Below are 72,089 nucleotides of genomic sequence, written 5' to 3'. Positions count from 1 at the left end.
GTATTTTGTAGAATTTAAAAACAACTCCTAACCTTCTACAACCAATCCAGTTGACCCTGATCTTGAAAACACCTCCTTGCCTTTGGCAACTGATTTTATATAGACTAACAATGTCCCTCTTGCTCATGCAGAAGTAATTAGCGTTTATTTTCATGATGAGGTTAGAGCAGCACAACATCCCTTCTATCATTCCTCTACTGACATTGCTTTTTGAAAGATCAGAAGCAGCTGAATGCAGAAAAAGCCTCAAGATAAGTGATAGTGGCTACACTGACTCTCATTCCAGGGTCCACAGGCAAATTGAATCAAATGTCTGAGATGTGCACAGCTCTCTGTGTCGGGTTGAGGAGGAATGTGGGGAGTTCTCCTGCACATGCAGTTGTCCAGAGTCTCCTTCTCTCCCCTTGGGGTGCTTTACAATGTTTTGACATAGCATCCACAGTAAAAACAAGAGCTGATGCACACTGCAACATGAAAATGAACTTCTGATAAAGTGACGCTGCCGTACAGTCCCCAGCTGGCTGCCTTCCTGCCTGCACCCCTGATGGTGTCCCCAAAGCTGGACAGGAGGTCAGGGGAAGAAGGTCAAGTCACCATCCAGAGCTCCTGACGAGTCACCATCCAGAGCTCCTGACCATGACAGTCTGTATCTTTTGTGCCCGCTTGGTGCCCACGGCAAAGGGTGGGCTTTGCCCTCCTGTTCAGTCTCCCACCTTCTATCCATGGTTCTGTCAGCAGAGACACCCCCTCACAGAGAAGGCACTAAAACAGACAGACAGCAGGACTTGCCAGTAAAGTGGAGCATTTTTAGCTGAAGAGTTACAGAGCAAAACACAGAAGATCAGTAGACTGCTAACTCTGTGCATTAAACAGAGACTTATAAATGTATTTTAGCATTATCCCTCTTCCCTCCCCAAAATGGGAAATCCCATTAGCAGCATAATTAGCCCTCCTTTAAGTAGCTAATTACACCTAACTCAGCCATAATATCTAATTACTAGTTTATTCACTCTGAGTGGTTTATAACATGAGAAATTACTGAGATGAAATTAGATCAAAGGGTAACATAAAAGTATTTGCCTTTCAAACTGCCTTTGAAGGCAGAGGTAGAGCTGGAAGAGAGCTGAGGTGGTGGAAGAGAATCTGCAGCTTGAAGGTAAAGCTACATTTCCACGGTGGTCAACATCTGCTCCCTTCAGAGCCTTTCTTTGTCCATGTCCATGTGGGGATGTGTGCTCTGTGAGAGTGATTGTTACAGCTCCTTCATGTGCCAAGAGATGGATGTAATTACTCTCACTGCATTTGGAAGATCATGGCAGGAAGCCTGAAGCAAAAAGCTGCAGGAGAATCGTAGGAAGCTACACTAAGACAAACCTGCAAATTCTAAGGGCTTTTGTGGTGTTACCATAATAAAAAATATTACTTAAAATGTCTGAACAATGGGTGAGAAACAAGATTTACCTCATTATCTCACAGCAAAATAATGTGGGGTTTTTGATTATTATTTAAAATTTTCCCTATAAGTTAAAAATGCAGCAACTAACACTCCCAGTATGGGAACTGATGTTGAGATAAGGATGGAAATGATGTTATGCCAGAAGATGGGTGGGGTGGAGGGGCTTTACCAGGTGCTAGTCTAAAAGTCTGAGGAGTGCTGAAATGATAGAAAAAAAGCATTCCTGAGAATGCTCTGCCTCCTTTCTCACATTCTTTTCATTTGCAGTCATAAACAGCAACAAGTTTTCCTTTTCACGCTTACCAAAGTTGCATAAAAGGCATGTCAGTAGCAAGGAAGTATTTCAGAGTGGGATGCAACATTCATTCATGTCACTAAATTCTATGGTCAAATCAAGAGTGATAACATCATGAAGGCAATAGCTTATGCAAGCAGTATCTCTTTTGCTCATGATTTAAAACAGGGAGGCATTGCACAACAGTTAAAGAACATTTTGCCCATCTCACTTCTGTCACAGCACACAGTATCCCTGCCCTTCATCACTCTGTCCTTTCAGACATGCATCAGTACAGAGTTTCAATGACTGCTAGGCAACAGGTGAGTTGAACTTCATGCATGACAGAATCAAATTAGCAGAGACAAGTCATAAATTATGCAGATAGTTTGTCATCCATTTCCTATAGACTGTGCAGCTAATTATGGATTCTGCAATTACTGTGGCATATGCTAACCAAGCATCCCATCCCTCACTAGTGTTATGCTCCATTAGAGAAAGTTAAGGATGGTTTGTGGCTCTGAACCACATAAACTCATAGCTGAAAACTGGTGTGATTCAGGATCCCCTTCCACAGTCTCTTGCTTGCATTTGTTAAAAACAGACATCCTGCTTCCTGAGAAAGACTAAACTCATTTGAAAGGTAGCCTCATCTTATGGCTAGTTATTAACATTATCAATATGATTCAAATACAGTCATTGAAGAAAAATGTTTCTCTTTTGTGTGTTCATGGTTTCTGGAAACTCTACACATCATCGTGCACAAACAATAAGAAAGTACAAAACCCAGAAAGATGAGGGACAAGAGAGACATTTTACTGGGAAGCTTCTGAATGCAGGACTGAAAGGGGCAAAGATAACATCAAAAACTGGAATTTTTTTTCTCCATTGCCTTCCAGGACAAAACCATTGAACTGATCCAAGTCAATTATATCTCAGCCTGTGAGACAGGCTGATGAGTTTCTCATTTGACCTTCTCAACAAAGAAAAAGCTCAATGTATTAAGTACCCCTACAAAACATCTCTTATTCTTTTTACAGTGCTTCCCATGTCTCTCATTTTTTGTGTGAAAGCAGATTAGCTGCTCTCTCACAAATCATTATCTCTCCTGTGCTCTGACCTATTCTCTGATGTGACTTGCAATAAACATCTCGTTATACTCCAGCACAGACTTTTGGGGACAGGAGAAAGAAACCACACACCATTGCTGCCTAATGTCCAAAACAAGGTCAAAACATTCAAGACTTTTCATATTTTCATATTTCTGTCATATTTTCTGGCTTTTCCTAGATGTGACCACCAAATCCTCCTTGGATCAGTTATGACTATGACATTAATTTCTTACACTTAGGCATAAAGCCAAATCCACAAATATTTTTGTGGCAATGTACACACCACTGTATTAGAGACACTAACGCTTCAGCACACTCTTTCTATTAAATTTTAACAGAAAGATCTCATTGCATATGCAAACAACTTTTGTGCATGTAAGAAAGATGGGACAAGGAATACCAAAAGATATACATATTTTTGCCTAATTGTTTACTCTTAGTTTTGTCTGCACAATTTTCCCACAGTTGCATGGATAGATGCCATTTCCTTCATGTCACAGAACAAACAGATTGGTTGCTGCCAAGCTTTATTTATTAGTTGAAACACAGATATTTGATAATTGTCACTAGAGAAAGAAAACGGGACTTTTGAAGAAGGCTAAGGGAATTGATGTCCATCATCCAGTGAATTTCAAATGGAGTTGGGCTTCTAATCCTTTAGTACTTTAAGAAAAAAAGAAAAGCTAAAGTGAACATTTCAATAAATGGATTAAGCACATAAAGAAAACTTGCCATCACTTGCATTTATGCAGTCAATGACTGGCACAGAGTGCTGTGGTTGAACAAATGAATGCAAACAAAAGAGGAACTAACTTAAACAGAGCAGTCACAAGATTCTGCATTATTTAAGTTCTGCTAATTTTTAGTAAGGGAATTACTGAAATACAAAATAGTTTGCATCCTTTGGGAGTTCACGGGAACATTTTTCTACTTCACATATCATGAAGGACACGAACAGTCTCCTCTGTGTGCATAATTTATCTCAAACAAATGAGTCATTAGACAACACAGAAGCAGCAACAGCCCTGATATTAGTCTCTGTCACCCCATGTATTAGTTGGCATTCCTCTAGGTGCTGGTGTCCCTAGGAAAATGGCAATGCAACGAGTTCCAGGCCCCTACAGCACACACAGACCTCTCTTCACTGGGTTTGAAGAGAGCTCTGTCTATGACAAATTGTTACAGTGCTGACTGAAGAGGCAAATCCTCACTGCTCTACACTCAGTGAAAATGCACATCCAAGCAGAGATGCAGCTCAGGGTATTGCACAGTAAAGCCTCCCAGGAGGAAGAAGCCATTGCTTCTCTTTTTAGATAGGATATATGAGACCTTTAGGACAAGCAGCCAACTTTTGCTGTGCTCACGCCAAATGTCCCACAATGTAATTTGAACTGATAATTTGAACTGATATTTAAACCTCTAATCTTGGTTATAATGCAAGCAGCAACCCATTACGATCACTCCCACTAAAAGAAACCCTCTTGGGTGTGATGCTGACAACCAGCTCTGCTTCCTGCAGTGCCAGAGCTTCCTCTCTCCTTTCTTGCAGAAATCAGCACTAAAAAGTTATTTAGACACTTTAGCCAAGGACCACATCCAAGTTAGGGAGAGTTATACTCTGTGTGATCTTAAACAAATCACATCATGCTCTCACACCTCTGTGCCTTAGTTTCCAAATAAAATGTTGAGATAAAACCCATTCCAGTTGATAGGGACATGGTACAAATTAACCTTTCCAAAATACAGCAAAAGCTTCTAATACACTGCTAGGTTTCTTTAGAAATACAACTTAATCAAAACCCTGGTCATGAGCACATCCCAGGATTCTGCAAGATAATTTCATTCCACAAAATATTTCTTCAGTGCATGTTAGAAAGAAGCACAGCAGACATATGGACAGAGAGGAAAAAAATAGCTATTGCAACATACAACCCCATGTGAAGAGCAATCAGCATTTTGGGGACCATATTATGGTCTTCTCATTGACAGAAGAAGTTGCAAAATGTTCCAGGAACTTGTGAGGCAGCAGCAGCCTGTCCATGATTCATTTGGCTGGCATAAGATAAGCAAAGTGGCTGATGGCCTGACCTTTCTTCACAGAAAGCTGACAGACATTGCCTCTTCACTTGAAACAATTCCCTGGAAAGGCAGAAGTGATGGTGCATCTTTAACTAGATACTGCTTCTTATCAAGGAGCTGCACCTTTTACTCTAATAATGATTTCAAAAACAAAGGACACACTACTGCAGTACTGAGAACAGAGAGCTCTTAGGGTGTCTACATTCCCTCTTTCCCCCATTAATAAAAGCTTTAGTTAATAACTAAGCCTGTCTGTTGTTTCAAGGGCAAGGCAGCAGGCATATTTTCAGGTGTATAAACAGTGACAAATTTTGGAAAGTTCCTAAGAATAAACGTTTTCAGCCTTTTCCACATTCTCCTTTTTAGATTTTCCTAGTATCCTTTCTGGCTTTCTTTTTGAGATAAAAACTCTTTGAGATATCTCAAAAAAAACCTTTTTGAGATATCTCAAAAAGAGATAAAATTAACTTTTGCTAGAAAACAAGAGACCACAGTGACTTCAACAGCAAAAGAGCAAACCAACCAGAGCATGCCCCTGTATTTCCTGTAGAGGGGAGGAAGTTCATTGTTACACGTCCATATATGCCAACAGGGGTATTAGTAAAGAACAAAAGCCAAGCATTGGGAAATGCCAGAGGCAATCCTATTTGTCCAGCCTTAGTTAAACCATCCTGTACAAACACATTATGTCAGTGCCATGAGGTGTGGGACTACACACCAGTTATCCCCAGGGCCACAGCCTCTCTCACACACAGATTGGCAGCACCAGACAGTTTTACTGACAGAGAATCTTTGTTTTATTGCTCAGAATTTTGTCCTTCCTCCTGCATCATGGGTAAACCCCAGTTTAAAAACAAAATTCTCTTTCCTTGTCAGATTTTCAGTAGCACTTCTTACAGGGTTTTTATGAGGTTCAATCTGTAGTGCTGACAGGAGGTAAGAGGTAGTGATATTCCCATTTCACAGACAGGAAATGCCAGCACAGAGGAAATGATGAATAGAAGAAAGTCACTTGAGATACAGGGGGGTTTCACACACATGTGATTATTCACACAAGATTAAACTATACACAAAGGCTAGGACATCACATTAAAGTTCCTGCAATTCACAGAGGTGTGCTTCAAAGGACTTCCTATTAAATGTTTCAAAACTGCAAGTTTCTGACAGAAAACTGTGTCTGGTTTCCCCCAGGAAATATGTACAGTTGTGCCATCTGCCTGTTCACCTGCTGTTAATATTCCTTCCACCTCAGTTCTAAGCCTATTGGCTTGTTTTAAACAAAATTGAAAAGGTGAAGGAAAAGTCTACTAAGTGAGTGCTTCTAAGTCTACCAAAAACTGGCAGCGAACAGAGAGTAAGACCCAAACAACAGCCTCCATTGAGGGAAAGAAAACTACACTTCTGCCCCATCCCTGTCCTGCCAGCAGTGCCAGACCCCCTGCTCCACACACAGCCTTCAGCTGGCTGCTTGCTCAGGGATTTAGGGCACAAATGCTGGAGTTAATATCTGTGTTATATCGAGATATCCATATCAAGAAGTTGTGTTCTCATTTGGTGACATAAAACAGAGAAGCAAAACAGAGCAAAAGCATCTCCAAGATACGCAGTAATGAACCCTTACCATGCAATGAAAGAGGTACCATTTTCAGCAGCTTAGCAGCATTTATGGCATAATAAATGTACTTTTATAAAAAATATAACTGCAAGTAGAGGAAGAATTGGCTGCTTTTAGCATAAAGCATTCCTAGACAGGGTGATCCAAGTGTTTGTGGCAGAGAACATTACGAAAGACATATCCAAAAAATAAATGGTAATGGTGTAGCAGTAAATTCACGTTTTCTCACCTATAGACAGCTTCACAGCCCTCCAACAACAGCACAAAAGTGGAACATACAGAGGAGCCAAGAAGATGCCAGCCACAAAATCAGTCACTTGCTGATTACTGCTGCTAGAAACCTGCCCCCACTGCAATCCATTTGGCATTCCCCACCCTGGAACTGCAAATTAAATGAGAAATCCAGGCTGGTTTGTCTTACTCTTCTGCCTCATTCCCTCCCACACCACACATGCCAAATTATTGTGTGGGAGTGCACTGTACCCCAGCGGGACAGGAGCTCCCTCAGCCTGATCTTCTCATTTGGTGAAGTTGATGAGTGTTATGCTTTTGATTACATTTGTGCAAAAGTGAGCACATTATATGAAAATATATGGAAAATGAAGTACTGAGATCAAGGAAGATGCTCCATATATCCTTGACTCATAGATCAGATGGGCTTAATAAAAACTGAAATTAGGTGGTTATCAATAATTTGAGGGTGTGATCTTCTTAGTTTAATTTTCCAAGCTGTTCAGCTTGTTGACACTTCCCTTCTCCCCTTCTGCTTCTCCTTCTCGTGAGGAGGTTGAGGTTCTGGTCAAGCTCTTGAAGAATTTGTTGCTCTGAAACAAAGGAAACCATGTCATAATCGTCTTCTGAAAAAGTATTTCCTGCAGAAACAGCCACTTTTGAGTATTATATCAAGCTAGGCATTTTAAGACATTAATTTAATTGCTAGTACCCATTTTAATTAGCAAGAGTTGTGTTCCTACCAGAATGAGCAATTGCATAGAATAACATAGTGGAAAATTCCAAGAGGATTTTTTCCACTTTGTTGAAAGCACTGAAGATATACGGCGTGTCTTCAAGAGCTGCACACTTAACCCAGGGCCGTGACAACAAATTACAGCACAGTATCAACCCAAATGCCCCATCACAACCCCCTGCTCATTTCCTGTGCAGCAACATCGAGTCCTCTGGCACAGAAACTCCATCTGCAATGCCCTTAGTGACACAGATTTAATCTCAAGTGCCACGTATAGGACTAAACTTACAGTAATACATCTGTGACTTTTCTGTAGCTTTCCCATGTTAATATTAGGCTTAGCACAATGATAAAGGATCAAGCAAAATAACTAACTAAATAAATAAAAATATAAAAGAGAAATATAAGAAATTGTGGAGAGAATGAAAGCAATTAATCACTGGATATGTACAGTATATAAACAGTAGCAGAAGGTACCTCAAAATGAACAGCACAGAGCTGAATTTTCATGGAAGGATGTTCCTGCTGTTTCATACATCAAGGCTCTTTAATGTTAAATTTTATGTCTCATGCATGCATGACACAGTCTGATCTTCACCACTTTCCAGCTCTTTTCAGCAATCCTAAATGTGGATTTGGATAGCCTGCATAGACCCTGGGAATATCCAGTCCTAGGCTCTGAGGGAGCTGATCCCTCAGGCTGCTCTCAGACCTTTTTCCAAGGACTTTTAAAAGTTTTCTGGAGGTCTGAGGACAGGGACATGGGCTACATGGCCAGACGAGCAAAGTGCAGAGAGTTAATTTTATTGTCCTTTGCCCATAGGCCGATGAAACACGCCAAAACTGGAAAGTCTCTGTTCAAGTCAGTGGACTAGCATTCAGAGGGCTGCTATCCAACTGCAATCCAACTTTTCCTGCTTTCAGTATTAGCCAAATGGGCCTGGGGAGGAGGATTTGACCCTTTCAATGGAGGAAGAATGCTATAATTACTTTGAAAGTAAAAAGAACTTGTCCTTTAGGTTACATAACCCATGTTCCTGCTGTCTTATATAACTATGGGGTACTAAATAATATGTAATTGAATGAAAGCTGCAACACTGAGCTCGAAAATTTGCTGAAATAATTAATATTACCAGTCATTATATTGATTTATACAGTCGGTATTCCAGACAGAGCCAACCACTGTAGGTTATTATCCTTGGGAATAAATGTATTCAACTGCCGTGCACAAACAAAGGGAAAAGTCAAAGAATATCAATTGTAACATTTGCAGCTGAAAAAACTGAGATGCTGAATGCACTGTGTGTACTGCACCAGGCAAAGTCATGCTGAAAAATGAATGGAGAGAGAAAGAGAAGCAGACATGAAGGATTGCTTAGCACACAGCCTAAAGTATAATGTGATACCGACTACTTGAATGTATTGTTATTTGCACAACCCTTTTATTTTGCCTCTCTGGTATTACTCACAATCCAAAAGTAGAGTTTCTGCTATGTATGACTGTGTCATACATAGCAGAAACTATATAAAAACACAAGTACATGTACACACGTAAAATAACATTACAAGAATGGATATCGGGTGTCAGAGGACTTCAAAGTATGAAGTGATACAACTTCTATCTGCATGTAACTTTATCATGGTAACAAATTGCCAGCTAAGAATAAAGAAACAATTTGCATTATTATCCATTGTAATGGAAACTGTTACTTTTTGCCTGCAAATACAGGGCTGGCTTTGGCTTAAGTGCAGGACGAATGCTAAACCAGAGTTAATGAAAAATTCAAAAATGTTACATAATGCAGCAGCTCGTTCTGGGATTCATGTTTGAAGAATGGCTTCTGCTGGTTAGATGCTGTTTGGATTCTGGACTAGTGACACCTTGGCATGACCTGCCTGCAATGAGATAATGATGAAAGGGTTGGTTTGCTGTCTGGGGATTTTTTTCACCATTAAAATTTTATTGAGTTTTCATTACACAGACGTATCTACAGAAGACTGAAAAAAGCATATACGCAAATTCAGCAAGCGTGTTGCACTCCCTGAGTTGATTGCAGAGCCAGCAACTGCCTGGAGTAAACCAAGGGCTGCTCCCACCGCGTCCTGGGCAAAACACAGAACACCAGGGAGAACACCATGCTTGGCATTGGGAAATCTGGGTCCATCCCAAGCTCTGCCAGCTGCCTAGGACATGACAGAAAAAGGGATGTGATTTCCCTCCATGGCCTTGAGTGGGGAAGAGGAAAGGAAGGAAGGCTTTAACGCTCACAGGACAGGGACTGAGCGTTGTGGTGTTACAGCTCGACCATTTACTTGTCTGATGTCCTCTCCAAGGCAGCTGGAACAAAGATACTTGGCTTTTACTAAGGGCTCTTCAGCTGCATAGTTACAGCATTAAGAGAGAGTTGTATTCACAAATATAGAAGGAGCAGGAATCAGAGGGTTTAGAGAAAATTAGTATAGTAGTTTTGGAGACAAAATCGGTTCATATATCTCAGAGAAAAAAACCAAAACCATAACTGATGTGGGCTGAAGGGTTGTACACTTCTTGATCCAAGTTAGTCCATGCTGAGCTGCTGTACTCAGTTTTAGTGCCTCTCCTTCCATTTCATCTGCTATTGAACACAATATTAATCTAAAGGTCTAAATAATAGAACAGTTAATTTTTTGTTTTGTTTTGTTTTTTTCTTTTAATGGACTGTATCTATCAATGGGATATAGCAAGAACACTACACAGAACTCTGCTTTCCATGCAGGTGAAGGTGCAGTTCAGCATCCTGGCTGTAATTGAATATGGGCTCATGACTCTCACTCTCCTTTTCCCATGACCACAAAACAGTATATTTCCTATCTCTCTTCCATACCCACTATTTAAGGGTCAGTGTTGAAGTGACTGGTTTTCTCATTTGAAGTGATTACACAGAACAGGAGAAGTAATTTCTTTCCAACCTCCTCGATGACCACGAAAATGTATATAATTCTTAGAGCTCCTGCATTTCTCTGATTCAAAAGAATTAGAAAAGCGATACACACAGCACGAAACTAATTTACACATACCTCACACCTCTGGGAATGCATTTATAACCATCGCTGGCTTTAATAAATTCTGCCTCCCTGTAGTTGTTACTTGACAAGAGAACTTGATAAAAGCCAAAGTGTCAACAGGAAGACTAACAACTTACTGCCTGTGTCACTCCTACTGCTCCTAAAAATGAGGATCAATGAGAATTATTCTATTAAATTTAAAATTTATTTGCTACTCAGAGATTTAGTAAAAACCTCTGTTCCTCTGAGGGCCATCCCAGTCTGCTTCTGCAATGATCACTGAGAAGCCAGCCTGCACAGCCCAGAACAGCAGCATGCACAAGCACTGCTTTGACTCCCAAAACCATCACCACGGTGTTAGTAGGTGGGAATAGGGAGCTCACAGCAGGAGTCGTACACCCAAAAGCAGCAGATTTTGTGTTATTGCTCTGAACCTGTTCCCAGCATGCCTGCACCATCCACACAGCCTTCAGACATGCAAGCACTGTAGAGTAACCCCACATGCAAGCACCGAGAGTAAGACTGAGTCAGCAGGGCTGCAGGGTGGAAGCGTCCCTGGGTCTTCCCATTAGCAGCTGCTCAAACACCACTGGGAGGGTGCAATGCTGTCCAGACAAACGTCACCGCAGGTGCAGACAGCACATGCACTGCTGCAAGCTGCTGCCTGGAGTTATTCCAACAGCATTTGCACTGGATATTGACTAAACTATTGTTAGATCAAGCACATCACATGTGTTGCTGCAGTTTGATCAGTGCTCTCTGAGGTCAGAGCTGTGACAATGGAAATCACAACAGGGCTTAAGCATTTCTAGTTTAACCTGTTCCATTTGAGGAAAGCCCTTGAACAACTACACACATTCTTGCAAGTCTCTTAGTTTTGTAAAGAATCATGATTCGCTGACGGTGTGTTTTTATTCAGCTATGCTGCCATCTAAGAATATGCAAGGCACAAGTGTAAAATTACTAAAAAAACCAAAAAAATAAATCCAATTGAAATTTTCCATTGTTGCATTGCTGTCCCAGTCACACGAGAGCCTGCAAGCAAACCTTCAGCCTAAGGAGCCCTTTGCTTTCTAAGGAGCACATAATTTCTTGATTTGAATACAAGTTAGATGACTTAAAATATGATTTCACATCTGAGCAAGCAGCTGCTCTGTGGTGTTGCTCTAGCGACAAGGGAGAGAAGGGAAGATTACAGATGGATATGGATATGAGACAAAAAAGCATATTGTTTAGGTTCAGCAATACTGAAATACACTTAGTGCTGTCATTTGAATGCAATGCTCTTTTCCATTTAACCACAATGACAAAATGGTAATTGCCTGGCTACAAATGTGGCCATTTAAAAAGGTATAGAAACTGACAAACAGGCAGAATTCTCTCCAAAAATCAGACACTAACCTGTCTAAACTGTGCAGCCTACTGCTGAGGGAAACAAATAATTCAAACCACCCCATCAAGCAGTTAGACAATACCACTGAGTGAGTAGGAGACTCCTCTACTACGTGTAAAGCACTTTCTGGAACTGTTGACTCATTGGTTATTGGCATGTTTCTGCATGTTGTGCTAATAAAGCTGTTTCCCAATGAATGGAATATTTGAGGTGCCCATTAAAGATCTTAAATTATTTTTAAAAATAGAGAGAGAGAGATGAGAATTGAGGGAGAGGGTCACAGCAGCACCACATCATGTAAACACCCTGTCACCCATGTGTGCTCACCCATGTTGTGGTGTAAATCTGCATGAGTTTCCAGAGTAATCCATCTTCTCTAATTAAAGTTGTTTAATATGTAACCTACAGGCATATAACAATATTTAGTTGCAGACAAACATACTGCTATAATCAGCATATTTTCAGACAATTCATGCATAAGAAATGTCAGTGTTATATGAATGTATAATGTATACACAGAAAGAGATTATATCTATTGTAAAAGATTTTCTCTAAGATAGCATCAAATTCTGTACCTCAACTGGTACTTCAAATAATGAAATCTTTTCCTGAACCACTGCATAAAGCAATTATGCAAATTTCTGCTAGTCCTCTATTTCTATAATGCTTATGATTGAGACTTTGACATGATCATAATTCATCTGGCTGGAAGATTGTACAAGAGGCACAAATAAAGCATCATTTTAAAGAAAAAGCCCATAGCTAGTAAGTAATTCAATGTCCAATAATAGCTTTTTCCTCTGAAAAGATTCCAGCAGCCAGCAAAGACTCTCAAGCTCCTGTTTCAAAGGAGTTGCATGTGGCTGATGCAGACTCACGCTAACATCCTCAATTAATTCTGTTTCCCACAGCTCAAGCATTTCAGGCTCTGCTGAAGCCCTGCAAAGGCAGAGGTTCTGTGGAGCCAGTCTCGTCCAGCAGGGACACCTCCAGAAGCTGCTGGGCTGACGGGCAGACGTGCAGCAAGGCACAGGGACCAGCAGCAGCGATGGCACACGCGGGCGACGTCACCAGGTTTTTACCTCCAGCCCAGTGATTTAGTCACAGCTCAGGCTATCCTTTTATTGACCATGCAAGCATCTACAGAGCTCCTTAGCAGTACGGACTAATGGAAGTAGGTATCTGTGCTTGCATTTGTGGCTACCGAGGTTATTACTTTGCTCATCAGAAGAGCCCTGTAAACACAGTCCTACGAGTCACTGATGTGTGTTGCATTTTAAGTAAGCTCACAGTAATGCCACACCCCTGTGTGGCAAGAATGAAGGAGCCTAGAGTGAGTAGATTAGTTTTAGATTTGTTTTTTTATCCCAAAACTAGATAATTAAAAAAGGAAATAAGCCGGTTCTCAATAGATTTGTATGGTTCACACCTGTTATGAGAAGCAGCATTACCTCAGTGGAGAACTCCCCCACTCTTTTCATTTTTTTAATGAAAAATCTCTCACAAGCTCTGGTGTGTCTGCTCCTCTGCTGGTGCATTAGAAACAAAGTGCCAAAATGAACTGGCAGCTTTTCATTTCTTTCTCCAATTAACAATCACAGCAGCTGCTTGGCGGAAGAATAATAAGCTTCCTTCTTATTTTTTTATCTCATTTAAGCAAAATGTTATTCTGGTTTGATGCAAATTTCCGTGTTTTTTTTTTCTTATGACACTACACTTGCTGCAGTCAAGAGCTGGTTTTGTGTTCTTGTTTTAGCTGAGGCAGTACAGAAAACAGATAATTTGATACCTCAGTGCTGACACACAATTAAATACTAGGTGTCAAGAAATCTCCCCTTTTCATGTGACATTAGCTTTTCACTGCAAAAAAAGGATCAAGACAAAACGATCACAAAATTTTTTTTTTTTGTGTTTTTGTATAATTTAACCTTGACCAGGAGCCAAGTTTTATCACTCAGCTTCAGCTCATAGTTACATTAATTACATTAATTTCTGTGCTCTTTCTTCAGCAAATTCAGTGTTTGACATATCCTTGAACTTAGTAGTAATCAATGTAGCTCAAAATCTTCCTAGGAAAAAACCTTTATGTGGACTTCACAGAGGGGCAGCTAGCTTTAAGTAGCTTAAAAAATTTGTGCTTGGGTTCAAAAGACTAGACTAGGGCTTAAAATCTGTAGCTCCTCTCTGGTTTTTCTACACACTTCATGCATTACTCAACATAATCATCTGACCAAGGAAGACAACAAAAGTCTCCCTTGTCCTTGTTACATCCTGCCCATTTTCTTCTTTTCCTACAAAGAATGTAGGAGTTATCCAAAATAATACATTTGCCTTGTATTTTCATGGTACAATCACATTTTTCTGTAGAAGTCATCAGTACATTTTTACAAGGGCCTAATTTCCACAAGTTGTGCAGTATAAATGAAACAAACCTTAAAAGAAATTATATGCTTCAACTATTGGGAAATTTGGGATTTGTAGATGGCCACATGTTCTTAAGTGACTCAAATGATACATTATTCCTACAGGAAGAACAAAACAGCACACAAGCACAGATGCATGTGTCCATGCAGTAAGGCTGCTTCTATGTATCACTTAAATAGATGAGAAAAGTTGCCAGTAAGTATGGCCAACTGTTCCTCTAATAAACAATATTTCTCTCAACAGAAAGCCAGCACCATGGGCCAATTCATAGGAAATGTGCCATTTTTTTCCCTGTGCTATCACCACTGAAGACAATAAAGAGTAATTCAGAGCACAAAAATACATTTTTATAAAAATGAAACCATGGGTGTTGGCACAGCACCTTATCTGCTCCGTGTGAGTATGGAAGCATTTGGATTGCCCCAGCGGACACTTTAACAGCCTTTATTTCATTTACGCTGTTGGCTTCTTGAGTACAACTTTGAGAATGCAGCTCAATAAATCAGTGAATGGTGCTCAGTGATATATTTGATGTGTTTGGATCCACGGACATGAAAGTCAAACCAAAGGTTGTGAGGAGGCAGCAGAGGTTACGCCCTATTCCAAAGGTGAGTTATCTATATACTCTGAGTCAGCCTGAACACAACACCAGCAGAAGTTAACAGTTGAACAAATGCTCTATATCACACACAAACCTGTACAAATTCCTTCTGTGTCTTCTGAATGCCTGCCATTCAATTACTGCCACTCATAAAGGGAAAAGGAGTCCCAGGAACAGTATGATTCCTCTTCACCATTAATGGCTGATGGGGAAGCATCCTGTTTTGGAGACTGCATTAGCTGACACAAATGTGAAGCTGCAATGTTCCCATCACCTTCAAGATGTTTTCACAGCAGGTTATTAGCCTAGTAGCTGTGCTCACACTATTTCTGCATGGCATGCAATAGATACATTGCTCAGCCTCCCCAAAATGCTCATTGATTAGCTACTTCCACACTCACAATATTGTCTTGGAGCCCATCACAACTTCCACTCACACTTTACTCAGCTCTAATACGAAACATGCTTTCCATTCAGAACCACGCAGCTGACACCTCTCTGGCCCTCTTGGAGGCAGACACGCTCCTGGAGCCAGCTACACAGAAGGTCAAATCAAATGGCTTAATGGGTTAGTATCACTCTTTGACTTGGTGCAATTATTTACATTTGACTAAAGCTTAACACATACTTTGCCAAACTTAATCTCCTAAAAAGATACTCAAGCTTAGCTCAAAGGCATTTCAGGACATAGAAATATAGATCTATTGCAGCAGTTGTTATGTACGTTCAATCTTTCTGAACTGGCATATGTCTTGCTTCAGTTTCCATCTGCTGATCCTTACAAAAATACTATTTAGGACACAATGCATCTTTTTCCATGAAACACTACTTCATTGCAATTGAAACCTCTTTCAATATTTTTAATAAGTACATACACTAAAAATCAAGAAGTGCAGCCCATTTCATATTACACTTGCAATCCTGGCTGCTCTCATTTCCAAACTAAACTCCTGATCCAAACTGGGATTAGGCAAATATGTTTTTTGTTTTGCTTTATTTCCCTCAAACAACAACTTTCCAACTTATGCCTAGCAGCATTCACAGCAACCCTGCAGCAAGTATTTTTGTGATTGTAATCCCCTCTGGTAGACACTGCTGGAAATTTCAGGGAAACCTTCAATTTTGTATGTGTAAAGCTATCCAGAGACAGAGTAGTTGCAAAATAACTACTGATTATTTCACTCTTTTTCAGTGACAAACACCTAGGGTGGGTAAGAGAAGAATAAAAGTATTTTGAAAAGAGATATTTTGTCCTACAGCTTCCCATGGGGAGATTACTGTAGAAAACTGGACAGACAGGGCCACTTTCAGCAACATGGTAAGTGCTGAACACCAGCATTTGTGAGAGCTCCTCCCCAGAGGCAGGACCGTGCATCTGCCTTTGTAAAATTCCAGACTGTTCCTCCCTGCCCATCGCTCTGGACTGTTGAGATCCATCCGCAGGGTTGCCCAACACCCAAGGGTATTGGCCACTCCTCCCACTTCTGTCCAAAAGCTCTGTATTGTGGGTTTGTGCATAATGGCCACCACTCCCATTGCCAGCTGACAGTAAAAAGGAGGCTTTCAGAGAGACAAGCAAGAATAATTTTCACATATTACTTTTAAAAGGAGCTGCTCCTCAACAACAGAAGCTTTTTACATTACATTGTCAGGTGAGAGGTTCTGCCTTTTTAGTAAAGGCTTTTTTATTGCTCAAACATGAAGAAGCATTTAATTACAGGACATTATTAAAATAACATGTTAAGGATGAAATCCAGTTCTATTCATCCAAAATCAAAAAAGGCCATGTCAGGCTAATAAGCTACTTCTTCCTAGTTGGGAACATTTATCTGGTGTTTTAAAAATTATAAGCTGAAATTTGACTCTATAAATGTATACACTGAATCATAATCATGACAACGTTCACTATACAAATGTTAATTTGTTTGAAAACACAGTTGACTCTGTCCTTAAATTTACATTTCATGGAAAAAAAAAAATCAAAGAATGAAGTAGTTAATTATAGGGACACATGTTTGTAGGGGACCTACCCAAATAGCTAACAGCTCTGCAGGGAGACACAGGATCCTTTAAATGAACAATAAAATGATGGAAATTAAGTTAATTTCCTGGTAATTTCTGTGCATTTCTAGGGTTGTTTTTTGTTTGCTTGGGGGAAGGGTGTCTGTTTCGGGAAGTTTTTGTCTGGTTGGTTGTTTTATTTAACTTTTGATGCAATCCCAAGGGCTGCATGCTCCAGGCATGGGGATGTCAGATCAAACCAATGCTTTTTTTGACCCCTTAAGCATTAATGATCAGTCAATAGTCAAGGCAAGCTAAATTAACCATCTAGGTTAGCAGCTTTCTCTACCTCTGAAAATGGTTTTGGATATTTCTAGGTGTCTAAGGTCTGGTGAAGAGGGCATAAGGAGCCTACCTAGCCCAGAAATCAAACAGGCTGCTCAAAGCTCCACCAAAGCAGAAAAACAATGGCAAGCTCTTAATACTTAACCTTGTGACACAGAAAAAGTGCTTCTTTAATGGCTTTCCTCCTCCTGGAGTAAGAGTTACCAACAAATTTTAGAAAGGTGAATGGTTCTGCTTTAGGATTTCATTTTTTTAACGGCTAAAAAGAAATCTAAACAGTACCCATTGCATGGTACAGAGAAACATCTGCTAGAAGTAATTTCTTTATACTCAAGGCTACAATGTTACCCTTCATTGCACAGAAACCCTTCATTGTGTCTGTCATTAAACCTGAAAAACTTTCACGCATGAAACAAGGAAAGGCTGGGGGAGGAACCCTAATGTTTAGTTTTGGCTATGCCTTTTGCCTTTCTTCTGAGATGAAAAACAAAATGTATCTGGACTCTTCTAGCTGACAAAACACTTTTCAGACCTTGGCTATTGGCAAAGGCAGCTGAGGGGAACAATTGAGATGTAGCATGGAAGGTTATCAAAAAATGACAATAGGTTGAATAGTCTTAAATGGTGGAGTTTAGTAAACAATTTCAGCCCCTTTGACCAAGGCCAAAATGAAGAAATACTGACTGCTTCTGTAAACAGTCCCACATAAAATAGTACTAAATTTCAGCAATGTTTCTGTAACAAGATGGTTTAAGAGGGACAAAAATCTGTAAGGGTTGGCAGCTACTGTACACCGCTTCCAATTTTTCAGGAAAAACAGCCAAGTTTTCCTCCCCTCAATGCAGGGGATTAAAGTGATCATGCTAGAATACAAATAGAAATAATCTTGGGATTTCTATGCTAAGTAGAAGCAAAACCAAGTATTTGTTTCTGATGGGAAATGTCAAATATGGAAGTTTAAACTTCTTTTTTTTTAATTACTGAGCAGATTCACAGTGAATTTTAAAAAGAAGGCATTGCCTTGTGTTAAATACATAGAAATTTTGAGAGGCACTTTAGAAATTCAAGCTTACAGATTAGTTTTCAAATTCCATATGCTTTTCCCTCTTCCCAAATATCTGACTTCTGCCCTTCTTTACTTTGAAAAGAGGAGTGAAAAGGTATATACTAATTCAGCTTGAGTGCTGACAAGCCATTTGCCAAAATGCTATAAATGAAACCTCAGCTTGCTGCCCAGACCAGCAGAACATATCTCCCCTGTGCTTGGCATAACATTTGATGCACTTTTTTGGTATGCTGAAAATTCCTTTATATTGATTAAACATGATAGAAGTGGGACTTTTTTTTCAGAATCAGCACAACGCTCTTTTTTTTTTTTTCAAACTTTAAAACTAGAGAATAAATGTTATTATCCACTTTCAGCTAAACTGCAGACTGATACTAAAGGACTACATTTCCATTAAGATTGAGGAAAATGGACTGTTATCAGCCCAGGAAAGAACAGCTTGTCCGTGTTTCCCTACCTATAGCAAAATGAAAATAAATACAGTGAGTGGATAGAGATTCATTTTGTAAATTTTCCTCATTACACCTTCCCTCTCTGCAACACAGTGAGAACAGCTGGGACTAATCAAGGGTCTGAATGAAATAACATGGTCCTAACAATATCCTATCATATAAAGACTTTACAAGTCTATAGTAAGCTCAGTGTGTTTTTTTCTTATTTGTAGATATTAAAACTAGTTGTATTGTTAAATGTGGTAAAAAGCATACCATGTGCTATGATCAGCACCACGTTTTCTTCTCAGTGTTGGTGTAGAGTAAAAAAGAAGGGAAAAATGTTTAAATTTTTATTAATGCTGTGAAAAAAAGGAAGGGATGGGTGCTTTTTGATTCCAATCCAAATTCATAATGCACTATGACAAACTTGCTTAAATATATTGAAAATCTGTATGCAGTCTGCTTATCTTTTTCTTCTTTCCCTCAGGTACACAATAATCAGAAAAGAGCTGTGGTGCAGTTGTCCTGTTATTTCAGAAACCTCTCTGAATCCCTCTTTTGATGGCAGGCTAATGTCATGTGAACAGGGAGCCGAGAACATCACGCGCTGCAATGCACAGAAAGACACTGCCCCAGCCCTCCCGTTTCATTTTGTCCTTTTTCTCAAAAACAGACACACAATTACCCTTTACCATTTCTTTATGTTTTTTTCAAGCTACCAAATTAACACAAATTTATTTTTAAGGCATTATCCCCTTCCATTCATAATAATACAGTGGGAACACTATCAACACCTGGTGCTTTATTGTTCCTGGGTGTTCTGGTTTCTTCTTTGTTCTTCTAGAAACAGCTCAGCTGCCTGGAAAATGCCTTACTGGGTAAAACACTCCCTCCATCTTTCTGTAATTACATTCTTCTAACTAAGTCTTCCATTTTTGTCCCTTATCTGAATTATACACTGTTCATGTCCTTGTCTCAAATGCTGATATCCCAGGGAAATGGTCTGAAGTTATCTTATAATGCTGCCACTTCTACTGCACAGAGCCCTTTTTGTGCTGCACTGTCTTCCTGCTGAATCATTTGCATTACCAGAGGACTTAGGGGAGTCACAAAATCATCACCACACATTGCTTTCTTATACTCCTCATCAGAAACTTTTTGTTTTGTTCATTCTATGTTTTTCTCCTTCTCTATTTTTTTTTTCTTTGACTCCAAGTGTTTTCCACATGGTATCAAATTGCTCCACAATGATCAAGTGTGTTCCCACCTGCACACTTGGTATCCTCTGATAAGTTCACATGGTAGGATGTATTTCCAAATGCTGATACAAATTATCCACCTCTCTTCCAGTGCTCCCGCATTTCTTCCCTCGCTATTTTACATATTTTAGCCCTTTCTGTACAATGATGCCATGTTTTTCACACATTCCACCAGGTCTACCAGCATTTATGGGCACTCAGAACAAAGGATATGGAATAATGCCCACTGTGAATCACATCATGCTCTTCCTTACAGAATTTTATTATAAAATATACAAAACAACGCGTTTCTTCATACTTCTTGAAAAGTGATGAAACCAATAACCGCAAAGTATACAACTTTGAAAATTTCAGCCCAGGTCACAGAATTTTAGTAAAAAAATACGCTAGTTTATAAACTTTCTTCAAACATTTTTAGTCAGTGCCTCAAATCCTCCCTTGCCCCTTTCAAAGAGTAGACGCGGCACTCGGTGCCCCGGTCTGCTTGGTAAGGTGGTGTTCGGTCACAGATTGGGCTCAATGGCCTCAGAGTTCTTTTCCCAACCGCCTGTTCTGTGATTCCCACCCTGCCTCCCAGGCTCTCCCTCGAGCTTCACGGCCGCAGCATGAAGTTGATCCCCGCTTTGTGCCGCACCTCCTTACACTGCCTTGAGGCCCCTCAGCCTCCCCTGGGGCTCCGAAGCAGCGTGGCGGACACCGGGACCGCGGGCACGCGTTTCGGTTTTGTTTTAAAGCCCCCCGGGCCCGCTCCCTGCCCGCCTCGGGCGGCCCTCAGAGCGCCCGGCGGCACCGCCCCGTCCTCCGCCGTGCCGCGCTTTCGTCACGGCTGCGCCCATGGCTCCACCGCCCCGCCGGGCCTCGACCGTTGTCACCGAACGCGTAGTGTCCTCGCCGGTACCGCGGAGTCACGTTATCCTCGGATTTAACATTCGGGCAGCGGGAGCTTGACTCGAATCTGCGACCGCCAAAAGCCAGCCCGCCCCTGCCCCTGCGCCTCCAGCGGAACCGGAAGCGGCGCCATTTTGTTTCGGGTGATGGCGGCTGTGGTGCTGTGCGGCCGGGGGCTTTAGCGCGGGCCTGGCCGTGCGGGGACTCGCTGCTCGGACAGTCGGTGCTCCTGCGAGCTGCCTCCGCCTCGCTGCGCTCCCCGGTGATGTACGGAGGGCTCGGAGGCTCTCGACGGACTGCAGAAGAAGCAGGCCCGCCGCCCCTAATGTTGTTGTCAGGCGGGGGAACGGTGCCCGGCCCCCCCGGAGGAGGTGGAGGTGGAGGCGGGAGTAGCCGTGTGGAGCTGCTGGTGTTCGGCTATGCCTGCAAGCTGTTTCGGGATGATGAGAAGGCTCAGTACCAGGAGCAGGGGCGACACCTTATTCCTTGGATGGGAGACCCCAAGATCATGATCGATAGGTCGGTGTAACACAACCCCCAGACTGTGCTGCGAGATCTCCTGTGATAGCCTCTTTCTGTTCCCCCCCTTGTGCTGTGGGCAGTGAGGGCGGGGGTTGAGCAGACGGCTCGCTCTGGCAGGCGCGTCGGGATCTTCGTGACGAGGCTGGAGGCAGCTCCTCCCGGCACGGCGCTCCGAGGGTGCTCTGGGGGCGCTGCAGGGCCCCCCGTCTCCGGGAACTTGGGGTTCCCGCTCCGGCAGCGCTGGGAGGTCCCTCTTGGCAGCGTGTGATGGGTCTTGCTCCACTTGCTCCACTTGTCAAGGCAGGGTCGACAGTGTGGAGAGTGGGAATGATCTGTTCCTTTTCAGTGCAAACCACAAACATCCTCTATTTTCACTTGGAATCCAAGGGAGCCTGTTTGTGGGTGTATTTATTAGGCACATTGTATGTTCTGTAGGTGAGAACGGGGCAGTGTTGGGAGTGGAGAGGTGTTTATCCACCTTAAAGGAAATGGGGATTTCCTGTTTCTCCTACATAATCTGGCTGCAGGCTGTTGATGGGACACCCCAAAATCAGTTCTTGGTCTCTTTACTTTTCCCGGTGCCATGATTTACTGTGTTAGACAGAATGGATTTGATTTTGGGTGCTTGCTCTTGAAATTTTATGTCAGGGTTGGCTTCTTTTGGTTGTTCTGCCGTAGGTCCGGGTTTGTGGCCGCAGAGAGTAATAGAATCTGCTTTGATGCTCCTTCTGATCTCTTGAGTTGTTTCAGCACTGCAGGGTGGGATTTGGAAACAAACTCATTCAGAAAGGGTTACCTGAATGTTTTGTTGGACAAAGTGAAGATGGGAGATCGGGTTGGTTATGTTTGAGTGGAGCACTGAAAGAATAATTAGGAGTTGTGGCTGACCCTGAAAACCTCAGTGGGAAAGATGGAAGGATTTTGGTTTGAAAAGGGTCACATAACATACTATAGATATTTGTTCCCTCAGTTTCATCACTGCTTTGGTGCTAGACAGGATTTTCTTATTTTGACTTAAAAGCTGTATTTATCTTGGAAAAATGTCAGTAGGGAAGGTCTTTTGATTGCCTTCCATAGGACTGGAGAAAGAAGAAATGCCCTTGCACTGTTTTGGTGCTTACACCATTAATGATCATTGTCATTGAAAGAAATTTGTTAAATTGGAGTAGACATGAAGGCAGGACAAAACAGCCATAAATATTTGTAGTTTTGTTTATATCTCACACAACAATAGAAGTGTTGTGTTGCACACTTCTAATTAAAATAATTACTGTGATTGATCTCATTCATAGGTAGAGGCTGGTTTTGAGGTGCTCTACAGCAGAGCCCCATTCGCAGGTGTTACAGAAATTGTAGGGAGCAAACACTAAGTATGTGCATGTCTGTGCACACATACTGAAATACCAAATAACATAGATTTGTGAATTAAGGCACCTTGAAATTGCTAATCTTATAAACTCCTTTGGAAGCTTAGATTCCTTTTATCTCCAGCAGCAGGAAGTCTTCATTTTCACCATTTTGAGAAAAGCACATTGCTATGAGAAGACTTGGGTTCAAGTTTGCCTGTGGACAGATCTTGATTAACCAGACCTATGTTTCATTTGCTTTTTGCTATAAGAATATTTACTTTCTTTGTTTTTGGTCTAGCAAGTTGGCACAAGTCAAGAGTTGTGTGTGGGAAGACACCTCAGCGGAGTCGAGCTTACTGTCACTTTACTTTCCAATCAGCTTCTCTTACTGATACATAAACATTATCCCAATGCAGTGCTTTTCCTGCAAATAAAGTGATTTCTTAGTAGAAAGGAACTGTACATCTTTGATCTTTGCCGATTTTGCGGTGAACCTCCTTAAATTGCATGTTTATGTTACTGTTCCTATGTATGTGTGTCTCTCTATCACATAACCCAGAACTTATTTCCTCAGCCAAATGGCTAGGGGCCGAGCCTAGCCATGATTTTACCTCCAATGGACGCAAGTTTCTATGGTGAAGATTTCTCCTGAGAGTTCGGGACTAGCAGAAAGAAGCGAGGAAATTTCGACCGTTTGGTTCTTACGGATAGGTATTTATGTACTCGGGTTTGTGTGAATGTAAGCTATTTGACTTTCCAGAAAAACGTATTTTGCAAGTGGCATTGATTGGTTGGTTGAAGCACGTACGGTAAGAGCTGTTAAGGAAGTGGATCCCACTTAAACTATTAAAGGATACCTTTGCCTTTAATTGTAATAATTTATTAGTTTCTTTGAGAGGAATTTAGACTATTAAACAAATTTTCGATAGTTGGTGACAAATGATTAGCAAAATTAATTGTAACTTCTAAAAGGGAGTATGCATTAACATATAAGTTTGTTTGTTTTTGTTTTTTTTTTTCATTTTTATTGGGTAAGTATTTAAGTATCACATAAACTCAAACCCTAAGTTCTTTGCATTGACCAGTTGTTTCATCCTGCAGGTATGATGGGCGTGGTCACCTGCATGACCTTTCTGAATATGATGCTGAGTATTCCACCTGGAACAGAGATTATCAGTTGTCCGAAGAGGAGGCTAGAATAGAAGCCCTCTGTGATGAAGAGAGGTATTTAGCCTTGCATACGGACTTGCTTGAGGAGGAGGCAAGGCAAGGTATTGCTCAAGGCATAACATGGTTATTTAAAAAAACAGGTTTAAATAAATTATTATGAAACTAAATTTACTCCTAATTTTATACTCTCTTTTTCTGATGTTATCTTGACAGTACCCAGTGGATTCGAAAAGCAGCAGTGTTTGCGTATGTGAGAGGACCTCAGGATAGTTTAACTGTAGATCCACACAGAAATTGCCCAGATTCTGAAGGCAGACTGGGATTTCAGACCCCCCAAAATAAACACATTCTGCTTCATTTTTAGTGTTGTTTAAAGGAAATTCTGTGCTTTTATATGCATAATTACTTTAGAATGTCTTAATCCATGGCCTGTGTCTCTTTGAGAAGAAATAAATGGTCAGCATGTGTACATGCTGTGGGTTTTTGTTCACTTTTTAATGAAAGCTAAAATGATCAGGACAAAACTTATTTTTTAAAAACTAAAGTAAGAAATATTACTTCTTTTGTAATAAATTAGCTTCTGAATATGTTCTAATGTTGGTAATTGCATTTTTGCTCAAGAGGAGGAATATAAAAGACTCAGTGAAGCTTTGGCAGAGGATGGTACCTACAATGCAGTGGGATTCCGTTATGGCAGTGATTATTATGACCCTTCAGAACCCACTGAAGAGGAGGAGCATCAACCTTCAAGACAAAGAGGTAAGGGGTTAAAATAACGGGTTAATTGAGAGGGAGGACATAGCATTTCTGTCTTGCAGTTGAGGGTTTAAAACATATTTGCTATTAAAAAGCAGTAAAAATTTTAAGAGCATATCATCAAAATCTTTATGGGACTCTGTTACTGAGTTTTTGCAGACTTTGTTCTCGATGAGCTTAAAAATGTTTTCCCGCTATAGCACAGTCAATACTGCAGTAGTCAAGGAATTTAATTCTGCTGTTGTGCAGATTCTTAATCAGAAAAAAATAGTAATTCCTTACATTGGCTGTCTGCTAACACTGTTTCTCAGTCAAGATGAAAAATATCATTGTATGCATAAAATAGTAATTAATAAGAATGTATATTTTGAAGTTCAGATTTTTTCGTCTTAGCTGCTATAAATGAGTCTGTCTTCCACTTAGTGTGCCCTGCTCCATGACCTCAAAAATACAGAATTCAGTTGTCATGTTCTCATCTATAATTCCAGTAACTTCATATTTTTATCATACATTCTTAAGGATGGTTTCAAATGTTGTTGAACTATGTCTTAGTATAATGAAAATTGTTTAATTAACAATTGGGTTACCTAACTACATCTTGGTGGGTCACTGTGGTATGAAATGTGGTTTTTTTCCCCCAAGTTGTTGTGTTGCAGTGCAAGATCATTTTAGGTGTTAAAGTTCATTTGGTGTTTTTTGCTGTGTCAGAGAGATTGTGTACTTTTGTACTGAAGCAGAATTGATTGTCTTTTGTGGAGCTTAATTCATTTGCTTAAGACCCTATAATCAAATACTGCTAGCTGGAGCTGCTGTCAAAAGAAACAGTCTATTCTTGTCTGCTGCTCTTTCCTTCTTTCTTTGCTGCTGAAATTTCTCTGTACGTTTGTGGAGTTAAACTATTTGAGTTCATTACAAAAAACAAAGCAAAAACAAACCCACCAGAAAGTAACTAAACAAGTGAATTCCCTTTGTTGCATGGTTTGTCCTCAGTAATCACTGCAACATCCCATTCCTAATGAGGTTGTTCTGCTGTTTCCATAGCTCCTGTGGTCAGGTGTTCCTGCACTTGTTCTAATCTGTCAGGGGAAAAGGGGAATACAATTTCTCTTAAAGCTAATGGAATAGATAATACTATAAGTAACTTTAAAAAGTAAGCTTTTTACTTGAATTATTATAAAAATCTGTAAAGCAGAGTATTTTCAGAGAAACATTTCTGCTATAGCAAATAATGGAATGTAATACAAATGATTCTTTTTAACCATATTTAAATGTCTTCAGTATAAATGCTGTTTATACAGCTGCATTTGATTAATTCCTTGATTGCACATCATTTTAGAAATACTTTATTTCAATTTTTTTTAAAGATTTGTGTACTTTGTTTTTTCTTTCCTAAATACTTTGTTCTGGCATTTCTTGCAGAAACAGTTCAGACAGAAAATACAGAGGAAAATGAGGAACCTTTTGTTGCCCCTCCAGGACTGAATGTACCTTCTGATGTGGAACTGGTATGTGTACATGTCATGCATTCTACACTTCTGTCAGCTTTTGAGCAGTTGATGGTGCTCTGTTAGGTGGTTGGGTTTGGTTTAATTAACTTTCAGTATGATACATTTTAAATTATTCTGATATAGTAAGTTAATTTCAAATGTTGTGCCTTGAACTCTTGAGTTCTATGAACACCCTTGAATCTTCTTTTTCACACTGAAATGATTGCTGTGCTTATGCTAAGTGCATTTGGTATCACTTGTGATATTATTTTAGCTAATGCAGAGAAGAGGCAGTTGTTCTTGGAATGGATACTTGCTGAGATGTAAAGTTCAACATTCCAAACATATAAGGACTGTTAAACCAAACGTTTGCTTCTGTTCAAGATTTCTTTTCTAGAGTCTTTTTAATTGGGTCCCAGTCTGAATGGGATAGGAACTGATCAAATGTTAATGCTCTATATAAAACTAACATATTCAAGGAGAAAAACAGTAATTTATTTCTAGCAAAGTCTGAAGTACCTTCAAAGCATTAGTACATAGAGGCTCTTTCCTTTATGTGATGTGGCTAGAATTTGCTAAGTGAGTGTTTTGTAGACTTAATTGGACTTGTGTATTGTTCTTGAAGGGAGCTGAACAGACACCTGCTTGAGTACATGTCTAACTGTAAGGGTTTTCATTGTATTTCAAGTTTCATAAAAGGTGCTGGAAAATCAGGTAATATTCTTTCTTGTATAACTGTCGTCATGAAAGTGTTAATTTAGTTGTGGGCTCATCTTGGTATTCTCACCTTGGTAACCTTGGCCAGTGAAAATTCAGAACACTCAGTTAGAATAAGTAATAGTGAGTGCAGAGTATTTTTGTAACTGTTTCTATTCTTCATTAGCTTTTATTTAAAGAATCTTGAGTTTTCAGAGAAAACCTTATTTTGCGTTTTGATTCCATTTCCAAAATGTACCTGCTGGTGAAAGAGTGTTGTTTTAGATACCTGCCTGGCTTGAGTTTTTTCTGAAATTTAGGCTATATTTCCTGCGTATGTTGCATAGTGCAGTGTGGGGCTTACTGAAGGAATTTTTCAGTCAGCTGTTGGACTCCATTGTATTCACATAAACAGAAAGCAAATATAGTTGTATTTGGTTTTGATTAAAACAAAAATAAACCCAGCAAATATGAAAATGTCTAGACAGCAGCTCTGAAAGCAGTGTATACATAACCTTGGATTGGGAATTGTGAGAATTTTTTTGTAATCCTTGATTTGTTGTTGCTGTTCTATTCAAGTAATTCAGCTTTACCATGGAAGATACTTATTCTGTTTAAATTTAAGAAATTTGAGAATCAGCTTGCTAGACTGGGAGACTTTGCTCCCGGTCTGCAGGTTGTAGTTCAATAAAGACAGATACTTTATATCTCCTGTAATACAGATCAATGCAAAGTGGAAATACTTAATGAAGACAAGTCAGGCAGCAAAAAAAACCCCATCCAGAACTATGGAATGTTCAGTGTATGGCAGCTGCAATTGCAGCAGTAATGTCAGTCTGGAACTTAGAATAGAAGAACTGTGAGAAGCAGGCCAAAGGTCTTCCACTGTTCAAAACTGATTATGGGCAAAGATGATTGTTCTTCACCAGGGCACTTTAAGAAGTCTGTGGATGCTCTTGAAGTGGGCTGTTAGAGGAAATTTTCACTTAATAACTTCTGAGGAGAGATAGAAACAGAAAAACTTGATACATGATGTGAAACTGATAATGCACAAAATATTATCAGTTTAAGAGCCTCATTGCCTCTCATTAAAATAATCTTTGCTGGGGTTTTAGAGGGAGAAATAAAACTTGAAACAACTAGTTATTTTTCATATTGAACATGTCCTGATAAAGGATCCAATTGGCAGAAAACAGCTTTTAAAATTGGGCTGTTTGATAGTGTTCAGACTTTTTTCCCTATTTGGAGCACCATTGTTCAAGTGTTTCCAATCTGCTGAGAAACATTTTTTGAGATTTGCAACATAGCTGTGTATCTGTGCAGTAAAAATGCAGAGCTAAACCAAATCATTAATGTGGCGCTTCAGTCTTGGTAGGCACACAGATTGGGTTTTTTTTCAGTTTACTGAATACAAGACAAAACAGCTGAGTATGAAATTAAAAGCAGTGAATAATGTTCATTCATTCTTTGACTGTACTCTTGTTCCCTTCACACCTTGGGGTTGCTATTGCGCTGCTCCCTAGGGATTTCTGGAGTGAAAAAGGATGGATGCTGCTAAGCTTTATTTATTTTATCTTTTGCTTTATTGCTGAAGTGTTCAGTGACCTTTCAAGGGAATGGACGTGGGAATTGAAGTTTGTATGTTGGTCTTGAGAGGCAACATGTTCTTCCTAAGCAAATATGAAGTAAGAAGTTTCTAGTTAGGGAGCAATATTTGCGCATTCAGAGATAACAGAATTAAGGACGGCTTTTGGGAAGGAAATGATACATGTTGAGTCTTCAGAGCACCTTGAGATATTGTAACCCCAAGGTCATCCAGGATCTGTTGCCCTCTTCAGTTGGTGTTCAGTGCAGAAACAGCTGTGCTGGTAAAGGAAGAGGATCTTGCAAAAGGAATGGAGTGAGCAGCTGAGGAAGTTTGGGACTGTTTTGGTTATTTTTTAGGGCTGATGTACTTTCACTAGTTTTAAGTGATTATGAAACTTAAGTTGCTAAAGAAAGCCAAGAAGGACAGGGAACTACTGTTCGTTCTGATTCCCTTTGGAATTCTAACACACTGTACAAGCTGTATATGAAAATACAAATATGTGTTATTTTACTCCCACAGCCACCAACGGCAAAAATGCATGCGATCATTGAGCGAACTGCAAACTTTGTGTGCAAGCAGGGAGCCCAGTTTGAGATTATGCTGAAAGCCAAGCAAGCACGCAACTCCCAGTTTGACTTTCTGCGGTTTGATCACTACCTCAATCCCTACTACAAGTTCATCCAGAAGGCAATGAAAGAAGGACGTTATGCGGCTCCTTCAGAAAGTAAAGCTGATGAGAAAAAACGTGAGTTGTTCCTTGGCAAATGCTGGCTTCAGGATGGGAATCATCCTGAAACACATGCTGGTTGTTTTGTTAAAATAGTTTTTCTGAAATTCATCTGCAGCTGAGATTGATATGATGATTCAAAATTTTGCATAAATTGGAGATTTAAAGGAAAAAATATTGTTTGTGGAAACTTTCAGCTACAGGAGCTGCTATGATATGGAAGTTTTAGAAACAGTCATATAGCTCAAGTCCAACAGAAGGTTGGTCTGTCCATTTAGGATTTAGTTTTATTGATGTTGGGCAATATCTTGGATCTGTGCTTTAGTGACTAAGCTGATTTACATGAATGATGCTTTCCTGAGAATTCATGTATTGAATTGTCCTGTATCATCATTCTCCCCAAAAGCAAAATCATAGCAAACCCAAATAAAATTCAGACATTGCTTTTATTTAGACTCGAGAGTCAAATCTGAGGAAGATGATGATGACGATGATGACGATGATGGAAATTATCTTCATCCAAGTCTTTTTGCATCTAAAAAATGCAGTAGGCTTGAAGAGCTCATGAAGGTACTTGACATTAATAAAATTACCTTTTTATCTTGTAAAACACCTGATTCATGGACACAGAAATTCTAATATGCAGGTGCTCAGGTCTTTTGTTGACAAAGGTCTGGGGTTCTTTTCAGACTATAATTTAAGTCTGTTTTGGTAAACTTTTGAGTTACCTTTTCTCTAGTACACAAATTGTTATTTTTCCATTTCCAAGGAATTATATTTCTGTTTCTGATGCCCTCTGGTATTGAGGGCACCACTCAGGGATTTATCCTACAGAACCTGTGTTGAAGCAAAGAGATTAAGGTATTTTATGCCTTCTGTAGATAAGCTGAGAGAGAAATCTTTTTCTTCTTAGATTTTATTAGATGAAATGTTGACATGAAATAACAGTTCCAGCAAATAATAGTTCATCAGAATTTACTACTCATTAAATGTAAATTTTGCTAGATGTGTTAGTTGTTTTTATTTTCTGACACTGGGCAGTGATGGAATAATGGGAGTGACAGACAGTTGTATGTATTTTGAGGCTTTCAGAGGAATGGCTGTGGTGCTGTCTGATATTTAGAGAAGGCAGGTTTTGTGCCTTATCCCAGACATGGCAGTCATTGGCTAACGGGAATAACCCCTTTTTTTTTTTTTTTGTTCTGTCATTAATTTCTGTTTACATTAAAGTGGTTTTTGTCTTGTTTTTCACTTATTTTCAAATGCATTGTTTCTGATATGAGAGCTACAAAAACAGTAACTTCAGTATTTACACATAATTATTGATGTCTATTAACATAGATAAATTTGCTTTCCCAAATATGTTGATGCTACTGTTCCTTTAAAATATGTACTTCCAATTTTAATCTTTTTTCCTACTTCAAAATATTTTCAGCCTTTGAAGGTAGTAGACCCTGATCACCCCCTTGCAGCACTGGTGCGCAAAGCACAATCAGATAATAATTCATCTACACCACAGTCAACAGACGGGGCAGCTGTGCAGACACCACAAGCAGAATATTCCTCTGATTGTAAGTGCTTTGTGGGGAGGCAGCTGGTGGTGTGTTTTGATGAATTGTGTGTGGATGCTGGTGGGAAGAGAATATGTTGGCTTCATGCTTCATCCTGTGTATTTGTTCTTTTGCAATCTCCTGCATCTTTGAAGGTCCGTTCTGAGTATCTGTTGAATTGCAGCTCAGGAAAACCAGAAATTGGGGGAGAGGGGGGGGTGGTGGGCAGGCAGGAGGCCAAGTCTCCAGTCTGTGAGTACATTTAGCACAATACCCTTATTACTATATTATTTTGTTCCTGCAGATTTTGTAAATTCTGATACTTAAAAAGATAGTCAAGCTTAAATGAGTTTATGTGCCTCTTAATTCTTTTCAGCTTTCACAATTCTGAAAGTCCTTGATTGCTTAAATATAGAAATACAACTTCCCCTTCATTTATGGGGCTGACAATGTAACACTACTGAGATATAAGAAAATTTGTAGTGAAGCCTTCGCTACAGTAGAGTTTCATGTTATTATACATTTGTAAGTAACAAGTAGTGTGATGCTGATTGAATTCTTGGTTTTTCAGGAATGTTGCTGCAGATCAGTTATCACCATAATAATCTGAGTTGATTCTTATGCATTATAGATTCAGAACCCCCAAAGGATTACAGGTGTTGTCAGTGTAATGTGTGGGGAGAAATATGCACGGAAGTAATTTGTATTTAAAACTGTACCATAAGGAAATCTTAAAATGGAAGTAAGATTTCTGTGAAGAAATTGAAAATCACTGGTTATTTCAAGAAAGACGAAAATCAGAATAAGTATCTTGATAGAACAGAGCTAGTCAGTTTTTTGATTACTTTCATGTCAGGTTTGAACCTGAATGTATGTGAGAGAAACTGGGAGATTATAATTTAGTACCAAAACAAGGTCAGTTTCCCTGCTTTTAAAACTTAGCAGAACTTTGTTCTGTTCTTGTTACAGACAATTTCTTCTTTGAAGAAAGTAAATACTGCCACATGAGAATGTTTATGAAACTTTTAAGAGAATAATTAATTGAAATCTAATGCATTTATTAAACCTTGCTTCCAGAAATGCAAACTCTTACTGCAATTAATTTTAAATACTTTACATTAATATTTTCTTTTTATACATAGTTCTTCTGCAGGAAACACATTTATATGGTGGATACTTCTTGTAAATCTATTAAGCTGATTAGAGCATTATAAAATACTGTCCTTAAATAGAAGATAGAAAGACATAATATGCCTTTGCGCTCTCAAGAAATATTTAGAATCAGAGAAGCCTTTACTGCAAAAAATGTGTGCAAATGCATGGTTTATTATGTTGCTGTTGATTTGCAAAACCTGTCTACTTTTTGAGGTTTAAGTAAAGTAGGTGTGTCTCTATTTATAGTAATATAAGGGTTTAATATGTATATAGTGATTCTAGTGGTTTAGTTTGTTAATGCTAATTTTGAATGTATGTATATTTCTTTCTTAATGAAAGCATAGTTTAATGGAGTTAAATTGCCAGACATTAATTAGATTAGGAAGTATGATTTCACACTAGCTCCTTTTCAAATATGCCTGCTCTAGTTCACTTCTTTATTCACTTCTATGACCTTCAGTACATTTGCATTCTGTCCCTTAATCTACATATTTCTTACTCACCCTAAATCTGTTAATATGAGCCTTTCCTTTTTTGCTTTGGGTTTGGTTTTGTGGGTTTTTTTGACACAAGAAATGAGATGCCATTTCCTAGTGTGTTATGTGAATCCGGATTCTGGATGTGTTTGTATTGATGTAATAATGCATTGCATTGGGTGGTTTTCTTCTAATTAGAAGTTTGTTCTTAAATGTGTCTTTGTAGCAACTGTGGCAGCCATGTATTACAGCTACTACATGCTCCCTGATGGAACCTATTGCCTGGCGCCTCCACCTCCGGGAATCGATGTTGCTGCCTACTACAACGCCCTGCCCCCCGGGGTGACAGTGTCCGGCGCTACCGGGGTAGCGACTGTGCCTCCCCCTCCTGGCACCACACCCCCGCCTCCCCCAGACTCAACTGACACCACCAGTGCGTTGGCTTCTACCACAACATCTACAAGGTACCTCAGACGCGTTCGCTTGTTGGTTGGGCGAGTCTTGTTCCTGGACTTCAATACGGAGTGTTTAGTAAGGGTTCTGTTAGTGAATCAAGCTATTTTAACTGTGTGACAAACACAGAGAACAAACCTCTCTGTATTTTTTGTTTGTTTGTTTTTGGGGGTTTTGTGTTTTAGTTTTTTGTTTGTGTTGTGTTTGTTCGGTTTTGGGTGGGCTTTTGGGTTTGTTTGCTTTCCTTTCTTTTTTTGTTAAAGCAAGAGTCTGAAAGATATTTATGTTCTATTTTAAAAAACCATTTACTCTTGACATTTTCAGCACAATTGCTCCAGTGGTTGCCATTATACCTCCACCACCAGATATCCAACCTGTCATTGACAAGCTAGCTGAGTATGTTGCTAGGAATGGGGTAAAATTTGAAACTAGTGTTCGTGCCAAGAACGATCTCAGGTAAGAGAAAATGTTATTTAAACTGCTATTTCAAAAGTTAAAGTTTTAATTTTTTAAGATATTAAATTACAGGACATGCAGGTTTTGAAAAGAAAAGTGTTATCGTTTGTTTGCTTGTTTTTTAAATTGAGATTTAGGGACGTACATAGTGGCAATGGGAAAGCATTATTGCTCAAATTATCAAAACAACCAATGTGTCAAAAATCTCTCTAATAAGCATGCTCTAAATTTGTATCCTCTGAAGTTTAGGCTTAAGTAAGAGTGCTTCCAAACATCAAATAACATTCCATTTGCTAGAGAAGACTAGATGATAAGGGATTGTTAGTATTATCTGTGTTCATGTGCATCTTCACATGCTCAATTTTCTTTCAAAAGGTTTGAATTCCTGCAACCATGGCACCAGTATAATGCATATTATGAATTTAAAAAACAGTTCTTCCTTCAAAAAGAGAGCGGTGACAACTGCCAGGTACATGTATTTTTATATATACTTCTATTAAAAATGCCGTAAATGTGAGAAAAGGACTTGCCAGTTGTCTTACCATGAGTCATTTTAAAAGTGGAACGCTGAATTAGGGAGAAATTGATCAGCAAAGGATGTGAATGCTTTTTTTTGGTTTTTGGTTTTGTACAGCATTAAAGTAAGGATCTGTGAGATGGTGTGATATTTAATTCTTGCTTTTTATTATCTGCCACTCCACTGTGGCTGTAATATAAAATGACAACCTGAAAATCTTCTGGCTTTCTATACGAGCGAAATATGCTGTGTGTAGGTTTTGAGCTTTGTAGGATTGTGATTAGTGTTCTGCTGTCAGAAAGGTTAGCTCTGGCTTTTAACCCCCATACCTTCCCATATGCCTCGTCCTTCTTTGTCCAACAGTAGCACAGAGGCTGGAGGAGCTTTCTGATGTGCCTTTTTCTGAGGGAGGTTTTGTTAGAGTCCAGTCATGACTGCAACAGTACTGAAGCTTCAGAATCTCACAGCAGTTTCCTACTTGCTTTGCTTCTTCTAGTCCGTGTTATTAGAAGGTGGTAGCCATACTTGGCATCCATGTTTTTAACTATTCTCATGTTAGCTATTTAGATTGTTCTCTTACTGAAAAGAAAATTGCAAATAATATCAGAACTACATTATCTGATGTTAACTTTTCATGGGAAAGAGCTATTTTTTTTTTAGGCCCTATGTCATTTGTCATCTCAAGGCTTAGATTGGGGAGCCTTAAACTGAAGAAGGTAGGCCTGTGGGTAAACTCCTCGGAATTGCTTTGTGGAAAATGAAGAAATTCAATAATGGTTGCTGTTTGGAACACTTGTGTCTGATGTTTTGTTTTAATAGTGAAAAAATGTTTTGGAATCACTACTTATAAAGATAAGCTGTGGTAAATATGATCTTATTCAGCTGATAAATTACAACCAAAATTGTCCTGTGCTACAATGCTGACTGTTGTTCTAGAAAGTGTAATTTGCAAACCAGTGGGTTGAATTCATAATACTCACGTAATTAATAAGGACTTGTTAACATGTACTTGGGGGGAAATTGTACACTAACCAAAGCGTAATAGTAAGGGATTCATTTTAAATGTTCAAATGAGTACAGCTAAAAAGGAACTGAAGCCAGTTTAAGTCCCTTGACGTCGAGCGTAGCAATGCATATTTTTGTACTGCATGGCTTTGTAGATAATGCAATTCTCTAAAGTTTCTTAAAATAATGATTTTAATATTATCTTGATGCTGTAGTAATATATCTGTAGGCAACTAATGCAACTGATGCTTTTCCTTTTGGCCATTAAAATTAATAAGAAACCGTACTATTGACTTCAATAAATACGGGGTGAAGTGCTTGATTTCATTGTGCTTTTCCCCTTCGAGGACTTTCAGAAATCAATTCTGCTGGTCCGGGAATGGCTGCAGGGAAGATCTGCTAAATGCCTCAGTTTCAATGTCATGTATGCTTAACAGCCAGAGCAACCAAACTCTTGGTTCGCTATGTTAAATTACTTAATGTTACCACATGACTCACCGTGTAAATACTTTAAATGTTCTGTAATATCCTTCTTGAAATTTTTTGCTGTGAGTTCAGAAATCACGCTGAATGATTCAGTCGTGTAATGGTAGAACCAGTAATTCTTACTTCCTTGAAAATCTCAGCACATCTGTTGCAACAAAAACCTTGCTAGGCCCAGTGTTCTTCAGCAGAATGTTGGAACAAATCGAACATTATTCCTGTGAAATCTGATTATGCAAAAAATTCACATGCAGTTGTACGTGAGGAAAAAGTGTCATAAGCTTTCACCCTCTCCCTTGGAGTTGACTTTATGGATTTGGTTTGGGACCCTGGAAATCAAGACCTAAATAAATATACAAAAGAAGTACATGCTTTTAGGGTCTATTTTTTAAATATAATTTAAAAGCGGTTTTTGGCAAAAGTGTATGAGCTGAAGAACATTTTTTTTTCTGTAAAATAACACGTTCTTACTGTAGGTCTGTAGGTTTTACAGCCTGTGGGTTTACATGAGGCAGAATTATGGTCATGAGTGCTGAGTGATGTTAAATCAGCTGTTGTGTGATTTGCTGATAATGTGGTTTTTCTAATGGCTGACAAAACTGCAGCTCCACAGACATTGTATTAATGATTTCATAAGTATCCTGTTAGTAATTCTGCTCATTTATTTTGAAAAGGGAGTATCTTCTTCTGAAGATGTTCCATCAGACACTGCCAATGAAACACAGAGTGAGACTCAATTTGCTGATGAGCATGCACCTGAAGATGCATCTGAGCCAAGTGCTAAGGGAGTTCCAGGAACTAAAAAGGATATTCCTCCTAAAGTTGTCAGTGATGGTAAACTGGTGAAAGGTATGGTAACATGATTTATTTGGCATGAAAATATTTGATAACTTATGTATAAAGAAAGAAAAGAAGGCAGGGGAAAGTAGGGAAAAGAGTTTAATCGTGTGAAAAATACATTTTCACTGAAGGCATCAAAAAATGTCTGCAATAAGTAATTTGATTATTTTCATATTTCTTTCTTATCAGACTATCAAGTATTTATGGTCTGACACAATAAATTGTTTTACTTCAGTTTTGTGCAAAGTTGAAGGCTTTTATCAGAGATGCCAGTAAAATCTTTTTTTGTCATTTTCAACTTGACAGTTAAAAGTTTTGTGCAAGAATGAAATCATTCATTCTGAAGAAAAGCAGTGGCCTTATTTGAAAGGATACATGTGGAGGAAGTAGTCTAGGCTTGTTGCTCGTTCTTTTCATGTTGGACATTAGTTATGCTGGAAGAACAGACCCCTTTCATTTCTAAATGAGATGTTTTTCCTCTTGCAGTTATAGCAGCAGAGGGACAGAATGGGAAGATCTCTCTGGAAGCCATTCAAAGCTAGCTAGCACACTGTTAGTGTCCTGAGTTGGAGAAATTATTGTTTCTGTCTGGGAGCTGATTTATTGTCCTGTCAGGAGAAGATATGTTAAAAATTCTTACTTTCACTAAAACCTAAAGTTGTGCATCTTTTAACTAGAACTGAAAGCCATTGAAAAAAAAATCAAAACAGACATAGCACTCTTTAACTGGGCTTCAGTGGATGGAAACTTCCCTCCTGCCACCTGAGTGGCTTACCTAATTACTGATAATTTCATCTACTCTCTGTGGTTCTTTGGAATTCTCTCTTCCCGCTTCTCACTGCGATCCCATTTCCTCCACAACCAGCAAACACTGGGCTCTTTGCTGTGACTGTCTGACTGTCCAGACTCTGCAGTTTCTTCTCTGAACAGCCTGAGTAGCTTCCCTGGTGAAGGAACAATCTTCCCTGCCTTCAAAGATGACTTATTAAGAGCTGCAATGTACACCAAGAAATATGTATTGTTTCAGTTGTCCTGCTATTAGTAAGTGGCAAACTGGAACCTGTACTTTAATGGTAGTAATCTGTTCAAATTTACATAATGGAATATAACCAGTGAGTCATTTCGTGGCAATCTGATTCCTGTAAACTTATTTTCATTTCCTTTAATATGGTACAAATCCCAATTTATTATAACCTAAATGCAGTATTTGCCTCCAAGACAGACATAACATCCATACTAGACTTTTCTTCTGCCTCTGAGGAAATAAAATCCCATTTTAGGATTTGTTCTATCCCGTGAAAAAATTGGAAATCATGGTTACTCTTCCCTTGAAATTCTGGAGTTCTTTGTTTCTGAGCATATTTCCTTACCCCAGGATTACCAGAATCAAAGCTTATCTTTTATAAACCATGGTATGTAATTTAATTACTGTATTTAAATTTCCCTAATTGCAATCTCGTAGGGCATGTATGCAAAAAGCATCTTGAGAAACATAAGTATTGCAGCAGACTGTATGGTACTAAGTAGTGAGAAATTCTGTTCTTCCATTCTTTTTTCTTAAAAGTGTCATTTTGGATAAACGGGTTAGAGATTAATGCTGAGGTTTTGGGTTTGTTTTTTTTTTTTTTTTTGAGATTTTTACACAGCAAATGAAGTTTCCAATGTTTGTTTAAGAACACAGAAGAGTAAAAAAAGGATTATGTTGTCCTTTTCACCAAAATAATTAGCATAATAGGATGATGACTTTTTTTGAGGTGTAGTCTGCAGGAGTAATAGGTGAAGTCAGGAAATTGAACCTGCCTTCTACTGTAGTCTAATGATGTGTGAAATCTTACCCTTTCATTCACAGCATCCTTTGCTCCAATAAGCTTTGCAATCAAGGCCAAAGAAAACGACCTTCTTCCTTTGGAGAAAAACCGTGTTAAATTAGATGATGACAGTGATGAGGAGGAAGAGGAGGGAAAGGAAGGCCAGGAGAACGCTAACAGTGCATCAAACCATACTCCAGCAATTACCGCTCCTTGTACTGCTCCTGAAGAGAAAAAGCCTCAACTTACACAGGAGGAGTTGGAAGCTAAACAAGGTACTCCATGCAGCACTGAAAACAAAATGTATTGAGTTCTTCACACAAACTGTGAAACTGCCATGTGTGACATTGTAGGTGTTTTGAATATTTTCTGTGTCATGTTAATAAGAATGAATCAGAATTTTGTTCTCACAATTTCCTTCTTACTTTTAACAATGAAATCTTCATTCGTTGCTCAGGCAAAATCAAACTTGGAGCACATGGTTGAATGGTTTGTCCTAATGCCTGATCTTTCTGAATTTTATTTTGGTTTTTCATTGCAACCTTCTAGTAAAGCACTGACTGTGTAGTTTCCAGATTGCATTATCAAAGCCCAGCAAAGACATACCTGTTTGTCATTTTCTTCAGCGAACAGTGAATTGCTACAAGCTATTTTTCATTTCTATAGCACTCCCATATAGACTCATATCGCCTTGTTGATGTTTTGTTGCTCTTATAATGCAATGCCATTAAATCTTTGTATGAGTTTTTCCTGTTACTGTGTGAATGTGCATTAGGGCAGAAGGGCATGCTGTGTGAATTTGAATGAAATGACGTTTTAAAAGAATCCAGTTTCACCCATTCCTCCCCAAGACTGTTTCACAGCAGAGTATGCTTATTAAAGTGGATGTTCTGTCAGTATTTACCAGCTTAAAAACTCAGTATTTCTCACAACTATGAATATGCCACAGGTATTTAGTTTTTCATTTTCAAAAAAGGTGGTTTTTGGAATCCAAGTAGCAGTTGCTTTGTAAACTGTAGTAGCACAGAGTATGCTGTGGCTTTACATATCTAAAGCAAATATGAAGTATTTTGTATAATAATAAAAATGAAGTGTAAAACACACTTAGAAAGATTTGTGTGTTGAAAAACCTGTGAACAAAACAATCCAGTTGCCTGTACATACACAAAACACAAAAATTTTAAAAACATTACACAATGTAGCTGTTAGATGCATAGTTAAATCAGTTGGCTTATTCTCTTCATGTAATCACATACAACATGTAATCACACACAACAAAATCTGCTGGTTGTTACAATGATGAAACAGTTTCTGAAAATTTCTGGAGCAGCTCTTTCTATAAACATATTAACATATATTTAAATAGGGCTGGAAACTGTGAAGATCACATCAGTGGAAAGAGCAAACTGGAGAGTTAGCATCACTTTAAGACTTAAAAGAAAGAGCTTCTCAATTTACGGAGCTACTTTCTTTAGGTAGCTTTTATAGATAGAAAAGGACAAGTATCCTGAATAATCAGGATTGGATTTTCTTGTAATTTTAAGTTAAAAGTTTTTGCTTCACCTGCACTTCTTTACGTCTGCTTTACATTAAGCAGATGATGTAGCTATTTATTAAGGTGCTTGGAGTTTCTTAATTTCAAGCTGATGTTCTTATGTCATTGAATGGCTGTATTGGAAAGGCTTGAGAACGGCTGGAGGGGCTGCTTGCTCTTTTGTGATGGGGACAAGTGATTGTTTTAAGGAAGCCTGAGTTCCCAAAGCATGACTCACTCTAAACTTAATGCTTAATTCTCTGTTTAGCAAAGCAGAAACTAGAGGATAGATTAGCAGCTGCAGCAAGGGAGAAGCTTGCACAGGCCTCCAAAGAATCAAAGGAGAAGCAGCTACAAGCAGAACGCAAAAGGAAAGCTGCCTTGTTCTTGCAGACCCTCAAAAACCCTCTGACAGAGGCAGAAACTGAGAAGATTGAGGAGAATTCCTTCAGTAGTGAGGTAAGCAAGAAATAAATTTCTCTTTCCCGTAAAGCTAGTAGAAAACTTACCTCTAGCATGTGACTCTGACAGTGTGTTATGAACTTGATTGATGAAATAGAAGCTTTTCTAAATGGGGAGAAATTTGAATTTTAAACACTGTTAAGCTTTTTCCATTATCTTATGTATGTCTCTCATCTGTCATTAAAGAATTGGTAGAGAAGTAGGCTGCACAATTCCTAGGTCAGTTAGACAGGAAAGGAAAAGGAGCTTCCATATTTTAACTATGTACTAGTGATCCAAGTGTTGGAGTGGTCACCTTGCAAGAGTATTGGGATGGCTTACTTAAGCTGTGATACTTTCTTATTTGATGCGTATATTGGTGGTTTTGTTGTACATTACAAATACTGTTGTACAAATATTGTTGAAGTAGAATCTTGGGTTCCTGGGTTTGGAATTACATTGCTTTCAGAAAAGCCAGTAAAATCACTCTTTGTTGCACTAGTCAAGCAAAATGTAATCTCTGGATAGTGATGGAAAATTTAAGATATTGATTGTGACAGACTGGCTACAAGAAAGAATGACATGGCTTTCCGTTGTTTACTTTCCCTCAGAAAGAATTCCAGTACCTAGCAAGTAATTCATTGCCCAGTTCTTGATTTTTTCCAAATAAATAATGGATTACCCCTCAAAACACTTTCAAGAGAACAGTTGAAAGAGACATACCTGCAGTTTAGGTGATCCATACTAGCAGAGGGTAGCAGATATGTGAATTAAGTGTGGTCACATCCCAAAAGAGATCCTGTTTGGTTTTTCATTGCTACTGCTAACAAATTTCCCCCGACACAAGTGTTCAGTACTTCTCTTTTCAGTTATATATTGAAGAGTGAATGAAAAGAGACAATGACAATGCCAAACATCCCATATTTACAGTTCTGCTCTTTTTCTCAAGGGAATTTGTCAAGGACACGGATATTTCTAAGCTAAGGTTCCTTTGATACTTTTCTTTAAGAGAACGCCTGCAATAACCAGTGACAGCTGACTCTCTTTCAGAAGAGCAGATTAATGTTCTTGCTCACATCTGAACTTACTGCTAGTGAGCTTCTCAACAAAAAACTACACCCTATCCTACCTCTCAGTAAACTGATTTTCTAGAAACGTTTTTTCTTCCACAGAAGTACAGTCTCAGAGAAGGCATCTATTTTTTTCTTACACAAAAAATTCCAGTGTATTTGAGAATGTTAAAATAACCAGTTTCACTCTTTCTTACCAGTAGAAATGTTTTAGAGGTGCTGTCATTATTAAAGGGTTTATTTAGAATTTCATATGTGTATTTAAATGTTTTCTGATGTGGCCTTGCTTTTTAAAAGTAAAATTGGCTATTGTATTGGGAGTGCTTGTACTGTTTTAATGAACAGTCAAAAATGCCATAATGTCTTTGGATGTAATATTCCTGCTAAATGTGATTTGCTTAGCGATACACTTATGTAGATACATGTATATAGACTTCTATAGATAAAAGCTTATTTTGAAACATAAATGTTTTTCAGGCTTGTTTTTCCATTTGCGATATTCAAAAAAGCATCCATTTCCATTCATTCCAAATAATCTGCCTTTTACTCTCCTTGCCTGTTTTACCTATTTGTAACAGCCCATTTGAGTCAAGAAATTGTATTGAAGAAAGATGAGTGAAATAATATTGTAGATTTGTTTAACCTCTGTTCTATTTACCCTGAGAACCCAGTATGCTGCGTTATGATGTCTAAATCAGCTCATAAATAAATATGTAGCACTGGTTTGGTTTCTTGCTTTTTCAGTAGTGTTTCAGACTTTCAGCCATGTTTCAGACTAAAGATGCATTTAAAGACGCTGATTGCAGATGCAACAGGAGGTAACTACAGTGGCTGTAATATAAAGAAAGTATGTTAAAAAGTTGAGTGAGAAAGATATGTAAAATTTTGTAGTTTGGTCAATGGAACTAATTGGCATAAATCAGAAAACAAAGAAAAAAATTAAATACTTGTGTCCACCTAAAACATGTATTTCGTTTCTTGTTTTGGGGGTAGGAACATGCAATGAGGAGTCCAGGAAACAAAGACCTGATATACATTGGTTAGAGTTCATTTAGTGACATGACTTTTGTAGCTTAAAATTTGTCTCAGAATGGAGTAATGACTGAGTTGTATAATAAAGCATGAAGAGGAGTTGAGAATATCTATGGGAGATGCATAATCTTCATTACATTCCCCCAGCCTAATAAGTATATAAAAAAATAAAATGCTATTTATGTGTACATACAGCATACATTTGTGCTGAAAACCTGTTTATCATATGTGCAGAAATACATTAAATGCACAAAGCTTTTGTGACCTCTGTCATCTTTTCCTGATACCTTGTATTTATTGAAAGGATCAGTAGTACGGCGTGTACATTACATCTTTGAATGAAATCGATTCTGCTAACTGCAGGTAAAGGACAGTCAGTGCCACAGAACAGAGCACTTCTAAGCTGTTTTGGCTTCAGCTGAATCTTAAAAATAGTTCTGTGTTTTCCATAGCAGAATTATTTCTTTTATATGGCTTCCTGTTTTTCTTTAAAGTGAAATCAAGCAAGAGAAGCAAAAGGCTGAAAAAGCTTGAGCAGTGGAGCTGCACAGCTTTTCACAAATGGCTCCTCACCATCCTTGCATGCATTAGAACAGTACAGTTATGCATAATATTTCCTCAAACCAGTACTTGGAAAGCATGGAGCTTATCTCAGTTTGCAAAACTGATGAGCTTCCAGCGATGCTGTGGCCAGCGAAGTCTGTGCCCTTGTTCAGGACATGGACAAACAGTAACAGGATGATGTTTCCCTTCTTGTGCTTACATGTGTAATTCATATAGACTCTTGGTCTTGGTGCACATAGACTCTCTGGCACATCTGTCAGCGTCACTGAGAAGTTGCCTTAATTCTACAGTGAATGTAGATTCCTTGTCGTGGAGCAGCAAACCAGTGCAGTTCTTCCATGCCGAGCTGAAATACGCCAGGTTATATGGAGTGCTTCACTGAACTGCCTTTTTTACTTTAGAACAAATAAAGTGAGGTGTTTCATGATCTGAAATGCAAATCTCATTCCAAAATTATTTGGCTTAATTAAAATTTTAAGAAATAAGATTATATATCCTCATTAGTGGGATGTGACATGTTTTCTTCTGCATGTTCAAATGTCATATTTTACTCTATGTCAGAAATGTTTTAGTGGTGATGGTTCTTTGATAGCCACGTAAAAACCAGTTGGTTATACCCAAACTGTTACCTGTATAAACCTTAGTATCTGATTTAAAGAGAAGAGAAATCTACAATCATTATGTTGCAAAATCAGACAAGCACATGGTTTGAAAGTGATGCTGTTTTAATGGCTTGTCCCAAATGTCATCTGCTGTTATGCCTCTGAATATATAGATTCTGTGGCACAAAGCAAAACTTTCCTTCTTTTGGCCCTTTCGTCTTCCCAGGTTTTGAAGCCCTGTTTTATCATTTGTTTTTTTTAGATGACTTGTCCTTACTTTTGTCCTGTATGTAGCAATTATTTTTTCTTGTGGAAAGTAGTCTTATTTACAAGTGAAATAGAAGTGTGCTGTGTTTTAAAAATTAGGTGCGCTTCTAGTTTTGTCAAGCATAACAGGGCTATCAACAGCTGTAGATAGTGTATGTCTTTCACACTCCTGTAGTTTATCCTACTTTTTTAGCAATGGACTGGCGATATTCCTGCATGCCTTTTTGGAATAATATCAGTGTATAACATTTGTGTATTTTCTTTGTTAATTTTTGAGCAAAATGTAATTGACTAATCCATCCCATAAGTATTTAAACAAAAAAATTCTTTAGAATATTTCCGAGCCATTCACTTCTTTCTTAACTTTTTTTGTAGACTGTAGGTATCTACACCTTCTGATTTGCGTGGGAAGGGATGTTGGGTTTGCTTGTAAATTTGTCCTTTTGAAAAAGCAAGATAAAGGAAAAACATTAATGTTGCATACTAATGTGTCATTTAGGGGGTGGATAACTTCCTAGCATTTGGAACTTTTTTTATTTCAATAACCCTGCTACCAAAAACTACATGAGGGTTGTAATTCCTTATAGCATAAATACTTCAGTCATTATTAAATGGGGGGAGAAAAGGTAAATATCAGGAACTGCTATTTTAATTAAGATAGGTGAGGAGTTAAGAATATTTATGCGTTGATTTTTAGTTTTCAAAATAAAAAGGCATATTGATCCACACATCAGACAGATTCACAGCCACTCATTTCTTTGCAGTTGGCCCTGTTAAAATTTTCTCTGTTTTTGAAGACCACACCATGGTCAGTGTACTGTTAATAGCTGTTTTTTAGTGCAGCAGAGTAACCCTGATAAAACTATTGAGTCTTTGAGTTCCTATAGAACAAATTTTGTAGGAGCATGTTCTATAAGAAATACTTTTATCTCTTCAAATTAATATTTTGGGACAGTTTATGAATACTAGGACTGACAAACTTCTAAATAGAAGTAACAGCTTGCTTTGTTACACAAATCAATGAATACACAAATAATACACTTCCATTGCTGGTAGACAGCTGGTTATTAATTCTCAGTCAGGGAATATTTCACTATAAGCTTTGAGGAACCTGGAGGAAAAAAGATAGAGTGGCAGAAAAGAATCTGGAGTATTTTTGGATTTTACTGAACTGAAAGAATTGTTGATTAACTCTTTACAGTTCTGACGTTCTTCACTCTTTGCAGTTTTGATCTAACATAGGATTCCAATTTCTGTAAAAGGCATATAAGCTGTTTGTAATATTATTGATAATGTCCTTTGCTAGTTGATTTTGTTTGAGCCAGACACAGTGCTAGGGTTTTGTTTTGTTGCAATAAACACGTTCTGGTTAATTTCTAATTTTGACTTTATGTATTGATTAAGTAGTGTAACCCCAGAATAACTAATGTGTGTTCTGGGCTTATGAATACTGCATATATGCAAATGCACTGAAGTACTCTTTCTGTTCTCATATGGCTATAAATTCTCCCTATTTACAGAGCTCTTTCCTAATCCATTCCTGCTAAACAAGAATTGTCAAATCATGTTTTGGCATTACTTTTGTCAGATTTGCTTCAGTCATGCAAATAAAATTCTGAAGAACAACTCTGCCAGAGAATTTGTGAGAAAGTGTAGCATTTAGTAAAGGCCAAAATAATAGACAAAGAAGTGAGATTCAGTGAATGCTATCTGAATGTTTGCAGTTTAACTTCTTAGAAGAGCACTTACACAATGTGAATCTCTCAGTCCTTGAGATGTATAATAAATTTCATCAGGTAACAGGTTTGTTTCCATGCTTTCCAAAACTGTTCTGCTGGCCTACATATTGGCAGAGCCTGATCAGTTAAAGCAGAATGCTTTGTAATCTCCCAGTTCCATGCTTACTGTGATTTTTTTTTTAATTTTATTGTTTTTATTCTTTTCTGCTTTCATGCCTCCAATTTCAGTTCCCATTACCTTATTTTCCAAGACAGTTTATTTGTTTCCAAGGATTTATACACCTAGAAATTTTATTTGTGGCCTAGCAGTTTGCTGACTGCTTTCACTGAGCTCTGTGTTCTGCTGCGGTGGTGAATCAAGTCATTTTGCTGGTGCTGTTTTTCTTAAAGGCAGCTGGAGTTGCCACTGAGGGAAGTGGCCTCAGGTGATTTGTTTCAGGTGATTGTAATAAGGACATGACGTCTATCACCAGAGCATCTGGGCACAGTGGTGGATTGGTGAGTGACTTCTCCTGGTGTGTTACCTGTTGTATTTCACCGAAGAGCCTGCATGTTTCATCTGGGGGTAGCTAAAGTTAACTTCTGTGTGGCTCTCCAGATGTGATTCATCAGTAGCCTGAAGCAGTGGTGTTCCAATCCACCAGGCAAGCAAGCCTGCATCTGTGCTACCCAGAGAACTGAACAGCGCTGTCATGCCTTAGTGTCAGCTTCCTGCAAGTCAAGGAGAGCCCAGTGGCAGCAGTGGATGCTTTTACTGGAAATATAGTTGGGCTTAGCATTGTGTAGAGGTGGCTAAGAAAATTTCTATGTGTGAGCTAAAAGTAAATGTATCATTCATTTATTAACTTCCTTCTTGGCAGTGATAGGAGAGCTTGTGTTTTATGTGGCCAAATGAACCTGAGCAGTGAAAACCATTGGGTTTTTCTCCTCTCTCATTTTCCTCTTAACACTACTTTGCCTACAGCTTTTTCGTTTGAAGCTACTAGAGATGTTTACTTCAAGGCAGACTGGGCTATTCCATATTCAGTAGTGTTCAAAGCAAAGGCTCAGGTACCGTATCAAGAGGTGAATAATGTTGTCAAAGGAATGAAAGTCAGCTCTGGTAGCCTCTTAGGAAACTGGAGATGAGGTGTCTGTGAGGTGTCTGCAGTTACATATGGAGTTTGTGAGATTTGAAATAGGCCTCTGGTAAACCACTCAAATAATCATGCTGTAAAATGTTTATAATCTTTGAAATAAGCTACTTTAGTACTGCTTTGTTGCTGGTTTTGTATATATTGTGATAGCAGTTATCAGTTAGAGACATGACATTTTTTCATACTTTAACTTGAAGCAGAGCTGCCTTTTTGATTATTCGAATACTGTCTTTATGTATTCATGGTTGGAGAAGGGTAAAAAGAAAGAAAAAGATCACCTGTTTCTAATTTGGTTATTTCAGGTTTTAATGTATTACTTTTTATTCCAGTCATGGTAAGCATCCTTCTGTCAACAGTGAAACTCAGATGAGGTGGAGCAGAAATTACGACAGGGAAACTGATTTCTCCAGTTGCCTTGAAATGACAGCTAGGGGAATGACAGGCTTTGAAATGAGGAGCATATCTATGGTGCCTGACTTGAATTGTTCTAAAGAAGGCATTGAGCTGAATGCTCTGGGGTTCAAGCTGATAATTTGAAAATGTTGTGGTATGATTTTGCTTAATCTCCTTCAGCTGGAATTACTCACTGAACATTAACTGTGCATAGACCTGTTCTGTCTTTGAGATTCATAAATTTTGTGATCTTCCCAGTCCTTTACATTTCAAACATTTATTTTGAAAAGTTCAGACATAATTTCTATCAGCACTGGTTCATTTTGCTGTTGAAGTTGTCATCCCAACAGAACAGTTCATGGAGGAAAGTGACACTAGACTTAGGTTTGAATGTCAGTAGTTCCTGATTGTATTTCCAGGTTTATTCTGTTTAAAGTAAAACATGTAAATAGACTAAAAGATGCCTGATAGTATCCATTCTTTTAGAACACATTTCTTCTAAAAACTAAAGATGAAAACTTCAGAACTATGTCCTGGTTAAGCTGACAGTCTTAATATGTATATACCAACTTGCTTATGTATCTTTGGGGAGCTGTACAGGCCTCCAGTAGATTTTGCTGGATGCATGTGTTTGAAGATGTCAGCCTTACTTCTGCACACTTTACATAATCCCAATGCAGCGCTAACTAACTTTCGCTAACTTTGGAAACTGATCACTTTGTTCTTTGTTTTGATTTCAGAGCATCAGTAGTATACCATGTCCTGTGACTGCAGTCAGAACTTTACCCACCTTAGAAGTTAAACAAGCAGAAAGGCCTTCAAGCAGAAGCAGAGATCTTCCTAGGGATGAAGAAAAGGAAAAGAAAAGGAAAAAACACAAGAAAAGGTCTCAGTCAAGATCTCGATCACCATTCAAGTATCATTCATCATCTAAGTCCAGGTCTAGATCACATTCAAAAGCAAAACATTCACTTCCCACTGCCTATAGGACTGTCAGGCATTCAAGGTGGGTTTGGAAACCAAACACATTCTTTAGCGTTCTGTGTGGGTTAACACGTAAAACATCTTTGTGCTTCTTCAGTTACATAGGTGTTTTTATGCCCATTGCAAAGGTCACAGTCACCTTGAAGGCAGTTTGTGGCACATACAGATCAAATGTGGCAAGTCTTTTGAAAATCCTTTTCGTGAAATAATGAATCATTCTAATTACTTAGTGCAAAACTTACCAGTAAATGCTTTTTCCTGACCTTCTTTGAAATACCTAGTAATAGTGCGTAGGAATGTGATGATAGCAGGAAGAGAGCTTGCTAATAAATCTGTGGCTGTTACTGGAGCAAAGTAACTTAGACAATATTCAGATAAGGAATAGAGGTAGAGTACTAGGTGATTGAGCAGCAAAGCTCAGAAGAAAACAAAGCAGTTGAGTAACAAGTGAAAAAAATATGATGGAGAGATATGGCAGGAATCCAAGAAGAGTGAAAACAGAGGTGAAAGAGAGAGATACTACAGAAGAATGTAGCCCAGTACTGTTAACTCTGTACTTAATCATTAATGAGATTAAATACACTATGCTAATTATCCAGGTATAAGATGTATACTGTGTTTTACTGATGCTGTTAATTCCGTCAAAGATATTTGGGTTAGGCACCTTCAAAGTTTACTGTCTGTAAAATTTGTCATACCTGAATGCTGTACCACTGTGGTCAGTAGGAAGGGCTTTGAGGGTACATTCTGTGGATCAGCATACAGAACAGTGTAGCTACTTATGAAGCTTGTAGTTCAAGCAAATTGCACATAAATACTGCCACAGCTGTGTAAGTATGTGATGCATGTGAATCCACACAGTACTTCCTCTTTGTGTCTCTTGTCTGCGGCTCATGCCTGAAAAAAGCTGCTAGCCCCTGATGACAGTGTGCCAAAACTTATTTTAGTTTTTTTGTTTAATCAGGTGTCTTAACTACACTAGCAGGAGTGTTAACATGTTACAACTTACCAGTTTATACTTGATTTTTGAGTTTAAGAACAATACTTTGCTGCAGAAGTCTCTGCTATTCAGAGATGCCAGGAATTAAGTGAGCGCAACTTGGACTGAAACAATCAGTCTGATGTGCTGCTTATTTGATCTTGTCAATAAGTTGTTGTGACATGCTGTGTCTTAACCAAATGTCATCAAGAATAGGTAATCTACAGGAGCTAATCTGTGTTTGCTGTCTTGAGTTTGCCTCCTGGCACAAATCAAATGACAAGCACACAACAGCATGAAAATTATGAATCACCACAACACCTGATAAAATCTAGTTAGATATTTCCTCGATGAGCAGTTGACTTCTGAAATCTCAGAAGTTCAATAAACTTGATGTTGGCTGGCTGAATTTTAAAATTATGCAGAAAAACAGCACCAGATTTTGCACTGAAAACATTTTGAATATTTTAACTTCATAAAAGTTAGAGGTGAACAGGAAAGGCCTTGTAGAAGAAATGGTGATGATCGAAGATGTGCTTTATTTTCTTTTGCATCTTCAGCAGTAGTAAAGTTGAAAAATTCTGTTCCAATAACATGAAGTTGATTCAGAGCATGTTTTGCATATTCATTTCTCTGGTTAAAAGCATACCTATGTTACAGAAACAAGTTTTAAAAAATTGTAGCTATATAGAGAGCCCAGATAGTACTGGCTTAATTGTGCTAACAGCAATTCTCTGTATAAATGCTTGTTATTTTCTGGAACAAAATTAGTCCTATAAAGCTCGGCATCATACAGTTTTAATGCTAGACCAACACGACAGATGAAACGAGCCATGTACACAGTAAACAGTGTCCCAGAGTTCTGTAAGATGCTGCAGAGCAAACGTGTCATTCCCAGAGAGGTAAATAGTTATTACAAGTAAGTACTTGATATCAAAGATGGGGCACATTTATTAAATCTGTCTTGGAAAACAAAGGTTTTGGTATCTTGTTAGTAAATACAGTAAATACTGAATCACTGTTTTTATTTCTTATGGGCTTCCAAGCACCGTTAAAAAATTGTGTCAGAGCTGGGGTGGGCAGTGGGCTCTTCAGCTCACGTGTGTAACTGTAAAGAACAGTGATATTCACCTCAATCTCTGTTTCCTACCCATAGATAAATCTACTGATTTGTGAGTGTGAGAGGAGATTAAGGGAAGCTGAAGCACTTGTTATATACCAAATGATTTAGTGATTTGATTGGGTGAAATTTGGATGTTCATTTTGAACTAGAGATGGAAAGTCTAAGCTTCTTTGCAGTATTGCAAACATTTATACTGTTTAGTAATAGAGTAGTACTAAAGCACATAATATATCCAGTTAATGAGTATTAGCAGTAATTAGCTGTGTATTTTATTAACAGGTTACTTTGTGATAAGTTTGGATAAGGGTGCACCTGTGTGGGAGTTTGTGTGAGACTTTTTGCCTCAGTTTTAGGAATTCATTAGACTTGGAAGTAGCTGTTCTTTGTTAAAAAAGTTGTTTGGTGTTGGGGTTTTTTCCTCCTACAAAAGTGATTTTCTTATTGCTGAGGCAGTGTCTAGTCACATAATTTTAATTCCAGTTTTGTAGTGAGACATGCCAAGCTTCATAACCCTTTGAACTTTTGGGACCCTGCTAAGCATAAGTCATAAAGGAATAAAATGCCTTCTGGAATTACAGTCTAATAAAAGTTACAATTTACATATTGCAGTAAAACTGAGTAGCTGTTTTCTAATTGTTTGAAGCACATGGCCAAAGTTCTTAATATTTGGTGATTGGAAAAATGCTGTAGAACCACAAATGCCAGTTCATAAAAATAAAGCTAATGTCTTTTTCTTTCTGATTGTTTGGACTTTTTTTAGGCTGGTCCATACAGGCGTGTTTCACTAAGGTTCAGCTTTTGGTTAAGGGAGTAAGCCTTTTCAGGATTCTAGTTAATACCAAAACTAGGACATTTTAGTCTGGATGTGAAGTGTGTACCTCCATATCACAGACTCACAGCATCCACAGCGACACTGAGCATGGAGCCGAGTCTGAGCAGCTCATCAGTGGCAGCAGCAGCAGAGTGGAAAAATTATCAGGCAACTTGGGCAATGAAAAGATTTGACTGCTGGAGCTCTTTTGAGGGAAATCCTGGTAAAATGTTAAGGTGTCTGACTGAACCCAAGTTTTATAATCTGTTGGTTTTTTCCTTTTTTTTTAATCCTTCTCAATGGCTTGGTAAAGATCAGATTTTATAAGTGTCAAAGCAGTTAATTTGCAACAGTTATCTGCCATTGCGATAATTTCTTTTCAGTTGGGCTTTTTTGTTGTAAGTGTAACAGAAATGGCTCAGGACTTTGTAGGTGTGTATATATTATCTATATTGTGTGAACCTGAAGATCTCTGATCTTAACTGGGCATGCTTTCTATTTTCTCTTCTTGATCTCCTTCTCACTTTTCTAGGAAAAATATTTCAATCAAAGTGCTAGTGCCAGACAACATTGATAATGCGTTGTTGGTCACTTGCACTGGTGAAAATATTGTCTGTGCTAGGTTTGTTCTGCAACATCCAGGACATTTCCTGGACTTGTCAGTATTAGACAAGCCACTGCATCAAGAATGTGCATTTATCTCTATGAGACATCAGTTCTAAAAGCACACCACTAATTTGAGAAGACAAAGTAAGGACTGCCAATCCCAGGCTTCGTGCAAATTGGATTTCTGCATACCAGTTTTAGCAAACTGTTGCCACAAAAGGTGGCTGGACTAAAAGAAAATTTTTCCATCAAATAATACAGAAGTTGTCATAGCAAACAAGACTGAAAAATATTTCATTTTTTTAGCCCCCTATTGGGCATGAAAAGCAATGGATAACTTCATGTCAAATGTCTTGGATAGGCAAGAAATTTTTATGCAGCTGACAAGTCTTGGAGCCGAAATGCACCATGTTGGTATAAAATAGGTATTGCATTTGGTGAAGCACAATTCCACTGAAGTAAAAGTTTTGAAATAAGTAACAAAAAGCAAACTTTTGAATGTTTTTTCTCTCCTCAGGTCACGATCAAGGTCACCCCGGAGAAGGGCTCACACACCAGAACGGCGGAGAGACGAGAGAAGCGTTCCCACAGCGTATCGCATCAGCAATAGTCCTGGGAACAGCAGGAAGCGGCCCCGCTCCAAGTAAGGGCTCCTGGTCCTGGACAGTGGGGTCTTGGCATCCTAACAGCCTGATGTCTTGTAGACTCCTTAGCTAGAACTTAACCTTTGTATGTTCTGGAGATTTATTTTGATAGAAAAATACTTTTTTGGGAAAAAAAAATTATGGATGCACTTGTCATTCTTCCCGGTTCTTGCATATGTTTGAACAGCAACTGTACAGTCAAATTGGTGGATGTTAATACACTGCTGTTTGCTGGCCATCAGAGTTCAGATTTCACTGGGAGTTTCATATTACGCTCTTGTTGGATCATTTTCTCATGCTGTGATTGTGCAAGCTGTATGACCTCTGTACAGGTCATAGCACAACTATGATGTCAACTTTCTTGACATCACATCTTATCTGCATAAGGGCAACGCTGATTTACAAACAGTTATTTTACAGTTATTTTACTGGCAGACTGGAATGTGAAGTGTGAATCATGGTATTATTTTGAGAGCACCCTGCACAGAGTCATTCTTAAACTATTATAATCAAAATGGCATTTAGTCTTCAACTTGTTTCTCTGTATGTCTTGTGGAATAAGAAAGAAAGAGATCACTTTCAGCTTAGTTTAAAAAACTGTTGTTTCTTATGACAACATCACTTGATAGCCTGTAATTAATTGATGTGTGGTAGGTATAATTGAGAACTTCCTAAGTATACTTCAAATGATTTAGTTTTTAACATTCATCAAATGAAGATAATAGAGGCTCCTGTGGAATCCATGCAAGTTTGGTTAAGCGGAAAATATGGGAGCTTAAAATATTTGTTTTCCTATAAATGCACAAAAGACTCGTTTTTCACATCTCCATGCTGTTCTTAATGCTGTGTTGGTGTGTTTGCTGCTTGACCATTCAGCATTTAAAACTATAAAGTAATTTTAGAATTTTGCTGCTCCAAGTTGTAAATTATAATGGCAATTGTGAAATAGATTACATTCCTCTATGAATAATATTGCTTATATAGGTCAAAATTTTAAACTTCTGTGAAGCCTCAAACAGGAAACCAGAAAGTGTCACAATAAAATATGGCAGTAAGTACAGAAGAGGTAGACTGAAGGAGTACTGTAGTTAAACATAGATAAGGATATTTTGCAGCTCTGGTTGCAGAAGTTAAATCAGAAACTGTTTCAGCCCCGACATGTTAAATTTTTAAGTAAAAATGTGATGGACCAGTTTCCATGTTCAATTATGGAACAGATTCTTCATCATTCAGCTGTTCTATTTGTTCATCATAATCTGAGATGAAAAGCACTGAAAAAACTTAGAGTAAAATACTTTACTTGCATGACAAATGTCTGCCAAGATTTTCAAGATTCAAATGTGAGATCTGTTCACAGCTTAGTTATGTGATGATGTTTTAAGAAACTAAGCAATTAAAGTACATAGCTAGTCAAGGAATAACTGACTTTGTAGCTGATGGTTTTGTGTAGTCATGAAAATGTTAGAGGCTGTGGGGTTTTTTGTCTGCCACTTAATTTTTTATTCAGGAAAAATGTAAGGAGATTTTGCAATTTTAAATCTTGAGTGTTTTCTCTATATAAAAATATATATAATATGTCTCTATATAAAATATAATATATCTCTATATAAAAATTGTGGGGTAAATGCTAAGCTTCAGAGCTGTATGCTGTTTATATGGAAATTCAATACATTATGGTATAGCACCTTTTAAAGTAGAAAATTCCCATGAAAAATCAAAGTAAAGGAATGAATAATAGGATATTTAAAAGGTGGCTAAAAGTTTTAGTCCTTTCAGATGTTCTAGATGCTTCAAGAACATTCCTCTGAATAGACTTCTAGGAGTGCATACTAGAGAGAGATGCTTACAGTGAGATATTGCCTACCTCTAATTTAGGCATCACTCTAGTTATTCTAATTATAGTAATATCAATACTAGTATGTAAATCATACAAACATAAGTTCATAGCCAGGTAAAAAGATTTGCTAGTTTCATCTTTAATACATTACTAATTGAATTCTCTTTGAGCTTAATATTGCTTCTCTGTTCCGTTCTGTCAGTAATGAGCTCATCAGGTACCCCTAAGTCCTTTGTTTCAGCTTTCATATTGAGAAACATTTGTGGATCTAATTTCTAGGTTTGAAACAGTTTGCACTTAGGCACACTGTTAGGTCCAGATTAGCCTGAGTGCAATACAGCATGTCATTTAAAATTTTGATCCTATGGTTTGTTGCATTGCAAGTTGGATCACAAGGAAAGGGGCTTTTTTTTGTTTTAAAAACCAAACAGACTGTGGGCTTGCCTTGTAGATATTTTACATAGCCATAATTCCACGTTTTGTTTACTTTATGAGCTAGGAAAATTGTAAAGGGATATAAACTTACATTTCTTACTGCATGCTTAGTGTCTAGTGTTGTTTGGGAAGGAACTTCCCTCTAGCACAATTATTCTGCAAATCTCCAGTGAAAGGCTTTTTGTTGTTGTCCTGCATTCCGAGTGAGAACCTCAGGAAGCAGTAGTTGCCTACGGTAATATATTAAAAAGAGCTTCTGAGAAAGTATTTTGTACAACCATAAACATGCGGTGTTGGGTAAGACTAATGCTTGCTGAATGCAAGAGAAACATAAGCTGAGGAAGAGGGTACATAAGCTTTCAGAAGTGTGCAAAGTAACCTCAGCTTAGCTAGTGTAATAGTCCTTTAAATATTGTTCAATAAAATATTTTCTTCTCACAGAAGTCCCCATGAAAAGAAGAAGAAGAGGCGGTCTAGATCACGTACTAAATCCAGAGCTAGGTCTCCCTCACCATCCATGTCACCAGGCAAACCATCCACACACAAAAATTCTGTACATTCAACTAGTGTCTCTCCTGTGGAGAGCAGGGAATCCAGCCAGGAACGCTCCAGGTACCGTGCTTTGTTACTGTCTTACTGCAGTGCTGCTGCCTCTTGACTGTCAGGGTGTCTATGACCAGAGTCGTGGGGTGAGGAGCTCTGTGTCTGTGCAATTTGTGCTTATCAAAAGTAAAAGTCACTGGGAGCACAGCACTATCTGCATCAGTCTGATAAACATGTTGGATCTCTTTTGCTTTCTGGAGTAAATATCTCAACCTTACAGTAAAACTGGTGCAGAGAATTCTGCAACCTGTTTCTAAGTTGGAAATTGGAAGCTTTCGTGAAATGAGAACTCTTTGAAGTAGAACTTTAATAGAGTGGTTTGAATTGTAACATGTGCCAAGATTCATGATTAAATTATTTCTAGAATATAGAACAGCCCTGTTAAAAATTCTCAAGCTGCTGTTCAGATTTGTCTGAGCAGTTGTACAAGTGATTTTTCTGACCCTGACTTTGATGCTCCGGTTGACTGAGAGAGCTGTTGACTAACACAGGAGAGACATGTACAGTAAAGCACAAGTCAAGATGGTGAGTGAAATGCATTTTCAAAACTTCTACTATAAATTTCTAATTTTATTTTTAGGGGAGTCTCTCAGGAAAAAGATGGCCAAATCTCTTCAGCAATTGTGTCGTCAGTGCAGAGTAAAATCACTCAGGTACAAATAGGCAAATTCAGAGTATATTGCCTAATTAAATATGTCCAACATATTGTTTTCTTCTCTTACCACCTTGGACAATTCTGAACTTCACGTATGATGTAGAGACATGTTCACTGTCTTTCTTAATCTGTTTGCCTACAGGAGCAGCAGTTTTGTTGCTTCTCTAGGTGCTGTCCTTTCAGTTTTAATCAAGCCTCTAAAGACCAAGCTAAATTCATTAGGCTGCAGTTGTATCCACTGTAAAGATGCTAAAGTCCACGTTATGCTACAATACTCCCTTTATCAAAACCCCATCTTACCATGTAGAGCTCTTAACAAGCTTCATGGAAGAAAGAAATATTTAACTTTTTTCAATTGGATAAGCCAACTTTAAAGGAAAAATTGTCTTAATTATGGTTTGAAAAATTTACAGTAGAAAATCAGAGCTGCTTTTTATATGCTGATGTTTTTTCAGTGGATAAGTTATTCTTTCAAGAAATAAATATTGTTCAAAAATCTAGTTCTGCTATGGAAATAGTGGTAGTTGGAAATTAATACTAGTGGTCTAGTACCTTACATACAAAATTTGATCCATTTCTTATGACAAACCCTAAAAAAGATTATTCAGGAAAAATAGCAAGTATAGGCAGCAGAGAAAGAAAAAGGAGTGTTAATGTTACAGCACTTCTTATGCTACCACACAAATGCATGGGAATTCCTGGTATGAGAAATGAGATACAAACTGCAGCATGGTCTTTAAAGGAGAGTAAACATCCCACCCTTCAAATACATATACCCTTCAAAGGTCATTGGTTTCTGCATTTTTGGGTTAAATGTTGCTTATAGCATAACATTTCCTAGTTTAATATTAGACTGCTTGTTTGAAATACAGCTGTAAGAGACAGAATGATTACTGAATCAAAATACAGTTCTTGGTTGCTATTTGCAAAAAGTAAAAAGTAGGAATGAAACTTAGGTGAATCTGCAAGATATTTTTCAATACAGATGAGTTTATCATGTCTTTATCATTAAGGGCTCCAAAAAAATGGAATTTAACTAATTATTAGATTGTTGTGCTGCCATTGTCCTGGCTGACCCTAACCAAGTCAGTACTTTTTCTCATTCAGATCCTTCCATCTGTAAAGCAGCAGGAATAATGTTGCTAAATTTCCCTTTGGTGTGTTTTGAGAACTTCAGATGCAAAATGCTTTTAAAGCACTAAGGAATTTATTTATGTTGCATTTGTGAACAAATGTTTAAGTAACTCTGATTTGTTAGTGATACCCACTTTTTATTTTGTCATCATTTTTTGCAACCCAGTTATTCAGTGCTGTTTACATGAAATTTCATTTCCTCTTGTAATGCTGTTCCAACTGGATGCGCAGACGTGACTGAGTCTGTTTGGCTTCACAGTCACTGACATATGAGAAAATGCCTCTGCTGTGTAAATTGTTGGTTCAGATTTACAAAGCAAGGAAAAAAAACCTTTCTGTTTTAGAGTCTTACCAGTTCTCTCTCTTTTTCTCTTTCTCTTTTCTTTTTTTCCCATTGTAAACCTCTAGTGGTTAGTAATTGTGTGTTCATTACAGGGTTTCTTTGAAGATATGGTCATAGTTTTGCCATTTCAATTGATGTGATTTCTGTGCTTTGTTGTATAGAAATGATATAGAAATATTTATGCAGAGCACTTTGTAGCATTTTGGTAAAACCAGAATTCAGTTGCTGTCATAGGAACTTTCTCCAAATTATTTGACTCATTTAGCCTATGAGCTAAACATTTGATAGTCATGACTCCAAGTATCCCACGTGACTGGAACACACACTAACCCTTCCATGTAGATTTTTGCAGTCATGTATTTTAGCTCTGCTCAAAGCTCAGACATGTCTGATCACTTTCCTTTTATTTTTACAGGATCTTATGGCCAAAGTGAGAGCAATGCTTGCAGCTTCCAAAAACATCCAAACCAGTGCCTCCTGAGACCTGCTGGAACTGACCATCAGAAAAAGAAAAGAACAATTGGAAAAGAACTGCCTCATCTCAAATGTACAGCTGAGCTTGGCTCACTTGGTTCACAACTCGCCTAATTTACCAGAACTCAAGAACTAAAACCTATCTTTCTGTACAGAAGCATCTCCTTGAAATTTCATTAAATTTTTTCAGCCAGAATATCTTTGAAAAGTTTTTGGGTTTTGTAAATTGATTTTTTTGACTAATTCTTCAATAACATTTTATGATCAGCAGTCTGTATGTGTATATTTGTAAATACTATGTTTCTGTGAAAAGTATTACACAATAATAAAGAAGGAAACGTCTTTCATTAGCTAGAGTTTTTGTGGAGTCCTTAATTGTTTGCAGTTGGGTTTTGTTACAATTTTTTTGTTGTTTATTATTTTCTGCTTTTAAATTTGACAACTGTCTTGCCTGCTGACCACCTTAAGCTGAGAAATGCTTCATGCACAGGATGATCTCAGAAAAATGCTTGTATACTTGGATGTCAGTAGTAGACAGTAGTTTTTGAATAAGGGATGTGATTTTATGTCCATGAGTTAGAAAGATCTTGGAGCCTCCATGTGAGGGGTTGGCCCTTTAAGGTCAGTAACTAATGGTCAGTAGCCCCATTGTCTTAGTGTACCTTATTCTCTCTACTTAGGTACAGAAAAGAGGGTATTTCTGGACATTCATCAGGCATCCTGTATAGAAATCCAGCGTTTTTCTGATTGAACATACCATTGAAAAAGATATTTATTAACTTGTATTTTAGTGACATTGACCTACTAACTTTTTTCAGAAAGTTTGTGTGCTCAGTAAAATTGCACATTTGTTTATTATGCATTCTTTTTTCCACATGAGACTATTTTCATGTTTTAATTTAAGTGCTCTTAAAATTAATACCAAAAAATGTGTAGATTTTTACCAAAGCCTGCTTAGTAATAGTTGGTTATATTCAAAAGGTGCTGTTATTAGCAATTGTCTAATTCCATAAGCAATGGGATCATGGCTTTTACTGATCCCTGAAAAAGTCTGTGATCTAGAGTCAGAAAGATTCTGAGTTTAGTGACTAACTGTCCTGATTTTCTCAGATTTTATGAAGAGTGGGTGGAGGTTGGAAATTGGTTATAGAAATTAAAGTTCCTACTTCCTCATAGGCCAGTTGGTAAGTTATTTTAAGAAAATGACACAGATAAAGAACCCCAATGCAAAAATCTTTCTGTTCAAAGCAAGGGAAGGAGAAACTGTTGATATAACTCAAACTTTCACTAACATGATGGTCAAAATGATCCCTGGCATAACACTTGCTCCCTTGGAATGCAAGCACAGTATTTAAGCCATTGGAAATGATAATTGATCAGGTTTCTTTTCAATTTTTGGTTAATAATTAGCAGAATTCACACTCATACAAACAATATAAAATGCTGCATCTGATGTAAAGAAATACTATGCATATAACCTGTGATGAAACAGAGCCATCTAAATGGTCACGTAGAATGATGCTATCCACCACTTGCCTAATTATTTCCAAGTTACTTGCAGTGTTTTGACTAGGACGGAAATAACTTTCAACCAATACCAGAGAGGCACCATTTCCTCTGCACCAGTTGGTGAAACAGTACTAGTAGAGAGAGATAAAAAAGGATGTAAAGTAGATTTCAAGACAGCAGTTGTAGGTTGTTGTGCAGCGTTGGGATTTACAGCAGGTGTATTTTTCTCCCCTAAATGGAGTTAAAAGTTACTTAACTACCATGGTTAAATAGTTGGCAGCTTGGATGCAAATTGTTTGCTAAGTAATAGGAAAAAATCCCAGCTCTTTGATAAAATAGACTGGGCAGCTGTTTGTCTGCTGCTTTGCAGATTCATTCTCTTTGGGAAGGTTGTTGCTTTTATGATTTCTTAGAATATTTTCTCTTTCTATGAGCAAGTCTTCTAGTCTTCTGTTTTTTCTTTTCCTTAATCCCTTTTGTGATATGTCAGGAGATGGAGTGTTTAGCTCCAGAAAAATTTAGTATAAACTGCATTTTTATACAGTTTATTTTTTTACTGAGGTTTGTTTGCACTTAGCAGTCTCATGGGGAGCTGTATTCTCTAAAAACTAGTAGTGTTTTCATTATGTTATTTTTTTTCTAAAAAATAAAGGGCTTTTAAAAGGGCTTGAACTGCTTTACCAGAATAATTTCACATTTGGAAATCAATGCAGCTCTTTTTTTTGATCTCTTCACTGGCACTGGCTGTATTGTAACTACTTGTAATACAGCATGGAACTTGTGATACAGTGAGTGCAATTTCAGGTGTCTGGTGTATCAGAAGAATGTGTGACCAGTATCAGGAAACTGTCTTAATAACTTTAAATTGGGAAATTTTCAAATGTCTGTTTTCCAGGTATGAATTTGCAGTACAATCCCGAACTGTCTGGGACCTCAGGTCTGATTCTGGATCAGATGACACCTCCCAGTCCATCTCCCATCCACAAAACTGTATGTACTCAATTCCTTGCCATGTTTCCATGCACCAACAGGCCTAAAAAGGCCCTGGATCATCCGGCTATATTGCCAGAATCTTTTTTCTGGTGAGAAACACACAAGAGTGCTGAAACAGGGAGTTAAAAAGTCAGGAACACTTTGACTGGAGGAAAGCAGGCTCTGAGTAGCCATGAAGAAAGCACTATAGCAGCTCTTGAGTTGTCAGTAACTAGTTTTGGTTTTCCACGTTTCTCAGTTGTGTGGAAACTACATATTGTGAAATTGCTTTGCTTTAAATTCAGTGAAATACAGTAAGTCAGGCAAGTCTTGAGCTGTAGGCACTTTGAGTTATTTCCCCTGCATAAGTGTAACGAACTAGGACTTTGAATGTTAATATTGGATTTCCAAAGAATTTTGGAAGGGCCTTTTTGTCTGTAATGTGCTAGCCTATCTTTTCTCTTTCTCTTAGAAGGATTGTAGTTTTGAAGATTTAAAAAAAAAAAAACCAAAAACTTTTAAAAATTGTCAGGTTATCTAACAGAGCTTTATTCTCTGTATTGATGCAGAGTAGCCTCTTAAAACAAAGAAATGCTACTGACAGACAGTAGGAGCTGTCCAAGAAGTATCAGGGGTTTTTTTCCTCTGGAGATTCACATTCAACTAAGATACCAAAACTACTTGAAATTTATTTGAATCGCTTAAGTTATTTGCAGGCATATTTGTAGATGTTACAGACATTATCAGGGAAGGGTGATAGGTTTATGTTGCAAAACTAATGGCACAAAGGCATCACTGCAGCAAAGGTTGTGTGTAGCCTTAGGTTCTTCACCTTTCTTTGTTAAATGGCAGTGAAATAGGTGAGGGTTAGGTGCTTGTATACATCTGTATGCTACCAATCCCTGCTACCAGTTTCCTTCTGAGCAGATTTCTCAGTATAGGCTGCCACTTCCACAGCTTTGCTTAATCTGCCCACCCAGGTCCAATCTTGATAGTTCAAACAGTGAATTCAGAACAATTTTTATTAAAGTTGCTCTAATTTGAATTAATTAGATGTGTTCAACAGCCTCCTTCCTGGCTCTTCAGTCTGGTAGGTAACATGTGAGTAGTAAAACAGTAAAATCATTTGGCCATCTCAGGATATACTTTTTGTTTTTCCGTAGGTGAGGAGGCCTGGCTTCCACTTGTTGATGGTTCGGCTTTCAGCAGTTTGGCTCTGTCAAGCAGCTGACAGCCACTGAGATGTATCTATGGTCTCTTGGTATTATTCATGATTTCATACCTATTGCCACTTTTAAGTCTTTGTATCACAACATTTTGTTTGACACCAGTTATTTTGGAGCACACACGTTCTCACTTGTAAGCTTAATGCATTAGAAACATCAAAATTATTCTTCATTTTTCAGTGGGGCAACAAATGATGACATTTAGAATAAATGTTTTCTGGGATTTAAGGCAATGACTATTATCTTTTGTGAAGACATTTTATTAGGAAATCCTATTTAATTAAATTTCTACTTAATTAAATTGCATTTATTACCTATTCTTCTTCCACCCCTAGCCAGCAACTGTTTATATTAAACAAAGAAATAAAAGACCTGTAGATTGAGGTTAGTAAACTGCTAAGGCATCTTCTTTGCTTGTTTTCCTTTTGCCATTATGATCTGAAAGCATAAAATACAGTATTGCAGTAATTTAACATTGTTAATTTAAAAGATGAAAATAACTTGGCTATGATATGAAAATTTGTTTGAAATTCTATAAACGCAGATCTTAAAAGTTTCTTTGTTTTTCCATTTGTGATTTAAATGCAAATATGTTCTGAATATCTTATTTTGCTTTTAGACAGATCTTTTCAGCACAGAAGTGTAGTTCAGTGAAGTATTACTTGTAAAAGGAAAGGCTTTATTGGAGCATTTGGTTGGAAACTAAAATCTGCCTGCACACTGATGAGCTTTTGGTCTTTCTGGTAGCAGCTGGAGTGGTATTGCTGTTGTTTACATGTCTTTGCGTTTTGCCTTAATTTTCCCTGCTCTGGATTACAGACGAGGTATATTCACCCTACTGCATTTTGTGAAATCTTAAAGCAAGTTGTGAGCATTTATAACAAATCCATTTTTACTTTTCAGGGCATTTGAAACTTCCCTGGTATTAACTTAATATCTTTAATTTGGATGAAGATGATAATCTCTTGGCAACAATTAATCCTGAACATGCAGCATGACAACAAACATTATAAAAAGCGCTGCCAGACCATTTTAAAAGTGATGGTGATAATCTGCTGTCTCTGGCTCGCTGCCACACTTTTCTCGGTAGACGTGCTAGGACTCTTCTCTGATAAGGACAAAATGGCTTCACATGCAATGGTTGCATGCTGACAAACTCATTTTTCTCTTTACACTGAGTGTTAAACTGATGATCTCTGCATAGGAAGTAAGATGAGTTCTTGTTGATACTTGACAGTGTTACAGATAGAGCTGCCTGCTTGGGTAAAAGCAATCCCAGTATGCAAGGCTGGAGGAGGGCGGGTGCTGATCTCCCCAGACAGCACATGTGCTGAGTGGCAGAAATGATGCCTCACTGCGGGGAAACTGCTGTTATCTGGGGATCTCAGATTTTTCTTTTCCTGTTTCCTGTAAAATAATCCTAGGAATGTCTTTCTCCAGAGAGAAGTTCCATATATGCTTATTTTTCCTCTATTAAAATGTAGGAGGATTTGGGGTTTCTCATGAAAATGCAATCCAGAGATGGATATCTGCAACATTATTTATTAGGATATGGCACCTGGGGTGATTGTGGCACTTTGAGTTAAATTATTGCTCTGGCTTGTTATAACAGTTTTACTCCTCCAAAAATGCTGAAGCTTGAAAAAAACCTACCCTTAACTGATCAAGAAATGGGTCAGAGGGTTTGCTATAATAAGAAAGGAAAAAAAAAATCTGTAACCTTAGCTCCTCCTTTCTGAAATTCTAATTCGTTTTCTAAGATAAAATGGAAAGGAAATTGTCTGGTCAAAACCAGTAAACTTAAGTAGCTTTTATTGAACTCATTCCCCTTCATAAAAGTTACATTTAAAAATAATATCCAGTGTAATCTGGGAAATATCTTAGCTGAACACTAGCAGCTTCATGATCCAATTAAAACATTCCCTGAATTCACACATCCCATTGCAAAAAAAATAATTTCTTACGCTTTAAACCTTTGTACCTCACGTAAAAATTTGTCTTCAGTTGCATCTTCTATTTGTACTTCTGAAATAGGTGTAAGCTTGTCTGATTTTTTTTAACCAGGAAATGGTGTAAATTGTCAGCCTTAAGCTGTTAATGCACACAGAAACACTGAGACGTGTATCTATTAATTCTACAGAAGGAGCATGTTAAATTCCCACTCTTCATAATCTCCTGTTGGAACCAATATTGGCTAATGACTTTAATGGTATCACACTTGGCAGAAATTAAACACATCTTTCATCCTTTACTAAAGCTATTTCTGTTTTAAAGCATTGTAGACAAGGAGACAAATTGGACAAAGAGTGATATTATGTGTTGATTTAAGACAATACAGTAAAAATGAGTGAGCTACACTGGCAGATCTGATGGAGGTTGTCCAGTTTGCCAGGAGGTTTCCTCACTGGCAAAAAGTTGTTCACTCAAGTCTGACAACCTAATGGTTTTGATGATACCGTGATAGCTTTTTGAGCTTGGACACAGTAAGGGGTGCTGAAAAGCTGTTGTTCTCATACTGTGACAGTGAAAATTTGCTGGATGTTAAGGCCAGTGCAACTTCGCCAACAAATGAAGTCTTGTATCTTCAGAGGCAGAAGCAATTCTGTGTTTTCTTCCCAGAATAATGACTACTTTACATGGAGCTGTGGATAACAGGCAGTATGCAATCAGACTTTCTTTACAGAAATTATGGAACTACTGGCCTTCAGAGTCATTGCACTTGCTTCCTCTTTCTGACAGTCCTCCCAGCTTAAGGCACAGGTTCTGATTTAGGAAAGCTAGGAGTATGCTTTCTGTAACATCTGAGTTAGGTAGATCCTTTTTTGGCAAGGGCAAATAATTTGAATGCCATTTAGTAGGCAGGAGGTTGGTTTAATTGTCTGTGCCTCCATCTGAAGCAAGAAGCAGCTTAGCCTTGCTATGGGTAAGTGGTGCCATCTCACAGAGAGACAGACCTAGAAACAGCTATTGAGGATGTGCATGAGTGAGAGACCCACGCTCTCTGGACTGGCTGCTTACCAGGAGACAGGGCAATACTTAGATTCCCCAGCTGCACAATTTCAACTTGCTCTCTTAGCTGTGTCCAGTGTGCTGAAATGTCCCTGAAATTTAGGCTTTCTATCTTGCTAACCTCAGTATTCCCTTGTGACAGTGCAAAAGAGCACTAATGTGGTGGTCTTATTCAAGCCACAAGCAAAGACTAGATATTAACTATTTTATAAAGAAAGAATATTCTTTGCCTTTATGCTTTAAGAATATGCATACAGTAAATATTACTATTTATCCGTAAATAAGATTTACGTTGTAGAAAATTTCCTTCTGTAAGTGGCCTGCCTGCACAGATCCTGTTTGCCAGTGTTCTGTAGCTGTGCCTCAAGATAATGCACTTGGCTGCTGTTTTTCATGCTTTGAAGTTGTCCCTTCCCATTTCACCTTGCTGAAGATTCTCAAAAACATCTTGCCAAGTCTGGAAAAAGCAACAAGTTTGGGCAGCCACCAATTGATTTGATGCCCAGGAAAATACTTTCTTGGTCCTTTAACACGCTGATCTCCATAGTCTCTGATTTGCTGTTCTGTTTGTGAGTGGAGCTCTGATGGATGAAAGCAGCAAGTCCCCAGAAGCCTTTAAGTACTTTTTTACTTGTGGTGTGTGCATTCTGCTTGGCTGCTGACTCACTCATGACTGGTCCTGTTGTATCGTGCTTTTTGTTTTATCAGTGGGTCTATGGTTTGATTTGTGATTTAGTGCTTTTCCTGGTGCTGGTTTTTCCTTTTGTCTCCACCCTTTTCCCAGAAATGTCGTCAGCTAGTTTCTAGTTTCTATTCCTCCAAATTTTACCCATTTCCTCAAAACTGTTTTTCTTCCTTGGAAGTTTATTGGTTCGCTCCTGTTATTCCCCGCCGGGGTTTTTACTCCCAACTCTCCTCATTTGTTGGAAGTTGGGTCTGCCCCTGCCTTTCCCCTGAGATATAAGTCTTTGTCGGCCCCTTAGTGGGGGCCCAGGAAGAAAGAGGGGAAGAAACACCATCAAATAAAGTTTCCCTGGGACCCCTGTGCACTGCCTGTGTTTTATACTGCGCCGAAACAACTGACAACTGGGATTCAAGGAGCTCCAGGGGGAAAACTGCCGCCCCTCACTCTCAACATCAGCCAGCCGGGGAAGCGAAGCGGCATGGTCCAGCTTGTTCCATTTAAAGTAGTACCCTATCCTGGATTTCTGTGTTTCTAATGAGTACCTCAAAGCTCAGTCCTAACTCTGAACCTGACAGCTCTTTCAAAATACAGTTTTCAAGGTCTTTCATCATCTGAACACTAGAACTTTCAGGACCAAAGTTTTACAGCTTTTAGCCCTTTGCTAGTAATGAGTTTTACACCTTAATAAATACTTCACAAAGTAGGTTCTATCTGCAGTTTCTGTAAAGTCACTGAAGAGTCTCTGATTTCATTTGGGCATTGTCAGCGGCACAAAAGCATCTTCTCAACAGTCTTCTATAAATGACCTGTTACCTTAAGAAACAGCTTCCATTACTTATTCTTACATAGTTACTTTTCTTTTCATATCACATAGTTTGAGTTCAGCCAAAATCTTGTTCAGTCTGTTGTACAAATCTCTCCATACACTGTCTAGTGCCTCGACAGAAATTAATAGTGGGGAAGTTGTGCAGAACCTCCTTGAAAGTGCCTGATCTTTGCAGAAGAGGGTCTTTCAAAAAAGCCTTCCAAATCCTGCTGCCTATACCACAGTGCCTGGGACTGTGAGTGATCTGCCAATAAATAATAATGACATGTGAATCACACTTCCTTTTCTCCACCTTCTTCGAGGGGTATTTCAGTGTTCAGTACATAGCTGAACTCTCTGGAAAGCATTCTGGATGATCACTTGACTTACCAAATGATGTTGTGTAGAGGTGGCTGCTTGCTGGAAGGCAGCTGTAATTTGAGTTCCATATGTGGGTTTGTTAGGCATGGCTTCAGACGGTGGCAGGAAAACAGGGAAGTATTCCTCATTTACCAGTCAAAGCAGTATGAAAATAAAGGTGAAGTAGTGCCTGTTGGGGATGAGGCTATCCACTGCCTGCCCAGGGCTGGGGAGGAGAAGATGTGGTGCCGTCCCATTGTAAAGATAAATTGTACAAGATCTTGCCTCTGTTTGCTGCACTGCTCTGGCACATCTGCTCTTCATACTGGCATTGAGCTCTTACTGATTTATGGGACAAATAACTTCAGGAGTGCTTTCAGAAAGCAGTGCTGACAACTGAAATATTCAGGAGACTTTGATTCTTTTAAGAGAGGAGGGACAGCTGTGGGTTAAATCTTAAAGTGCGTAGGCTTGGTTCAAGTGTGACTCTAACCACAGCTACCTGGAACGCTAGTTTTATGAAGAAAATTAAACATATTGTGATACAAAATTTTTTCTCTCAAAAAAGTCAGCAGCCTGGAAATGGAGAGAAAGTGAGCCCCATGACCAGCAAATCAAATTGATTGGGTTTTATTCTATCAACCATTGATGTACTGAAATAACAATGAAAAATGCTCTAAACAGTCCTGTATTGAAACATTGATTCACTGAATCTTTCTTTTTAATTGGGCTGTCTGAAGGATAAGCCTCTGCAGTGTCTAGAAGTGCCCATGAAAACTCAAAAGGGAGAAAATTAATATATTAAGCAGCTAATTTGTAGCATGGTGCCAGTCTGCCCTTTTGATTCTCCCTATCAACAGAAACCATAACAGGCTAATTCCTTGCTGTAAAATGTTATTTTTTTATTTTTACATGTGAAGTTCATGACATGATGCATGGAGTGGGAAACAGGGAGAGGAGCTGGTGCTGTCAGTGAAAATAATAATCTCATTCCCTTGGAGTAGCACTGAAAGATGTTCTGCAGAAATGCTTAGCCTCACCAAAGGGAAGGCAAAAGCTCTCTGCTGCTGCAGAAAAAGTGGAGGGATTTGCCTTTTCTGTGTAATATTTTAAATTACGTTGCTTGGAGTTTTTGTAACAAAACTTGGTGAGAAAGAGGAGCTCCAAATTTCAGAATTTACTCTTATCTTTATTGACCCATGTTCATAACAAAAGCTTGACTGGAGGGAGACACAGTTTCCCACTTGCAGGCTCAAGGGAGTTGCTGCTGTCGAGGACTGGATAATCCTGTGAGTGCTTCCCCCCTCTTCCTGCAGGCTGTCACTGCCTTGTTGGCTTGCAGGGAGAGGAGTTCCTTTCTGTGTCCTTCAGCCTGCATCCTCTGTGGATGAAGGAGGACATTAAGTGAGTGTGTCCTTGTGGCTGTGCTGCTCCTGGCTGGAAGGATTCTTATGAGGCTGCAGGCAAAAACAGGAGTGCAGAAGTTGCAAGTAAAGGCACGAAGAAGGGTTCTTTATTGGTGTGCTGCTTCTCCTGTGTTGGCTGCTACAAAATTTAGAAGTATTTCACCTTTTTGAGTTAAAGCAAAAAGAAAAATAACAAGGCAATCCTCCCAGAACAAAAATATAACCTGAACTCTGTCAGCACACAGCTCTGCTGTCCTCAAATGCTGCTGGTCAGAGAGTTTTGCAAGTGCCTTTAGAAATCTGTGTTATGGCTTAAGTTTTAATTTATATTCATTACAATTTTTATCTGGGCACAGTTTAGCCTAGCATTGTAAATGTTATTAGCTGCTGGTTTTAATTGTCAGAATCTGTACAAAAATGTTGCTGTGTCACTAATTAAACTCTGTCCAAGTGCACAGCATCAAGCCTTGGACACTTCTGCTAATTGCACTGAGCTTTCTACCTGTTAGTTTATTTGGATAAGTATTATCAAAAGGCTTTGATAGTTAGCAACTGTTTGCAAAATGTGCTTGTCATCTGTCACTATACTCTGCACGTTTCCTGACCAGGAGGTTGAAGTGTTATTCCTTATAACAGCATGTTAACATGACAAGCAGGGCAACTGAAAGAGGGAAAAATGAAGCTGAAGATTTTGGAACTCTAGAAGTAAAGCAGAACCATGGCATAGCCAGAACACTGGGCTGGCTCTGGGTGGGAGCGTGTTCAGATCTCAGTTCTCCAGCTGTGTCCTTATGTGTTGTATGGATCACTTTGGTTCTGTGTAAGAAAAATCAAGGTAGTTTCACTTTGCTTTGTTCAGTGGTGCAGAACCAAGGGCTTAAGGGCAGTGTGTTTTTTCTGAAACCTTTGAGCATAGCTCAGAGGTGGCAAGAAAGAAAAGCTTAAACTGAGACCACGAGAGATGGTAGTGTGATGCTGGGGTGTAATGTATGGTTCCAGATTGCTACTCTCAGCTTCTGAGGTAATATATTTGTTTTACTGTGCAATGAGGTTAAAAACTGTAGACTGCAGTGGAATGCAGGTACAATCCTGCACCGAGGTGTCTGCACCCCTGTTGTGTGATCACAACATTCTGTATACACAGCGTTTGACAACAAGTGCACTTGTGGTAGTGCAGATGTGGACTGAGGTTTCCCAGTGCCAGAGATTCTGTATAAGACTTCTTAACCTTTTCTAGAGCTTCGCTTACCCAATTTTCAGCTGTCTCCTACCACTAAAATTGCCTTTGGACTTACTTTTAAATAGATTAAATGCTTGGCTTTTGAAATCTGAGCAATAAATGCACATAATATGGCACAGCAGTTTTCTTTGGCTCTGCATCTTAAATGCCTTCACATAGATAAGGAGATCAGTTTATACTTTGATTAACAAAACAAGCTTATCTGATGATGGATGAAGAAACTTTTCCCACCTGATTCCTTCTGATCTCTCTGTGCCTTTTCTTCTTCCCAACATCACGAGTGCTGAAGGCTTCCTTGACTGATGGGTTCATTCAGGACATCTCGGAGATAGGTAGGGAAGATAACTATTGGCTTAACAGATGATGGTGGTTGATGTGAACCAAGAAGATGAATGCATAGCTAAAAATGACATCTCAGATCTTGAACATGGAGTTTTCATGGCTGTAAGTAGTGCCTATTTAATAATAAAAATAAAAAAAAAGTGAAAGCTGAGCTTTAGTAATCTTCAGCAACAATCAGTCCATGCTGGGATATTTTTATAAGCCTACCTCTTGATCTTCTGAAGAGCTGTTGTGTTTGAAATAATTATTTCAAAGAAAGATGGAAGAAAAAGCAAGATCATCTTTGCACAAGAGTTTTTTTGTCACCTAAATATATTCATTTTAGAAACATCTCCTTCAAAAGAAGTAGAGATCATTCCCAGCATCCCGGGCTGCTATTTTTCTACTCCATCTGCCAGAAGTTTTGCAGCTGGCACAATTCATTAATTCTGTTCAACTTGTGTTCTCTCAAATCAGCAATGAATTTGAAACCAGCAATGAATTTGATAATCAGCAGGCTGGGCGTTAAACATATGCTTTTGTTTTTATTCTGAGCTACTCACTGAGGAACAAAACAGCTTTTTCCAGGGCTTTCTCTGGAGAGACACAGCTGCACATGGATGGTGTGATGGAATCTCCATCTCCTTGGTAGTAAGCTAGTTAGTGCTTGGAGCTTGTTGGAATATGGCTCAGCATTTAGCCATTATTATGAACATCAGCACAATATCTCTGCTTGTACCCCAAGCTGCAGGGCCCCCGGGAAAGTCAGCATGAGCAACAGTGCTCTGTTTTTGCAGACTCTTGAGTCATAAGAAGCCTGTTAATATCCAGAAAGCTGATACTGGGAGGTAGTGGCCCTAAGTGGTGGTAGGAGGAGGTGGTGCTGTGCTTGAAACACCTTTTGAGCAATGAATTTGAGTGTCCCAGCTCTGTTCTTGGCTACTCAGTTTGAATTCTGTTGATCAAGTAGCACTAAGAATATATAACCTTCTTGAAGGGAAAACACTACACTTACCAAGATAGCCCAGGGTAGACAGGGAAAGAGATCAAAAGGAGGGAAGAATTTGTAACAGGGAACACAGACAGGGGTGCAGCAATAAGGAAAAGTTACAGGGACAATGGGATCAGGAACAAGGAAACTTGAAAGGTCCAAGCAGAAAAAAACATTGCTAGGGAAAAGCCTGCATAAATTTTCATGGATGCAAAAGTGGATATGTATAAACAGGAAAACAAAGGCAGTCATGACTATCCCCATAGCACTTTATACCACTGTTAGAACCTTCAAAAGCTTACTGCCTTCCTGTTCTTACTCTTATGAAAGTTAACTGTTTTCTCACAAAGCTCTTTATATATATATATATATATAAATATATATATAAATATATATATAAATATATATATATATATATAATTCATGTAAGTCCAGGAGTCTGTGCTTGTTTTACTCTTGCAGAACTTACTGAAACACTCCAGGGACATCTATTTATCACGTCCAAAGCAGAGCTTTGGTTTTCCCTCTCCTTCTTGACAAAAACCTGTCAGTAGGTGCCAGTGTTCAGAATCTGATGTTCTCAGGACCCCGTTGTTCTGTCAGATTCCTGACAGCTTTCAGTGAGTGGCAAATGGCTGCCACCTTCATCTCCACACATGTGTGATATTAACAGCAGATCTGGTGACCCTCATATCTTCTTTCAATGTGTCTCTCTATAATTGAAGCAATATACACAATTTTTCCAGGAGAGATAACAGATGAATGACTCAATGGAGAAATTCACTCACTCCCCTGTACAAATGCTTCTATAGGTGCTGGCAAATTCACATAAGCTGATGAACTGAGAGCAGTGTGCCAGGAGAAGGAGCCTGATTCAGTGGTTTAAGCATTCTCCAAATGCTTCTATCTGAGCAAAGACAAAGACAAAACCAGTGCCCCTCTTGGTGCCTGCTGTGACCTGGCACATGCCTGGCTGCTGAAGGCCACCTGAGTAGTACAAGTGCCTTTTTATGACACTTTCTTTTCTTGTAAAGGAGATGACATCTGTCTCTTTCTCAGTAATAAAATCACCTCCAGAGCTCCAGGAATTCACTGAAATTGCTGGCGGGTTTTCATGAGACCAAAATGTTTGGAGAGTGGTAGCTGGTGGTGGTGTGACTGCAGTCCCTGCTGGGTTACCCACTAACCTCCATCACAACATTTGTGTTGAGACCCAGAGAGAGACACTGATGGAGGGCAGGGAGGGAGCAAAGTTCCCAGCTCTTTTTCTGCATGTATTTTGCAGCAGTAACAGTTGGGTTTCTTTCTGTATTATGAGATTTTGGGTGTATAGGAGAGAAATCAAGGGGTGGTGATGCTCATAGGCAACTCTGCTGCTCGTGCCAGCAGTCAGAGCTGAGCTAAGGGACTTGGCGTGGCAAGGGGGCAAGGAAACTGAGTGGATGTGCAGTCTAGCCCAGTGTGGGAAGGCAGGGAGGGGAACTGTGGTGGTGCCTAATGGATTGTCATTCAGAAATGTAGCATTTGCCTTTGGGAATGACACTTGCATGGCTGAGCAAGGGGTGAATTAGGCTTGAAGTGAATTAGGCTGTATAATTTCAGGTTGCCTGTGAGTCAAAGAAAGTTTTTGGAAATTCATTCTTTATTGATGTGTTTTCTCTTGCTTCAGAGACGGAAAAGGAAATTTCCTGAAAGATGGAAAAAAACCCCAACTACTTTCCATCTTGCTTGTAAAAAGTGCCTCAAGATTTTTATGAATTCTTTGTTACAGATTGCCAACAAAGTTAATTGAAAGACTGGACAAAAACCCAGATTTTTTCTCTTTATCTGAATTCTTGCCTGTGCTTTGCCTAAGAGCACTCAGTGCCTGCACTATTGAATGTGTCCATGTGCAAAATGAAAATGGATTGCTGCTGGAAAGTTAAAGAAAAAAGCAACAAAAACTAACCTTGAATTGCTCAAAACAATTCTTGCATGATATCTTGTTGGCTTAAGGCTGACAGTACCTCAGATGTACAAAACCAACAATGCACCCCTTCTTTCTTGGATAAATTGGATAAGTAAGTGAAGAGAAGCTTTTGTTGTGCCCTCAGCCCCGGCTGGCACTGAACAAGCCCAGTGTTCTGTGCTTTCCTGTTGCTAATTGGGGTGGCCTCTTCCTG

General features: G+C 38.6%; 1 protein-coding gene across 4 annotated transcripts; it reads left to right on the top strand.

Moving 5' to 3' along the window:
• Positions 1–21,072: 21,072 nt before the first annotated feature.
• On the top strand, positions 21,073–57,753 carry LOC121338796 (splicing factor SWAP). Of its 4 annotated transcripts, XM_041410035.1 has the most exons (19): positions 21,073–21,478; positions 23,932–24,101; positions 24,622–24,759; positions 26,176–26,261; positions 29,047–29,272; positions 29,709–29,824; positions 30,690–30,825; positions 32,662–32,899; positions 33,213–33,344; positions 33,720–33,813; positions 36,024–36,198; positions 38,039–38,272; positions 39,800–39,990; positions 47,516–47,781; positions 50,753–50,908; positions 51,796–51,921; positions 54,636–54,806; positions 55,378–55,450; positions 57,345–57,753. In XM_041410035.1, the coding sequence occupies exons 1-19, from the start codon at positions 21,225–21,227 to the stop codon at positions 57,408–57,410; spliced, it is 3,048 nt and encodes a 1,015-aa protein (XP_041265969.1). In that variant the 5' UTR covers positions 21,073–21,224; the 3' UTR covers positions 57,411–57,753. The 4 variants fall into 4 exon arrangements, with proteins under 4 accessions (XP_041265969.1, XP_041265966.1, XP_041265967.1 ...); XM_041410032.1 differs by lacking the exon at positions 50,753–50,908 and having other exon boundaries at positions 21,074–21,478; XM_041410033.1 differs by lacking the exon at positions 50,753–50,908 and having other exon boundaries at positions 21,345–21,478; positions 23,405–24,054.
• Positions 57,754–72,089: the final 14,336 nt, after the last annotated feature.

The sequence above is a fragment of the Onychostruthus taczanowskii genome, unplaced genomic scaffold, assembly GCF_017590055.1.
Source record: "Onychostruthus taczanowskii isolate IOZ18803 unplaced genomic scaffold, ASM1759005v1 scaffold32, whole genome shotgun sequence".
NCBI classification, from domain to species: Eukaryota; Metazoa; Chordata; class Aves; order Passeriformes; family Passeridae; genus Onychostruthus; species Onychostruthus taczanowskii.
The sequence above is the reverse complement of the archived record's forward strand: the minus strand, read 5'-3'. Positions and strand labels throughout refer to the sequence as shown.

Bases quoted from the DNA above. Each gene is read 5' to 3' on its own strand.
- LOC121338796 (XM_041410035.1), top strand. From the start codon at position 21,225: ATGTACGGAGGGCTCGGAGGCTCTCGACGGACTGCAGAAGAAGCAGGC. The intron at 26,262-29,046 runs GTATGTGTACAT...TTACTCCCACAG, and splicing joins TACCTTCTGATGTGGAACTG to CCACCAACGGCAAAAATGCA. The intron at 32,900-33,212 runs GTACCTCAGACG...TGACATTTTCAG, and splicing joins TCTACCACAACATCTACAAG to CACAATTGCTCCAGTGGTTG.